This window comes from Gavia stellata, chromosome 24, assembly GCF_030936135.1.
Source record: "Gavia stellata isolate bGavSte3 chromosome 24, bGavSte3.hap2, whole genome shotgun sequence".
Classification (NCBI taxonomy): Eukaryota; Metazoa; Chordata; class Aves; order Gaviiformes; family Gaviidae; genus Gavia; species Gavia stellata.
In genome coordinates this window covers 2,880,893-2,941,840 of record NC_082617.1, presented here as the reverse complement: position 1 = coordinate 2,941,840, position 60,948 = coordinate 2,880,893, and the positions used below count along the sequence as shown (strand labels likewise).

General features: G+C 55.6%; 2 protein-coding genes across 2 annotated transcripts; both read right to left on the bottom strand.

The window, feature by feature from the left end:
• Positions 1–337: 337 nt before the first annotated feature.
• ARRDC1 (arrestin domain containing 1) lies at positions 338–37,133 on the bottom strand. The gene is made up of 8 exons (XM_059828817.1): positions 37,016–37,133; positions 18,753–18,863; positions 5,049–5,099; positions 4,335–4,489; positions 3,653–3,835; positions 3,108–3,284; positions 2,513–2,924; positions 338–1,536 (listed from the first exon to the last, which is right to left on the bottom strand). Exons 1-8 carry the CDS (start codon positions 37,131–37,133, stop codon positions 1,472–1,474), a joined length of 1,272 nt encoding a protein of 423 aa, XP_059684800.1. The 3' UTR covers positions 338–1,471.
• Positions 37,134–52,672: 15,539 nt separating this feature from the next.
• LOC104262736 (glutamine synthetase) lies at positions 52,673–58,663 on the bottom strand. The gene is made up of 6 exons (XM_059828853.1): positions 58,492–58,663; positions 57,748–57,909; positions 55,845–55,991; positions 54,816–54,943; positions 53,436–53,635; positions 52,673–53,154 (listed from the first exon to the last, which is right to left on the bottom strand). Exons 1-6 carry the CDS (start codon positions 58,655–58,657, stop codon positions 52,833–52,835), a joined length of 1,125 nt encoding a protein of 374 aa, XP_059684836.1. The 5' UTR covers positions 58,658–58,663; the 3' UTR covers positions 52,673–52,832.
• Positions 58,664–60,948: the final 2,285 nt, after the last annotated feature.

The following is a 60,948-nucleotide window of genomic DNA, read 5'->3' as shown; positions in this document are numbered from 1 at the left end:
TGCCAAAGGTCTGCAGTCCACAATTTCAGCCGTGGCTGGATGCCCGCGGCTCTTAAATATCTGGTTTGTGGTTTCCTCAGCTTGGGCAGTCAATACTAAAAAAGCTAAACAAGGCGGGGGAAAAAGCGCAAAAGAAAAATGTTGGTTTACATCCACCAGCTTCTTCCCCCAACCTGCCAGGTCCAGCGGAGGCTGCAAATGAGGCATCGCAGTTTGTGTTCCCACTCACTCATTTTCGCATCCTGCTGTGGCTCAAGAGGCGGCTCAGGAGACAAGCGGTAAACCAGGACCGGCTTGTGGAGAGAACCGTCCCCAGGCCAAGCACCGTTGCGCACTGGCTTGGCAGTGTCGACCGCTCCTGCGAGAGACGCCAGGCTGAGCCTCGAGGGAGGGTTGTCCCAGAGGGAAGGGCTTCCACAGACAGGGCCCTTGGGCAGACTCAGAGGTAGCATTGGACAGACTTTTGTAACTTGATTGTCATGTAATTCTGGCCTGCCAAAGGCAGCGCCGGCTGGGATGGAGAGGGCACCCTGCAGGGGTGGGAGATGGGACACAGGGATCTGGTCCCCTCACTTGCAGACTGACTAGCGCTGTTCATCCTGGGCGCTGCGATCCAGCAGTGAGCAAGGACGGACTGTCTCCTACAGGGATTTTCAGAGAAAAGTCGCCCTTGCTGCAAAAGGCCAGAAGCTGGCTGGGGGGTACCCCACGGTAACACCGGGCTCTCCCTCCACAGCTCACCAGAGCCTCTTGCGTTATGAACAAGTGCCCCAGTGAGCTCCCCGCTGCCAGAGCCTGCTCTCCTCTCACTGCATGCAGGCAGTGGTGCAGTCCACTGCGAGAGGACCAAAGGCTGCCAGTCACTCACCCCAAAACACAGGTACAGTGAGGGCTTGTGCTTTTGGCTTTTTAAGGGTCCCTGACCTTCCGAACCTGCTTAATCCAAGCAACCTCCTGTTTCAGCTACCCTTAGGACCTACGAGGACAAGGAGAAAGGGCTGTCAAAACATTTCTGGAGAGCACATGGCCCCTAAAAGAGAAGAGAAAGTCCACACAGCCCAGCCTTCACCTACAGTGGAGGCATGCCAAGTCAGGAGCATTTCAGATAAGGCATCGCAGGTGCTTCGATAGTAAAGCAGTTAGTGTTGACTACAGTACTTTAAACACAGGCTGCTGCAGAGGGCATCCCTGGGGTAAAACCAGTTCTCCAGCACTTGGTGCAGCAGAAGGAGATGGTTCAGTTTCCCAGACCTCTCCTACACACACGCAGGCTGCTCTGGCTGCCCTTTTTGGGTTTTTCCCCCCCTCCCTAGAAAGAGATTTAAAAAGCCCAGGCCAGGATGTGCCATTTACCCCACCAAGCAGCCAGAGAGATAAAAAGACGCCTTGTGCTGTACCAGACTTTGCAGTAGGCAGGTGAACTGTGGCGCCTGGGGGTGGGCAGCGCCAGCGGGACTCGAAGCAGGGGAGGCTAGTTGCCATTGCTGATGCTGGAGTTGGCACTGCTGCAGCTCTGCTCATAGGATGGAGGCGCCTCTGCGGGGGAAAGAAAAAATAAGAGCAGTTACGGTGGGTGTTTGGGAGGTTCCCTTCACCCCAGTCTATGTAACTTGGTGCAGAGTAAAGCAAACTGCTAACACATACATGTGTCATGCATGCAGGCACTCCCTTGCCAGGACCCTACAACCTGCCCCGCTGAAATATATGAGGATTGTGTGTGCACACACAGAATATGAGCCAGCCAGTCCCATCCCTGTCCTGATGCCTACAGGGGTTAAAATCAGCACCTCAAAGTCCCGTTCTGTTCCTCCCCTTCTTCCACAAGCATCCTCATGTATTCCAACACCTCCAGGTCACAGGTGACCCGTGATCCGTGTGCCCCAAGCCAGGCCTGAAGTGACACATCGAGTGTCTCGTTATCCCAATGCTAACAGACGGGTTTATTTGGGTAGGACTGTGCTAACAGTCTATCTGTGCTAACAGACACTGCTGGTCCCTGCCACCCCAGCCGCCTGGGACAAGCACGGCTCCAGGAATCCAGCACGTGGGGATTTCCCCAAGCCTTTCCACCCCGGACAGTCTCTCAGCTCCCACCCCCACAGCTTGTGTCTTCAGACCAGCTGCAGGCCCACTCCAAGTCAGACAGAAGATTTCAGTTACATCATTTTCCTGGCTCTCCTCCCACCAGCCTCACCACAAGCCAAGAAGTTTTTCTGTCAGTGGGAGGCTGAAAGCTCATTTAAGAACAGGGAGATCCTCTCACGACGAGCCCAGGGCAGGCACGGGTGTAGACGTGGGAACGGACAGCCGGCTTTTACAGCTGTAAGAGGGGACTCCTCCGGAGGCTAAAGCAAGCAGAGAGGTCTCATGATCCCCTCTGACATCAGCCCCCGGCAGGCTGACATCCCTATATTCCCATCCAGCTCACAGCTAGCAAAGAGACTCTTCTGTGGTAGGAGACGTTTGCTACCACCCTGCCAGCCCATTTAGATCTCAGGAGCGGGCTGCTCACCATATGGGTAGCCCCACGTGCTGTACTCCGGAGGCAAAATGAGAGAGCTGGCCGTGGGGACGGGCACCACGTTCCCCTCAGCGTAGTAAGGGACAGTGGCTCCCGTCGACAGGCAGAGCGTGGGATGGTTTGGGGAGCCCGTCTGCTCCGAGTCCACCCTTATCTCCTGGAAGCTCAGTCCTGGGGCGTAGCTAAATGGCTGCTGCTGGGAATGGCTTTTGGTGGGGATTGAGACATTGTCCATCGGGTGATAACCGCTGGCAGCCTCCTCTTCCTCCGGGGGGGCACTGGGTACCACTGCAGACGGTATGTGCTGGATGGACCGGGAGGGGCTCAGAGGCACCCTGTTCACAGCAATGTTACCAATATAAATGGGGAGAGTGACTGAAACCTCTGGAGATTTGAGGGAAACCTGGAAGAGAAGGAAAAACAGTGGCATACTCTTCATTATACATTGCACTGGGAAGGTTCACCTGATGCGAGGACCACCCGCACCACACAGCTATGGAGTTCAACGATTGAGCTCAACCCAGAAGGGAGCACAGAAGTTGCAGCACAGCCCACTGGAGCTCCCCAGGAGCCCTGATGTACTCACTTGGATGTAGTAGTCGATATGTATGAGGCTACAGCCCTGCAGAATGGACTGAGGCAGTGCCGGAACGAGGATCTGCTCCTTCCATTCTGCGTGTTTCCAGGCTTTCACTCCTGAGCCTTCCACCTCCGCAATGGTCCTCAGGTCGTAAATCCAGCGCTTGGATTTATAAGCCACTTTCTGTACAGACAGGAGAAAATACAGCTAGCAGAAAGATTGCAGATGATCTTCTGTCTCCCACAAACATGTCAGAACACAAAACCACCCAACTGCTTTGTCAAATAAGCACGAGCACAAACCTAACGTGCATATTACAGAGCGGAAATACCCACCGTTATATGATAGACTGAGTTGGTATAAACAAGACAAGTTCTACCACCTCTTTCCCCAGGAAGGCAGAGAGAAAGAGTTAGCCAGAGGTCTGGACTCCTCACTGCCACCTCCCAGCCACATGCAACAGAGATGCACACTGGTGAGAACTGCCCCAGTTTCACAGAGGCCTCAGGGGTACCAGCACACGCTAAGGAATCACCCTTTCGGATGCTTACCTGGAGCAGACTGGCTACCACAGCCCCGGTGTCCCGGCCCGATTTGTTCTCTATGTCCGTGCGGAGCTGGATTGCTTGCCCCACGATGTACCCTTTCAGATCCGAGGTGGCGGTCAAGATAATGTTGCCACTTTTCACAAGCTTGTAGTTGAACTTCTTTGTGATTGACATAGTGTTGGGCTGCTGCAGGACAGCAGAGAGACAGAGATGTTGGCTCAAGAGAGTCAGAGAGCCTCCAGGAAAACACACAGAGATTCAAAACAAGCAAGCAAAATATCTGGTCTAAGAGGATGCAAAGGACCAACAGCACAGCACTGCCACAGACAACAGGTCTTCTCCATCCCCCCCAGTTTTGCTGTCCTATTAGTCACTCTTCCCTCCAAAGCAAGTTCCCCAAACCCAGGTCTCTACAGACACCTAGTGCTATTGGCCAACAACTCTCTCTGTGTGCTGAAAATTAACCTAAACCTTTCAAAGCAACATGTGGAAGAGTTAAAAATCACTTGGAGCAGGGATTGATGGCAAGGCTGAACAGATCAGGAGTCCTTGTCCTGCTCTTGCACAGTCAGGGCATGCAGTCAAAGAGTTGTCCTACCAAACAATTATTCCCCAGACAGCACGCAGGTCAAGGACAAGTGCTGAAGCCTTGGCACTTCCCAGCCACGCTCCTCCTTGTTCTTACCTCGATGTCAGGGATGTCATTCAAGTTGAGAGGGCAGAGAACGTAGAAGATCTTGTTGCACTTGTAGTCCTTGGAGAAGCGAGGTGTGTCTATCACAGCTTTCACCTGATGGAGGACCTTGCCAAAAGGGCCTTCAAATGATGTAGGAGCAGAGGCTGGAGTTGAGAGAGAAAGAAAAGGATCGTAAGGCTGAGTCAGGTCAAGCATTTCTGAACTGGAAGTACTGTCCCTCTAAACAGCTTCCCTCTTCACCTGAGGAGTTCTGCAAGTACCTGAGAGACAGAGCACATGAGGATTCCCCCAAAAAACAACCTGGGGCTGAACACTTAGGTCACTCAGAGACCCTGCTGCAACCTCCTTACAGAAGGGATCTTCTACAACCACAGGTGCAAGAGCAGAGGTCCTCTCTCCGAGTGCACTGCGTGCAGGACGGCTGGCTAGCCACAGGCCAGGACCCCTGCGCACACCCAGAGAGCTCGCAGGGTCACGCTTGGAGAGGCATCAGTGACAGCTCAGACCCGACTTTGCACCAACGCAGAAGGTACTCGCTTGTCTAAGCTCCTCGGCTATCTGTGGCTGACCTTACGCTGCCTCTAGCATCTCCATGCCAAGCTGCCAGCCTGCCTCTGCCCAAGTCCTGCTCAGCACAGCTTGAGAGGCTGCAAAAGCCAAGGCTTACATGAAAGTGCCTTCAGCCATTTATCTGCATCATACCTGGCAGCAGGAACTGGAAGGGAAAGTTGTGCTCTCCAGCTGTCAGGACCCCTGCAGGAAACAAGAGTAAAAGGTAAGTGGGACAGGCTGTTGCCTTGGAATGGTGTGATCTTCTGGAGAGCATGATCTTCTGGAGGGAGAGGCCACCACCTGGGGAACAACGCACAACTTGTTCAGCTACCTACAGCCCACTGGACAACTCCAGATCCAAAGAGTAATGCTTGAGTCAACAGGAGCATCTGCTGCCACCCACCTCTCCTTGGGACAGGAGATGTCTCCATTCCCAATGACTGGTTCTACATTAAGATACCCTGGAAATGAGGTAGTTTGGGGCAGGGTTTAAGGGATCTCAATGCCATAGCAAGTGGTTAGCTGCAGACTACTGACACAGGGCATGGAGAAGGGATGCTGTGTGTTTCTTTCTTGAAGCAGGCTACAGCCAGTCGGGGGGAAGGTGAGAAAGCACAGGCACTATCTGGGGGTGGTAAAGGGGTCTGGTGGGCATCAAGCCGCTATAGCCTTAACCACACACCAAGCCCCACGCAGGCTGCACAGTGTTTAGGGGCTGGAACTAGAGGTCTAAATCCACTCCCGGTCCTAAGAAGGGACCTGCAATACCTCAGCCCGGCTGCTTAGACAACAGGAGCAGAGGAAAAGTTTTCCTCAACACTGGTTTTCTTCAACCATATCCCGCTCTGCAACGTCGGCCTTGACGGCACAGATCAGAGCCAAGACTCAGCGCAAGGCTAAAACAACAGCTACAGACTCAGAGTCCCCGACCCCATCCACCCTCTGACACTCCCATCCAGATTCCGGATTCCCTCCCAGGGCAGCGTGACAGCTGAACTGGACCCACAGTATGATCCAGTAACATCAGGCAGCTCCCAAATTTGCCTTCAGTAAGAAAAGCACTAAGGTTTATCTACATTTGTTAAATACGTGTAAACATGAGAGGTTTTGTTTTAGAAGTGGCAGTGCTAAGAGGAGACCTGGATACCTATTAAATCAAGCTGTGTTTATTCTGCTTTGTAGGATCATTGCTGGAGGTACCAAGACACTAGATTTGGCTAGCTCTTTTGTTGATGCAAGACGGAGGAGACAGCTTGCCCGTTAGCAATATTGGCTCCGCAGAGCTGACAGTAATAGAGTCCTATCGTCAGGGGATTAAGTGGATTACGTGATGGGGAGGTGGGGAAGAGAGAAGGGTAAATCCCCCCCACTGACACTGCGATCCAGGTAGGAGGCAGGGGAAGCGGCATTTGACTCGGTGCATCCTTCATGTTATGAAAAGCTGCATCTCTGCCCCTCCGCTCGCTCAGCCACCCCACGGGGACCTAAGGACACCCCAGATAGCATGCATCCTGCCTGCAGCACAAAGGCAGGCAGAATAAATAACATGACAAGCATCCCGTCACGTATCGCTACAAAGGCAAGTCAGGAGAAAACTAAGAGATGTCTATTTATGCACTTTGTCCTTAGAGAGAGGAGTGAGATTTGCTCGTTCCCATCACGCCACCCAGAACACCTCCCTGGTGATTTCCCTCCCCGTCCCCCAAATAAAACCGAATTATGTAGGCTAAAATGCAACACCGGGTCTTGTCACCAGGTGGAGGCACAAAGCCAGTCACTGCCTTCACTGCCAGGCCTGATGCCTTGCAGAGCTGGGACAGGCACAGAGGTGTGGGGCAGCTTCTCCTATTCCCTTCCTGGGAAGCCTGGCTCGGTTAAAGGGAGTAGCTTGAGATGTAGCAGGTGCCTGTGCTTGTTGGTTATGGGGTAAAGCCTGGCTAATATGACTGACTCAGTGCTTGTTTGCTGCTCCAAGGGTTTCTGCCTTTCATGGGGCACCATTCAACATTGATTTTATACCCGTTATCCTTACTTTTGGAAAGTGAATCGATAAACTGGAATACATCAACTCTCCTGTGCAGGTTCTGCATTGCAGTAAGGGGACTTGCTCCATCTGAAAGGGAGAGGGAGCAAGTCCCGTTACTGCAATGCAGAAGGAAGAGAGATGGGAGTTCCAGGGGGTTGTGGCCACAGACTTCCCACCAAGACTGGAGACTTTCCAGCTGCCTGACCTGCCGAGCCCCAGATGAACACACAGGCAGTGATTTCAAGTCTCCTGCTAGGAGCATGAAACTTCACAGCATTTCCAGGACCCTTAGGAATAGCTCACAGACTCCACAAAGGGAAAGTCCCTCTTCTACATTACAGGTGGCATGATCCAACAAGTCATTTCGGTCAAGCTCCTGCCCAGCTCACGTGCATCAACAAAAAGTCGGGCTGGAAGCGAACCTGTGAGCACTTCATGTTCACAGTTTCTAACCCCCTGCAGAAAACCAGGGGTCCCGAAGGTTGCTCCCAACAGCAGCACTGAGCAATACTCTCTCCCAGCAACGTGCATGGCCAGCATCACTCACGGGGGATGCGGTTTGGCTGTCAGAGCCACCGTGTAACTTGGTGGCACTGATGCAGTTTCCACATGGGTAGCCCAGCCTCCAAGTAAGTCACCGGATGAGAACTGCCCACAGGTCAGCGTAGACCACCCCAATAGCTCAGACCAAGCCCGAGCGCCCAGAAACCTGTTGGCTCACAACCTACTCAGACTTGCTGTGACCCCACCTGGAGCAGGCAGCAGCCTGCAAATCCCTCCTGCAGCTCCTGCCTGCAACAAGCTGTCCATGAGGGCTGGAAAAGGCCATTCCTGCTCTTCATTGCCAGTGATGAGTTCCAAGACCAGCTACCCCAGACTGAAGTCGTGCCCCACCGCAGCTCATGAGGACCGAGGGCATCGCAGCAGCGCTTGGCTCACGGCCATGAAAGCCCAGACCTCAGCCCTGTGTCGAGCAGGGAGCCAGGGAAACGCAGCAAGCTCTATTCTCCACTCCATTAAGCAGAAAGATGTTGCAGGCAATTAGCAGCAGCTCTTCTTTTCAGACCTGCTCCTTCCAGCCCACATTCTCCTTCCCCCAAAGAGAGAGAAGCATCTTTATGCCAGCCCTGAGATCCTCCACGTACAGGGAATTTTCCAGTAGGCTGGACCAAGCACCCAGGTCCTATCCACAGGAGCAGACACCACCGCATGCGGCTTCATCTGCTAGCACAGCCGACAAACAGCTGACTGCTCACAGAGCCCCAACTTCCAGCTGAACGCCTGCATTTCTTACCCTTATTGCAAGCACAGAAGTTGTTTGGGCAGGTTGCTGGTAGAGGGGCTATGACAGGCAGCAGCACCCTCAGCCCTGCACCTGGCTGGGGATCCCCAACCCTGGCTGTAGGCACCCTTGGCAGCCCGGAGTGGGCATTTTGAGAAGCCCACTGGTGCAGAAAGCGAAGAGAGTGTTGGAGTTCAGTGCCAGAGCTATTTCAGAGACAAGAGTTAATAAAAATAGATGAAGAAAAACAGATGATCCTGACCGAGACGGGAGACTCCCATGAAAGCATGGGCACGATCCAGAGCGCCTGGCAGAGCAACAAGGCAGCAGAGACTGCAGGCAAGCTTGGGTCCTGCCTGACTACTGCTGCGAGCAGCAGGAAAGGCAGACATTTAGCAGTAACCCCACACCGAGTTGCTGCCCGGGTTCCTGCTTGTCTATTCTGGCAGAAGCTCCTCTGGCATGTACACAGCGGAGGCTCCGTGTCCGACTTGCCTGGGATCACAAAGCCATTTCGGTCTTTTGCCACATATCTGACGCTTTTGGCAGGTGGGAAGTTGGTGAGTCCCGAGCCGAGTCCCCCCTTACAGTGGGAAGGGAGGTGACAACTACTTTTAAACTCTCCAGCTGGCAACTCTACTCCTAAAGGCTGAGCTTTCATTTCCAAATGCTGACTAGTCTTGACATAATGGGGAAAATCTACAATTTCCCTTGTCTCAGCCATCCCGTGAGCTTGGGCAGGGCACAGGCTGACCTTGCCCCAACACCCAGGTACCTCTCACATGGAAAACAGCAGCAAAAGCCACCTCAGCACCCTGCAAGGGAGACTCACAGTGCTCACCCATCCTGTGTAGCCACCACAATGGCAGGACAGGGCAACGTGTGCCCTGCTAGCCATGCACGTGCCTTAGAGAGATCCCCAGACCACGGCAGGGGAGATGTGGCATCATGCACAGCGTGCAGAGCCATTCTGCCTGCCCAGCCACATCCGCTGTACGACACCAGCACCCAAGCAGCAAGGGGGACACAAAACACATGGGAAGATACTCATTGCCACTGTCCCTCCAGCCCTGAGAGATTCAAGTAAAGACCCAGGACATTGAATGGGCTAATTCCACGTGCAACTTGACTTTGCAACAGAGACGGTTGTTGGCAGCAGGCAGAGGGGAAATGGTTTCCTCTGACAGCTACCGCGACATGCAGATACCCGAGAGGAGCAGCCCTTTCTGAAAGCTCCTTTCTAAGCTGCTCCTGAACCAGAAGCTTTGCCGAAGCAAGCCACAGACTATGCACGGGCAAGAGCAGGTCAGCAGGAGTTCAGCATCGCTCGAGGGGTCTCCGACAGCGCCACACAGCAAGCTGCAATGCTCCTGAACGGCTTGCAAATGCACTGCGGGGGGAAAGGGCTGTGCAAGCCACTGCAGCCGCGTTGCGCTGTTACCTCCCCGTTCCCAGAAGCCTGAACAAAGGCCACAGTGTGCTCAGCTGCAAAAAAGCTTTTCCTGAAGTTTACATGCAGCTAAAAATACCTTGAGAAAGTCATTAGGCAGCAGAGGCAGCTGGATTAGCAGGGTTCTGCTGTGGAGCCATACCTGCAGCAGCCTTTTCTCCCGATAGGAACCGAGCCAGCAGAGATTGGCCACCCCCGCACGCACATCCTCCCTAAAAATTCCTGGAGGGAAAGGAGCTGCTGCCCCAGACAGCCTGGAAAAAAACAAACCCAGACAGTAGGAGCAGCAACAACACGCTAACAGCATGCAAGAGCTGTCTTACAATGCAAAGCAGAGCGCGACATTGGAGATTTCCCTGAATCCAGCAGAGATTTGTCTGGAAGCAAATGGACTCTCCCGTTCACAGCTCAGCTGCTCCCCTCTGCTCCACACTGGGACAGGGGGGTGTTCACTTGTACCAGCGGACGTGGAGGCTTGGGAGGACCCACCATGTGCAGAAAGGAAAAGCCTTGATCCAGAGAGCTGACGCCAAGTCCTCTGCCGGGTCCCCGGGAAGTAACCTGGTGATGCTGCCGGGCCCAGGCCCCCTGCGTGATCAGGGCCTGCAAAGCATCGCCAGCGACGGGAAGCACAACCCCGAGCCCAGCCCTGCGTGACACAACAGACCTCGGTGCTGCAGCACCGTCCCACAGCACTCGGGGCATCTGCAGTAACACTGATGTGCAGTGGAGAGACAGAGATTAATGGGGTTTCCCCAGGGTCATACGGGGTTCCCATGCAAAGCTTGAGCTGACCTGAGCCCACCCAGCCGCTGGATGCACAGTTCTCTCCCCGCAGACAGCTCTGCTGTGATTCACGAAGTTTCCCCGTGCTCACAGCAAACCAGCACACCGCTGCACAACCACATGGGAAAACATCACACCGTCGTAACCGTGTGTGGGTGAAGTGACCACACGTCTGTATTTACGCTGCTGAACAAATGATCCAAGGCGAGCTTACCCCACCACAGCTCAGCTACTGAGGGGTTTGGGCTCTTCCCTGGCCGACGCTGCCATGCCCCTGCCCCGGCAGAGCTGGCAGCCAGAGGAAGACACCATCATCCCTCCAAAAGCAAGGGGAAGCTGCCTGCCCACACCCTGCCCTGCGAGCACGGGGTGAACCGGCAGCCAGCCGAGGGCTGGGAAAGGTCCTCTGGCAGCCTCTGCCCTGGCAGGGGAGCAGGGCAGGGCTGGGGTTCAGGAGGAGACAACCAAACGCGCAGGACCAAGGACGCCGAGCCCTACCCGCTGCGTCCCACCTGGGCCTCCCAGGGCTGTTCTGCAACTGTCTCAGCGGCCCATGCAAACAGGCCAGTCTTACAGTACCAGTGGGGCCAGATCTGCCTGGGCCACCCGTTCAAACCAGTGCCACCGCAGGGACATCTGCCAAACATCTCCTCCCAGATTGGCTCCCCCAGTCCCAGCATCTCCATCCCTGGGAAGCCAGAAGCTGCAGGCAGTCACAGCCATCTCTCCGCAAGGCTGATCGCCATCACGACAAAGCCAGGACCTCCAGGTCAGGGCCAGAGGAAAAGCCAGAAGAGGGCTGGGAGATGCCTTGGCCACTGATGCACAAACACGACAGAGTCAGCCAAGCCTTATTACTCACCCCTGTGAAATCTCACGCTCTGGTGCGCTGGGAGAGACAGCTCAGCCGTCTGAGCACACAGCAGTCTGCAGGGCCAGGCAACAGCAGTGCGCGGTACACACACCTCTGCCTTGCCAGGCTTTGTCCATGGCTAGGCTAGGGCACAACAGATGAATATTCTGTGTCTCTCTCCTCCATCCCCCAAAGAAGAGGGTGCTATTTGCTCCGTAGCCACAACTAGGAGCCTGGAAGGTGTCCCTCTACCCCAGACACAGAAGCCTGGGAGCGGGCTGAACTGGGGCTCCTGCCCCGACCTCCCGCTCTCCAGACCAGTACCCGCCAAGCAGACAGCAGTGGGTCTGCTCCCTCCTTCTGCACACACAGACGCTGCTGCTCTAGAGCGAGAACAAGCTGCGCCTTTGGAGTATGCGTGTTTTTTTGGTTCTTCTAGCAGAGGAACAGCAGGCCTGGCCATATGGCAATTTCTCTCTGGCTACTTAGCGAGTGATGCATTAACTATGCTGGCCAAATCATGTAGTACGGAAAGCTACCTGGTGCCTGCTGGTCCCCCTACCATTGCTTGTAGCAATATAGTCTTCCTGCTGCCTAAAATGAGCCCTCATGCACTGCCGGGGAAGGCGAGCTCCTCTGAAGGTGCCGAGTTAAACTGATACCAGTGCTGCTGACGCACAGCTCGGGTACTCCCCTCTCGAGGCTCTCCAGGCAGAGAGCAGGAAAGCAGCAGGTTTTGCACTTTCAGGTGGAGAAACAGGCACGCCTGCCCTGTGCTACAGGATACCCATTCCCCAGCTACTGAAAGAACTTGTCACTCTCGCTGCAGTCCTGACAGCCAGCACCCTGCTTGCCCCTGTCCTCTTCGTCCACCTTTGCAGCCCAGAAAATTGAATATTAGCCATAAGCAAGAAGGTCAGAGCTGCTTTTGCTCGCAGGAGGCTGTATCAGAGACGGTAGATGGGAAGCATTAATTTTGTCAGTGCCAGGGCACTTCAGGTGATGCTGGGCCATTGCGGCTTTAGCGTGAGGACTCCAACTCTGTCTCTGGTGGATTAAGCTAATACACAGGATTACAGACTGCAACAAATGAGGGTAAACACACACGTTTGCTCGTGCCATCCCTGCAGCACACACAGGCGCCTCAGAGGGAGCAGCTGACAGCCAGAAGAGCGACCTGCCAACAAGCACAGCCAGACCTGCCAGGGAAAGACTCGGTGTTTAGCTCAGCTTAGTTTTGTCCAAACGAGAGCTCTCCTGCTACCGACAGCACTTCAGCTGAGCAGAGCTGCCGTACTGGCAGGATGGGAGCACAGTCCCCAGCAGGCTCCAAGCTCATGTTCAAAGCAGCAACTCACTCACGTTGGATTTGCATGCATGCAAACACACAGCAGGAACAACCTCCAGCACCCCGATATGGTTAATGCTGCCGAGATAAACATTTCTGTAACATGGGAGGTACAGAGAGAGGAAGAAAACACACCAGAAAGCCCAGCACTGAGGCTAGCCCTCCACTGCTTGCAAATCTATGTCTGCAGTTTTCAGTGACATTTTTCAATGAATTAGCAGGATCTGGCAGTATGGCAATGCTGCAAAAAAACTCCGAGGATTAACAGTAATCTATTAAGGCAAGAAATTGGGAAGTGCTGAGGAAGCTGCCATGACCCAAGGCAATTGCAGCTCCTTCCACATGGTTTTGCTGGGTGGAACCTGCCGTTACTGCTCCTGAACCTGGCAGAACGGCGTGGCCGGGAGCTGGCACCAGCACATCCGTAACAGCTCACCACTGCCCACGGGCACCCTCTTGCTCTCACCTGGCCAGGGGCTGTCCGGGAGCATCGCCCGCTGCTTCGCTACCTCCTGCTCGCAGAGTGATTCCTGAGCACAGAATAAGAGACCTAAGTCTCTCAATGCCTGCTTAGTCAGGTCACTAAAGTTTTTAAATCCAGCTGGAAGACAGGATCGTCACCCTGTGCCGACTGTTGGCTGTGAAGGTGTTGGGCCAGGCCGGCAGAGAACCACCCCAGGCAAGAGGTGATGCACATCTGCCCCTTTTTAGCTCTTTGTGCAAGAAATCTGCCAGCAAAGGAAGCGCATGGAGCAGCCAGGAATTCCCTGCAGCGCCTTCTAGCTAACTAAAAGCTGCCAAATGTAAGGTCAGCTGGAAATTACAGCCAGCTCCCTGCATGGGTTCAACTCAGGTATAAGCAGGATTTAAAGGGAATAATAATAAAAAAGTCTACCTTTGCATGCACAACCCATCCACAGGGCAAGAGCTGTGTGTGCAGTCGGAGATACAGGGTATCCAAAGAAAATAGCCTCATGTGGGTACAGGCACACGATGGATCGGCTCCTCTCCGGCTGAACATGGCCAGAGCTGCAGCCGGGGAGGGGGAGAGGAGCGGGAGGCCTCCGCAGAGCTGAATTACTCCATTATATTGGATCAAGAAAAGCATCTCTCTGTCTGACAGCGGAGGGTACAATCGGTGCTATTTTGTACTCACTGCAACTGGTGTACTCGATCTCCTGCACTGCTGACACCTACAGAAACCCAACACCCCCCACACTTGCAAGGTTCCCCCCAGCCCTATTGCATTTCTTTCCAAAAAGAGGACCCAAAAAAAAACAGCACCAGGGAGCAGTCAAAGTCCAAGTCAAACTCAGGCCAAGTGGGAAAAGCAAATCCCCCCTTGGCCTCCCCTCCAGGAGGCAAATAGTGAGCCTGTCCCGAGAGCCACCCGTGGGCTGAGCGACCTGCCCGGCACAGCACTGTGTCCTCCAGCAAACAGAGCAGCGAAGGGCTCCAGACCGGCTGGTACTCTCAGCACTTTCCAGCGGCTTTTACGTAAAGAGCCCGAGTTCATTAAACCACTGCCCTGCGTGTTATTGCCAAGGATACAGCACAGGCCCTGTGCAATCCCCCAGCTCCCGCGGTAGCTGATGGGTGCCCACTGCCTCCAGCTCCTGCCCGGCCCTGGCCAGCCCCAGCAAGAGGCTTTCCCGGAGAACGGATGCCGCACTGCTGAGCGGGGACAAGCACCATGCCGGCACAGATGCGTAGAGGGTCCTCTGCAGCAAAAACACTGGTCACCAACCTGCGGATGCTCCAGCGACAAGGCTGAGCCCTCCGCACACCTGGATACTGCTCCGAGAGGGGGGGGGCGAGAAGCAAAATTAAGGATGAGGCCAGTGCCTTAAATAAGTGCCTTATGTTGCAAAGCAGGCATCTGGGTTATTTCAGGGCCTGCCTCCTTTCTCATACAATGTACACCGTTAAAAAAAACCCCAACCAAACAGTGTGTAATACAAGCAACAGCTGATGCTACAGAGGATGAGCTGCCCCCTCACTTATTTCAATGCAAAGGTGTGTGGGTGGAGAAGTGCACAGTTGCTCTTAGATGCTTAAAGAGCAATCCACGCCTCGACAGTTTTGCAAACCTCCTCTCCCCTTCCCCCCACGTGTCCTCAAAGAGCACAGATCGCTGTTTTTTAAAGTTACTGCTCAGGATGTGGGAAGGGAGAGAGTGAGGCGGGTTGCTTTTGCTTTTTAGGCTGAGCCTGCCTCCCTGCACCATCCCCCCAGGTGCCAACACTGCTGCGGCCCCGCTGGAGCACGAGCCACTCGCCAGGGACGGGCAAGACAGAGACACATTGGCTGCACGGTCTGGAGGACACCTGGGATCCTCCCTCAACCTAAGCCGACACTATGGGGCTGGATGAGCCCTCTGCAAGAGGGCTGGGGATGGTGCCAGCGGGGAGCCTGGCATCACCCTCTGTCCCAGGGCACAGCCTGGCTGCCAGCTCCCCTCCCCAGCAGGGACATGCTGCTCCCCCTTGCTTTTTTTTTTTTTTAATGCACAGGTTCAAAACCAAGAGGTAACAGCATTGCTGTAAGGGGGGGGACGCAGGAACAGAAGAGTCCTCCGACACAGAAGCAAATTCCCCCCCTTCCTCCACTCATTTTCCATTTGTGCTGCTGGGAGGTGACATCCCCCTTCATGGGTAAGATGCTCTTGCAGCACCGCAGAAAGACTGCCCCTCCACCCGACACACGGGGCCTCCCGCGGTTCCTGCCCTCCCTCCTGCTGTTTGCTTTTCAGGGTGTGAGAAGGAAGGGTGGGCACAGCCAGCCCTCACCTGAAGGAACAGGCACATATTCACCCCCGGGGGTTTCTGCACGTTTTTACACACGTGGCAGGACCATCTCATACGCCACCGCAGCTACAGTAACCTTTGCTTGTGGTGCTCACTGCTTTTCGCTGGCGACTGTCAGATGCTGGCCAGAGAAGGAGTTGCACGCTGGCGGTGTGGGCTGGCAGCCAGGCTGGCCCCGTGCTCCTTTGGGGGTCCTTGCTCGGGAACACTTCCAACTCCCTTAACTCACCTGCATCCTGGGCTCCTGCCATCACCCATCAACGAGCGTGCCCCAGCTCAACACCCCATGCCCCAAGAGCACAAGACTGCCCCAGTTTCTCCTCCGAGCCGGGCATCAGACCTGCATGGAGGCACCCTGTGGAGCACCCGTGAGCATTGGGTGTGCCTCCCCAGAGGCAGCTGCACCCCAAACCGCTTTTCTGCCAGACACCGAAGCATCCTGTCCCTGTCAAATGCTCTTTGGCCAGAGTCATGGGGAAAGGGACATCTCTGCTTTGAGCAGAGCAGGCACCAAGGGACGGGCCATCTGTCTGAAGCTCCTTCACACTCTGTTCAGGAAAGGCCGGGGCAGCTGAGAGCTATTCCTGGGGAGCCTAAAAACACTGTGGCTGAGTCACGCCGAGGCCCTGCCCTCCTGCTCGTGTCCACCAGGCCATTGCACGACTCCCTTGGCAAATCCTTGCCGCTGCCTTGCTGCAGGGCTGTGCCGTGCCAGGATGCCACGCTGCCAGCAGCCCTCTCGGAGGAGGCGGACAGACAGACAGGCAGAGACAGGCACGCGTGGAGGCAGAGACATGGAGAAGCAGCCCAGCTTCCCTGCTGCTCCGCCAGCCCGGACATGCATCAATGTCACAGCGAGGGCTGCGACAGCAGACAGTTATCTCGCTTCCCCGCGCCGCAGGCTGGAGCGGTGCCAGCCCCCAGGGCTTTTGTTTCCATATCCGCACAGGCCAGTGCAGCAATTGCAAGGGACAGTTTCAAAGCTGCCTCTGCTGGAGGACTCGGGTCCAAAGGCAGCACCGACACTGCCCTCTCCCACCTATGTCCCATCGCTTGCTCCCATGAGTCCTCAGGGCATGGGACAAACATGGCAAGCCCAGGACAAATAACTCCTGAGCTCGTACCAGTCACAGAAAGAGCAAATGCCCCACAAGCGCTGCCTGTGGCTGTGATCCCACTGCCCATCCTCTCTGTATCTGCTTCCCTGCAGCTGGGAGCTCCCAGCAGTTGTGTCCACTTTGACACAAAAAGCAGAAGAGCACAGGTCAGTGACTGTACGTCCCTGGGACGCTGCTCCAGACTGATTGCTGGTAGCTGGGACCAGACTTTTTGCCATAATTGCACTGTAGCTTTGCAAGATAGGACAGTAACGACACTATGTACTGCAGCTTTTGAGCGCAGGACTCTACAGTCCTACAGGACAGATTTTTCCCTTCAATTCATTATGTCTCTAAGTCACGCACTGCCATTTCTTGCCTGACTTGCTTGGAGCTGCAGTAGCTCTGGAAGATTTCAGCTGGCCCGTTTTGGCCGGATCACACCCGGCCCCAGGCACGCAGCTGGGCAGCTGCCAGCTCCGTCACCGGCTCCAGGGCAGAGCGAGCAGCCCAGCCCTGCCGCCCCAGCCCCGGGCAACTGCTCAAGTCTCAGGCTGGCAGAGTCTGCAACACTGCTGGTTGACAGATAGCAGCACTGCACTGGGCGATACACAAGAGTCTGGGTCGCAGAAAATTAAGAGCTTTCCATGAACAGTTTAAGAGCTCGGAATACCAAATTTCAACTGTCTTTGGAATTCAGGCCTTCAAAGAGGAAACTTCAGAGCCATGAAAGCGTGTAACCATCAATGCATTTTCCTTCCATCCTTCCCAGTCCACGCTGGTCCTAGCTGTCAAGGGGATGGCTCCCATGTGCGATCTCACGAGAACCGATTGCTGAAGCGGCTATCAAAATCTCCCAGGGGCTGCAAAACCAACGAACAGCACACCCACCTCCTCCCACTCTTACCTCCTGGTTGGCTTTTGCCGCTGCTCAGCTTTACCAGGACAGAAACGACCACAATATCACAGCTCTCCCTTGAATCATTAAATATTAGAAACAAAAGTTGGAAGGTGCATTTTTCAGTGCAGTTGCAGGTTTAAACCTCTCCAGAAGTCCACAAACGTTCGCAGCCTCCAGCTCCCAACTCATCTAAGCCCAATGGCTTGCAGCCCCTTATAAAGCCTCCGGGATTTTGCTACCCCAACATTCACAGCTGGGCTCTCTGGCTGTGCTCAGCGCCGCATCCAAAAATCAGGCAGGAACATTTCTCATTGCCCTCCCAGGCAGTTCACCTCCAACAGCAGCCCCGGGGCTATGAGCCAAGCCAAGGGGCGAGCCAGTCAGCTGTCTCCCTTCTCTGGGACCGGAGAGCAAGCAGCGCTCTCTCCAGTTGCTGTGAGGATGAGGTCAGTCTCCCCTCAACACTAAAAGCTCTGCTTGAAAAATTGCTGAGCTAGCAGAAACTGCCACTTCAATTTTACCCATTTCCTGCTATTAGATAAAACAGCACGAGAGCTGAGCCCCTGCTAGCCTGGGTTTTTGTCATATTACAGTTACCGCTACAGCCACCGCCTTCAGCAGGTGAATACTGGCATGTCTTGATTTCAACAGGAGCCAGGGCACAGCATGAATTATTTGTGGTAAGGCTGACCTATTTAACAGCAGAAAGACAGCATTCATTCGAGCCCAGATTCCCCAGAGGCTGCTGGTGTCACTTTACCCCACAGGATAACACAACCCCGTGTCACTATCTCTGGCCATCTCAGCTTGCGGGGGGTGTGGTGGTAACTGTCCTAGGCTGTTCTAGCCATGCTCTCAACATTTCTCTTGGAGGACAAGTGACACCTCTGCATCCCTTTCAACGCAAACTACACCTGGTCTGCAAGTGGCTTCTGTTGATCAGCTTTGATCGGTGTTTTCTGACTGCTATAGACAACACCCACAGGAAGCGGAGCACGGTGAACCCACAGGGCCTTGAAACAGCAAAGAAGTCACTGCTGGCAGCCCCGTTTCAGGCAGACCAGGGCCGGAGGATGCAAGCGTTTGCAGGGTGGCTGCCAAGTTCTGCAGCTATTCAGGATGCCTCTCCGCACAGTTCCTTCTAAGCTCTTGTAGTCTCTAATATTGGCTCCCATCCTCTGTGCACAAGCCAAGGCAGCCTGTGAAGGGGTATTTCACTGCGAGAAGATGCTGAAGTCTTGGTGACACATTTCTGTAGACCATCTCAGAATCACAGATGTCCACCACATTTTTGTGGACCTTACCTTTGTCTGCCAGAGACAGTGTGCTGTTGAAGTACTGCTCCTCCACAGTCCATGCTGTGTCATTGATCTTGCTAGACACCCCACAGGATCCAACGCAGCTCACCTTGATGGCTGTTGAGAGAAAGCACACACGTAAGCACTGAGAGAAAGCAAAACCTCAGGTTCAGACTTCCTTCAGGTACTGTATGTGGACTTGTGCAGGAGCAGTGCCTCACGAAAACAGACAGAGTAGAAAAAATGGAGCAAAGGAATCAGGTCACGCTTTTATTTCAGAAGTGGGTTTCTCCCTTACTCTCAGCACTATTGCACACTCCCGGCCACCCCAGTGCTATTCCCAGCTGTTATCACCACTGAAGTCCTCGTGCTGGCCCCCTTGGATGTGAAAGCCTGTAACACAAGTGATTTCAGCTCCCCGAGAGGTAAACCGCTCTCTAGTTTTCTCCCAAATGAACCAACATCCCCTCCCAATATGTGCATTAGCCCCTGCACTCAGGCTGACAGCAGAGACTTTTGTGGCAGCGATGCGCTCCGATACATTTGGGTGTCCCTGTCCGGACAGGGATGAGTGGCAGAGAGCTCTGCTGCCTCCCACCCCACAAGGAGCCGGCCATCCACCAGCCCTGGGAGGAGCGACGTGTTCGGCATGAGCCCATTAGCCAGATAAACAAGGTGTATAGCCCTGTCTGCAGCAGGGAGCTGGACCCTCCAGTGCAGCATGAACAAGCCCAGCTGCTGCTCGAGTTCACAGCCCGCCCACCCTCACGGACATCCCCAGTCCCTGGGAGCCTGCCCCCGTGTCCCGGGGTCGGTCTCTACTTCAACAGAGTACAGCAGAAATACTTTGCCCATTAACGCTTGTCCTGCATCAGGACTTCGGATCATATTCGATAAGCACGTTCCTTCTCAGCAGCCAGAAACCATTTTGAGTGGTTTCGTCTTCCTGTTAGAGACACAGGGCTCACAGCAAAGCCACACAGCAAGGTCTGGAAGCATTTGAGATGCTGCCTGACCTTCCCAAAGCAAGGAGAGGAATTTGAGCCATGTTTGTGCCTTGCCTTGGGAAAGTCACCCCAGAGCTCGCCCTGCACTGTGGCTTTCAGAAGGGCCACGTGGCTTTCAGGAGAGTTACGCATAAGACACTTTCAGTTAGTCTTCGCCAATTCACAGCAGGTTGAAATCAAGCTCTGATGTCGACACTGAACCACAGAGACAGACAAACGTGACAGACTGGCCTTGCTGCACAGCAGGAGATGATCTGTGGTGCTACCCTCACACAGGGAGGATGCAGGCAGACCTATCTCGGCACAAACTGGGCCGTCAGGGTTGTCCCAGCCTGAACATCTCCTGTCCTGATTCTCACCAGGTTTTGCAACAGCTTTAATGGATTCCACGGAACTCCCTCAACAAATTTGTCAGGTGAATAGTTCTGCTAGCATGAAGGTGGCAGGACCTACCAGACAGACTCTCTTCCCATTTCACCCATCTGCTCCCCTGTATTCAAGCCGTGTCTCATAAGAAGCATCTCCCTGGGACGCAGGTGGCCAATTTGCTTAAGAGCTCTCCCCCTCCCTGCTCCACAAGCCTTCTCAGCCATGAAGATCTCACCACCTCCACCCATCTACCCAAACACTGAGGGCTGCAAGTGATGCTGCTTGCAACCACCTCAAACAGCTCTCCAGAGCACCTGCCTGGCCAGCGTGACCATGTCCTCCACGCTGACTCAAGACAGGGTGGAAAGAAACCCCAAACCCAGCCCTCTCTACAGGGGGAACGCATAGTTCTTACCCCAGTCCCCTTACCTGTGCTTTGCTACAAGCATTCAGATGGAACGGGCTCCTCAGGGCTCAAAGTCTCTAATCCCACAACAAAGAACAGCCTCTCCCCACCAGTTCTGCTGCAATACCTTCACAGCCTGATCACGACTTTGAACACTGGGGCTCATCCAAGTGCTGTTTTATACTCAAGGGCAAGGGATAAGCAGCTCCAGATGCCAACTCTCATTAACCAAACATCAATGCAGCAGCAAGGATGACACATGGGCTCGCTTGTTTGTGTCTGCAATTTGCAGCGGCACTTCCGAGGCAGTGGGTGAACAGGAGAGCGTGGCATGCAATGGGAGCTGCCTGCACCATGGCACACAGCACACCTGGTCTGAGCTGACACAGGTCCCCCCTCCTGATGCAAACCATGAGACTGAACCCCCCCTGCACACCCCCGGGTGACATCCAATCCTCTCTTTTGCCAGATGGCAGAGCCAAAACCACATAAGGGTTTCAGCAGCAGAAGGAGCAGGGAACGGTTTTAGCAGGGTGGCATCCTGTGTATCCATGTGTTGGTACAAGTCCTCATGCTCCCACCTTGGACATACCGCCACGTCTCTGGGCTCACAACGAGCCTGCCCTGCTCCGAGTTAGCCCAGATAGCTCGGATGGCTCAAGTCAAATCAAATGCTCCACTCCCAGATTTTCACACAGGAGATGCAAGCGAGACAAGCCCAACCAAGAACTGAAGAACATTCATATCGTTCAGGAGCAACAGCCCCTGAACAGGCTGCCCCTCAGCCTCCCTTCACCACCTAAGTTTATAGATCACCACCATCTGTTGCAACACCCAGATAAGGAGATGATGGTCTCTAATTCAAGCCCGCTTGCTGCACTGCGGTGCTGAGGCACTCCTGTTCCTGGGAGGCGGGTGGGTGGGCATGTTCAAGCACATACACGCTATGGCCCATCTCCCTTCCCACAGGAGACAAACACCCAGCAACCCAAGGCAGTGGGTTTGCAGCCTGACACTCAGAGCAACCCTTGGCTGGTGGTCCCTGCTGTGATGGTGGACCCCTCTATAACCCACTGTTAGGGCTAAAGTCAGACAGTGTCTAAAAGTCTCACTGCAGCTAGCTAACAAGTTCTCCATGGCAGGCCCAGGAGCTGTCAACTCCAAGACTTCTCAATTAACCACTGACATCCCAAACTGGTGTGGCCGCAGACAGCCTGTGCCTACAGAGGAGGGACGGTTCCTGGAGAGAGAGCTCTGGGGCTCTCAGGCATCCCAGTCTTGCGTCCCCACTGAGAGCAGCCCGCTCCAGCCACGTTCCTGACCATCACGCACCCTGTGGCTGCCATACCAGGGGCACGAGGGCAACCGAAGGGGCAGAAAGCAACATTTCAAGCCAAAAAGCTTGAACGCAATTTCATAGCAGCGGAGAAACTCTCTCTCTTATCCTCTACGCTGTCCAAAGTTGCCAGCGTACCATTACCAGGCACACCAAGTCACCAGATGTAAGACAAGGACAAGACTCAGAACAGTTCAAGTGGCAGAGGATTTGTTATGGAGCATCTTCTCCGAACCTACTCCAGAAACATGAGCTCCCCCCACCTCACTGGGGGAGAACCGGGACGGACAACAGCTCTGAGCAGACACATTGCCCCGTGGCTGGGAGTGGGGCTGTGACTGGATACAGGGATCGTGTATCCCAGGTCATCCCCCAGGCTCCTGGAGGAGCCACCAGATCCCCATGCCCCCACAGGGTGGGTGACACGGGGGGCAGCAGGTCCAGGGCAGCCAGACAGCCCCCTCCATTTCATCCCCACAGCCACAGCAGGAAAGCCTGGCAGCTGCAGGGCTCTCGTTCCTCTCAGGTTATCCAGGAGGTTTCAGAGGCGCTCGGTTCAACAGGTCAAACCGTTTATCTTATTCCTAACCAGGTTTTGGAGCAGCTAACCATGAAATCAGCCTCTCCATGAGCATCCCATGGCCAAAAGAAGATACTGGGGACTTGCCCCGCTGTCGTGTAGGGGCTCCTGCCCACAAGCAGGAGGAGGGACACGGGGCAGCTGACAGGCACAACTCGGGCACGTGGCGCTGGGGGCAGCTGCAAGCTAAAAACGGTGTTGGCGGGACAGGTCTGGCAAACCAGCACCATCAGAGCTGCTGCAACTGGAGCCACCTCCAGCTTGTCAGCCCGACTGTCAGGAAGCAAAATGCACAGTCTGAGCCTTTCCAAGGCCTCCCTTCCAGGCAATCTCAGTGCCAAGCTGTAGACAGAGCAAATAAGAGAAGTTTCTACATCAGAACAGGCCATTTCCAGTTACTAGAAATCCATTAAAAACGCCTGTGGAATCCAGTGCTACCAGTGGCCCCAGTTACCACGCTCCTGCTCCCTGTTTACCCAGGCTGCTTTGAATAAAGACAGAAAAAAAGGTCAAAAAACTGTAAGGGAAGGGGAAGGGGGAGGTGAAGAGCAGCAGCAGACAAGAAGTGAATTACAAAGCCACGCAGAAGACAAGAGCCCTTCACCCCTGCAGTCCCCCGGGGATTCAGGGAAGCAGGCAGCTCTGCATCCAGCCAGACACATCTTTAGCAATGCGCTACAGCACACGCCAAACGCTGGAAATAAAAGGAGACAGCTCAGCCATATCCATCTCTGCACAAAGTAAAAATAGAGATGCCAGGAGCTGGGCACGTCTGCCTTCTTCCAAGGTGATTTAAGGAGAGCAGCCATAGACTTCAAATTACTTTTTCTGGTGACGCAGTGAGCTGCCCTCCTCGGGGCAGCTGGCATTGCACCTCGGGCAAGAGGAAAGCAGAGGACACGCATCCCCGTCCCCTGCCAGCAGCAGGTTGTACGTGCACATCCCTACTTCCAAAATCCAGTCACGTCCTGAGCAAGCAGAGCATCACCAGCTACCCTGCACTTAGCAGCAGGGCCAGCCCCAAGTGACACCCTCCGGCTTCAAGTCCTGTCTATGTCACGCACCCGCTGCAACAGGTACGGGCAACAGACAGCAGTGGAGGGAAGGAGATGCTGACAGCTTGGTTGGTTTACGTTTTCGAGGGTGGGGAGGGGAAGCAGCAAAAAGCTACAACAGTCTGGCGTGGTCACTGTTGCATTTGGCAGCGGCTCACATGGGACAAATGGATTGTCCCATCATTCCCCCTCCTCCACAAGGATGGCCGAAGAGTTGGTGACTGAGGTCTGAACTGGCACTTAGGAACAGCCCTGGGTTTTTGACAGCTGAAGCCTACTTGAGTGAGCACATGGGCTCAGCTGTTGGACCCGGAGGCTCCAGCCGTCCCTGCTGCAGGGAAGGGGGTGCCTGGCCCTGCGAGCGTGGGATGAGATGGATGGCAAAGCCACCCTGTGTGTCTGCACCGACCCGCATTCATAACGGGCTCAGAGGGTAACCGGGGACTGAGATACCCTTCAGAAAACTTGTCCAGATAACAGGGGAGCAGAGGGGGAGAAAGTTACTGTGGGAGATAAGCGAGTCTGCATCAGATAAGTCTTCATTTCATGGAAACCAGCCATAGTAAGCCAGAGCCCCCTTTCCTCATCCTTCTCCATCACAGCCGCGGCAGGCAGCTATCACCACATTTCAATTAGATTCCCTCAAGTTGCCGTCTGTATGCACAGAGCTGCAAGGACTGAAAGCCGCCTCCCATGAGCCGGGAATGAGCCACCTCTCCCCCCCAGCCCTGCAAGCCACAGGGGCCAGAACCAGCCCCAGGAGAAGGGGGCGATGGATCGCCCCGAGCCCCAACCACTCCCCAGCTGATGGCAGCGGGGAGCTGCCCTTGGCGGATCGATGGGCTGTTGCAGCGGCAGCAGGAGGCCACCTCAACACACAGCACCACAGCTCCACCCTGGAGCGAAACCTCTGGGTTCAAGAGGCAAAGATCACAAGTTTTGGTATGTCCTGAGATCTTGTGGCCCTGTAAAGCCCCTACCTTGGTTCCGGATGAAGAAGATGGGTTTGGGGTTACCCACACTCCCAGCAAAGCAAGACCAGATGGCTCTGGGAAGACGGAAAGCCTAGGAGTCAGCAAGACCTGCAGACAACAAGTTACTCTCAACCAGTTTGTACAGACTGGGTAATTCCTAGAAAAGCTCCACGAAAAATGGACACTGAGAAAGGCGAGACCCCAAAGAGGGGCAGGATGAGGCCTTTACACAGAAACACACCAGTATGACCTCAGACACAAAGGGCTCATGTCCTCTAAGTAGGAAGGCTGGAAGCTCACAAGATACGCTACTCCCTCAGCGCCCAGCCCTCATGCACAAATATACTGAGACACTGCTAATTAAACCAACAGCTCCTAATTAATTCTCAGCTGTCCCCATCCTTCTGGGTCCTTCCTGTCAGTTACTGAGACACAAATTGTCTTGGGCATTTCACAAGCCAGTGAGACAAGAGCAGAGCTTACACCGAATGCTGGAGGCAGCAGCAGGTTTGGCACGAGGTTAAGGATTGTCTGGGGAGGTTTTTATCTTCTTCCTTCCCAAGAGCCCAGCACAGGGGCAGGAAGGGGCCTCTAATGTGGAAGGAGAGGAGTTGTCTAAAAGAGTAGTTCACACTTTCCATCTCAACTCAAACCCAAGCCCGTAAGCGGGCCCCAGGAGGTGACTTGTCTGGAGCTGACACACGTCAAGCAGCATCTCCCACACCACCAGCAGCCTCCAGCACACGGAGGATGCCGCTGCTGCTCCCCGTGACCCAGGGGGACATCCCACCTCCTGCAGCCTGCCAGCCCATCGCACAAGTCACACCCAATACAGCTCTCTTCTCTGAGACTTCGGACAGGCTCCCAGCAAAATACTGAGTCTTTGCTACAGTTTGACCCATCTTTGTCCCTGTGGGCAATGCTCCTGCCACGCACAAGCCCAGCTGGGGCTCAGGACCGCCCTGCAGCCCTGTCTGCAGTGGCACAAGCTTTAGCACCGTTTAGTCTCCAGAAGCGAGATCTGCTGCTCAGCCATTCCTCCCCCAGGTTGGCACTTGCCGTCTGTGCCCTGCAAGAGACTGAACCAGCCAAATCCCTCACAGCAGTGGAAGGGACAGTCCCTCCCTTCCTGGCCCTGACCTTTTGGTGAGCTGATTTCCAGGGCAGCAGAGCCAGCCCTGCAAGTCCAAGCTCAGCAAAACCCATCCTAAGGCCCAGAAGTGCCTGATCTCCCCAGCTGTAGCAACAGGACTCTATTTACCTCCTGTCAAGCTAAGGCAGGAAGACCCAGCTGGGTCTCCCACACAACCTGCGGGAAGCCCAGACCCACCCAACACAGCCCCACACTGCAGGAAAGCTGGTCCAGCTCCCAAATGCAGCCTGTAAAAACTCCACCTGTATCAACAACAGGGGAGCGACAGCTCTGCTACACAGGCAAAGTGACCCACAGCCATTATTTTGGCTACACACGAGTTATTTTAGTCAGAGTCAAGCCCAGAGCGAGGAGGGGCACGTCCGTGCAGGTAGTATCGACACACAGAGGATGTCCTCATTCTAGCAAATGCAGAAGTCTCCAAAAGGAGACTGGGCAGATGTGTGCCTGTAGAAAAGCGGAGCAGCAAATCTTCTCCGAGTCCTCTCCCAGGCAGGTCAATCCTCTCCCCTCTGCAAGCACTTTCTTCCATCAGTTTGAGAGCAACAGGGAAACCTACATTTTCCAGCTCCTCCCCAAAATCAGGGGTCAACATACATCCCAAGAGAAGAAAGCAAATTCTTGGGCTCCTGTTTAGAACAAACTCCTGTTCAAACCGAAGGCTTTTCTCCCTTACAGAGCTGACAGGTTTATTTATAGCATCACAGCGTTTTATCAGCACGCCAGTTGCCCTCGGAGGAAGGGGGTCATCTCGAACATCTGGAACAGAATCCCCCGGTTGAGCACATTTAACAAGCTCATCTTTGCACATGTTGGGCTGCAGGTGGAAAACTCACCAGCGAACAAGGCCACACGGGCTGCAGGAGGGGGACGGCCGCATGCCACAAAGTCTGTGCATTGGATCTGCCAGTCCCGCAGCTCCTTAGCAACAGGCGTGAAACGCCGCAGCATCCGCACACAGGGCCCAACTGATGGGCTGCACCCCGGCCAGCCTTTCATCCTGATCCCTGGCACAACCACCTCGCTGCTCACCAAGCATGCTCCAGAAAAGACTCCCCCAGCATCCCCTTTCTCCAAAACTGCCTCCTGAAAAAAAAAGACAAGTTGTTTTGTTTTGAAGCTTCAGATTGACGTAGGTCCCAGTGCTGTGTCACCCAAACAGCCTGGGAAGAGAGGTGGGGAGGAATGGGGTTGCTCTGCCTTGAGAGCCCACAGGGGCAGGAGTGGTTGCACCGTAACAGCCAGGCAGCGCAGAGTCCATGCGTGCGGTCTGGCAGCTGCACGACTATTGCTCCCCTCACTGTGCCACCTACCCCAGCCTCCCCGCTGGAGGCACCGGAGCCAGGCTGCCAACCAACACACCCATGGGCTTCCTGCAGGAACAGCCCAGGCTGCGCCTGGGACAGGCAATACCCCTTGATGGTGGCTATGGAGGAAGCAGGGAAGGAGAAAATTGTACCTCAGATCAGTTTTGGGAGCCCAAACTCTCGCCCCATCCACAGGCGGCACAGCCCAGCAGAACTGCTCCATGCAACGCCTGCTGCCACACGCAGGGCAGGGGTCGGCGATGCCAGCCCTCGCGTCCTCGTGCAAGGTGAGCGACCGAGCACCACCATAGCATGGTGAGGGAGCGGCCTCGTCCTCCTGAGCCAGGATGGCAGATGCAGACACCCCTGAGCGCTGGGAACAGCCAGATCAGACAGCAGTACGGGAGGCACTGAGGGAAACTAAGTATTTGGCAGGGAGAGGCAGATCTCACAGCTCACTACGAAAATCTCCATGCCAGCCACCCACCTCAGCCGCACTGCCAGCATTCACAGCCTCCTCTCCTAATATCCATCTCTCTGAGTATCAGAGGGGAAACGCGAAGAGGTTGCAGAGGAGCAGAAGGCTGGAGGAGATAGCGGCAGTGTTTTCACGTGGATCTTCAACCGCCCTGGCGCGTGAAGCCAACTTTCAGTCTCAAGAAACTTCTTTCCTTTCTGCTTCTTTGGACAGAAATTCAGAGAGGGACAGGCTGATCTGTTTGGAGACTTGTGTGCCTGCCCTCCTTCTAGAGCTATGCTCGAGACTCGCTTCTGTTCACCCTGTCCACGAGAGAGCAGGCTGCACTTTTACTAGGATGGGACCAAGCCCCAGGCAAGGCTTGCAGCAAGTCTCATGCTGGCTAATAGCAGCTCAGCTTGTTACCCAGCAGATCCCAGCAAATAATACCACCTCTGTCACCACCTGTGCTCTTCTCTTCCTCATCTTCCTTTCAGCACAGAGCTTGGTAGAGCTTGGTATAGCCCAGCTCCTCATCTCACCCTTGCCCCGCTGCCCGGAGCGGTTATACCCAGCTCTGCAGGGCTGCAGGCTGCCTGCCAGCACTGGCACCTCTGAGCGGCAGATGCTGCCAGCGTGGTGCAGAAACACCTCATATTTAGGATCTTGGTGAGGTCCAGGCAAGGTTTACTCATGAGCCCCTGAACAAGGCAGGTCCTAATTTAATGTCATCCTTCTCAGGGGATCCAGGCAACTTAAACTTGTTTTTGTGATCCTTGGGCAACCTCAATTTAAGCAAGCTATGCTCTTCAAAGCAAAACAAGGCTGTACGTACATAAGCAGTCAGAGAACCTTAGTCTTCAGCGTTTGGCCCCTAGAACAGCCCTGTGGGAGGGGAATGCAAGTCCCCCATGCCCAACGTGCAGCCAGACAAGTGGAGCAGAGCCAGCAGCTCGCCCCGGTTCACAGGAATGCTGATGGATGCCAGGACCTGTCAGTCCTCAACACTTGAGCCAGCCAGGGACCACAGCCACCCTTCCTTGGGCTGAGCAGCGCTGAAACAGAAGAGAGGAACCTTTTTTTTAATAGCTTACCCAAACTGAAATAGGTTTCCACCTAGCACTTAGCACTACTTTAGGCCAAAGCAGTTAAGATATTCCAGTATACTTCCCTTGGCTGTCTAAAAAAGGAAGAACTGGGCAAGAAACCCCACCACAGTCTACCGCACAAGCACTGCAGGTCCCAGGAGGCATTTGCTGGGTGCTTTAAGATCAGTCAGGCCCACGCTGTAATAAACTGCCCCTTTAAACTCATTAACAAACTCGATTGTTCTTTCCCAGCAAGTGCTAAGCCAGGCACGTTGTCCCACCTCGCTGGCAGAACAAGCCGGCGATTCACCTGATACAAGGAATAACCAGGGAGGCTGAGCTCTCTGATGTCCTGGGAACACACCTCTGTTTGTGACCACTGCCAGCTCCACACTGTTATTCCCACACCCCGGAGCAGGTTTAACAAGCTCTCCCCCCCAGACAGCCCCTCTGCCCCCACCGCAGCAGCATCACCCCTCCGCACTGGGTGCAAAAGCCACTGCAGGCAGATAAACAGCCAACTGATCAGGTTTCTCTACTTACCACAAAGAGGTTGATTCACTAGAGCCTACTCCCTTTTCAGGCTCTTTCTAAATAAAGGCTTCAAAGAGTTCTGGAAATTCATGCTTAACAGGCTTACTGTAATGCCAGAGCACAAGGGCTCCTGTGGGCCAGACTCTGCAGCGGGACTGAGTCACGCTCATTTTCTTCTGAGACTCTCAGATGCACTTGTCTAGGAGTAAAGGCTAGACAAGTCCTGTTGGCTGATGCTCATTTTGGCAAACCCTCACTGCCACCCAAAACACGGCCTGACACAGGTCACCCGGTCTTCTCAGCAACAGCCTGCCCTGCAGATGCAATGCAGATGCTCAGGAGAGGAGGTGACACTCCTCCATCCCCTCCTGGGGCTCCAGCGATGCTCCCGGGCACGAGCTCCCCAGCACTTGCTCCCTGTCCTCGGAGAGGAGCACTCGCAAAGTCAGCTCAGCACCTAGTTGGCCAGAAAAAGGCCTGTTTCAAGCTGGACACCCCCCACCACACACACCTGGGGACAAAAGGATTCAGCACGGACAGTACTGCTGTAACCAGGCATCCTGAGTGAGCCTCTGCTTCCGAGGCACTGAGAAGGGCTAAAGCAGCAAGTTCAGGACTGCTAAGCCATCCTGGAAACAACAGTTTCAGTGTAAGGGGTTGGAGCCCGCATACAAGGAGAGGAGACAAGAGCATGGGGGACAAGCAACCGCGCGTAACTGCTCTAAGGCTCATCGACCCTGCCGCTCTGCTCCAGGTGCAGAACTTGCAAGTCAGCAGCTAGAATTTGCTGAGACACCTCCAAGTGACTTAGCACTGCTGCAGCTCCCAGGCACAAGCCCGGAGCCAGCTCACCTCCTCCTAGCACCGGAGGTTTCAAGTGCCTTTTCCTGAAAAGCCTTATTTATAAGCAGTAAAGCAACCGTGCATTCAGTGACTCCTCATTCTGCCCGGGTACCAGTGCAGGCAGGTTCTCTGGTGGGGAGGCAGGAAGGCGCAGCGTGGGATGGCGCAACGGGAGATCCCAGCTGCCTCACCTGCTCCCCGCTGAAGATTTCACACGCCACAGCAAGCTCTCGAGCATTGCTTTCGCACGTCTCGGTTGTCAAGAAATCCCCCTCCCCCAGCCCCAGCGTCTTCGGAGAAAGCAGCCAGAATCCACTTCATTGTGCATAAGAGCTGCTCCCATGATTTTCTTTGATGCCATTCAACGCAAGCAGCTGGATTCTCTATTTATAGCAAGATCATCAGTTTGGAAAAACGACTTATGTTCTTGTTATTATCAGAGCACAAGATACATAACAAACCCCCGCTGTGCTAGGAGTGCTAGAAGTTGGTAAGACAGTCCTCACGGTCAGGCTGGACACCTGCAGAGGTCCCAGCAGATAGAAAACGGAGCATTCAGGACCAAAAGCTAAACCCCTGGACCTGACATTCAGTCCCATGCTGACACTGCCCATCAAGAAGGCACCAACTCATACCCAGGCATTGAGCTTTCCTCCCAGGAGATGCTGCCTTCCCAGCCAGTTTTATTCAAGTCTTAGGGCAGGGAGCATCTGGGATTCAGGTGGGTGCGTTCAGGAGGGATGGACAGCAAGCTGCTGCCAGCATTGTTACCTCTGGCCTGAGCTGCTGCAGCCAGAACAACGGAGAGCACAGTTCCGTCAGCAAGAACAAAGGATGGGAAGTTATAAGCATTAGTGCTCCAGAAATGATTCATGCTTCTTGGAAACAGCCTTTTTGCTACGGGTATCTGATAAGGTCTGTTTTTTAATCAAGATCAAGGTGCTCGGAGGTTGAGGTGTTTTTAAACTAGGTCTCCAAATAATTCTAGGCTGGCACTAACATGCCACCCTGATCTTGTCGAGGGGGTCAAAAGCAGCATCCATCCTTACCTCAGGACACCCCCGTATCCTTTCTACTGCCATCATCCAGCATCTCAAGGTCCCAATACAGCTTTAGGAGTTTGCTCAAGCCATTCCATTCGACCACGTGGCACTGACCACCCCTCTGAACACAGTACCTGATGCTGGACAAAGAGGTACCCAGCCACAGCTACCCACTTTCTGATGAAAAGCCTCTACCCACAAGCTTATTCACAGCACAACACCCAGCTCAAACTTGACGCTGGCTCCCCATCAGCTCATTTTAACTGGCCATCAACGAGAGTTGGGGGATGTGGAGTTGCTGTTTAAAAGTCATCACAAGGAGACAGAAGCCTGCACATCTTTGTGGTCTGAAGCCATTTCATCTCCCGTTTCAGATCCTGGACACGACCCAGGGACTCGGAGCACAGGCAAGCACAACTGTGCACAAGGCAAAAATCCGCTGACTGGCACCAGTCTGGTCCTTTGCTCATTTTCTCCTCTCCTAAGCAGTTTGCACTTCTACATGAGAGATTTGAAGAGCAACAGATTTGAAGAGCAGCACAAAGAGGTAATTAACTTCCACAGCAATCCCTGTTGCCAGACTTCAGAGGTCACAACAGTAGCCTAAAGGCTATACGTTGGATATCTTGGCAATCAGCCCTCAAGAAAAGAGGCACCAAACCAAAACCCAGCCCCTGGCACACTTGCCAGGCTGTTTCAGGAGCGTCTGCCCTGAGCAGGAGGAAGAAAGTCTTGCCCCAGTGCCTGGCAGAGCACCTTTCTCTATGCTTTTGCACAGGTCAGGTCTGCAGCAGCCTCGCAGCACAACCCAACCACCCCATTGCCATTCTTCCCTTGGAAGAGCCTGAGCATCCCCTTCTCCAGACAGCAGAGGATGGTCTGCATGTCCGTCCCCCTCTTCCTGGCTGTGAGAGCCTCTAGCAAGACTTCACCAAGTCAAGTGACAGCTATGTGTCTTCTACAGACATACTTCTTCCTCTTCCCCAAGGATGACTTTCAGCAAAAGGTATTCCACAACATGCTATGAGCAGAACATGCCCTTCCATACACCCGCACCTCCCTTGGCAGGGGGGCTGGCCCGAGCCATCACCCTCCCCGGCTGCTCCTCCTCGCCCGACCCTGCCTGCGGGGCCGCGCTAGGGATGGGGAGCTGCCTCCGGAGGAGAGGGATGGAAACCCGCAGATTTCTTCCTCCCAGCCAGGGAGCCTCCCTGTTGCCTACCTGACTCCAGCCCTGAAAGACAAGCTACATCTCTGCCAGCTCTGTGCTGCTCCAGGGAAGGAATAAGTGCTCACACCCCGTTTGTCACACTTGGAAGCAAATCAGACGACAGAACTCCACTCCACTTGTTCTCCCATTTTGTTAAACAAGAGATGGGAGGCCGCAGCATGTCTCCTCGCCAAGGAAAGCAGCAAACAAGAGTTTTTCAGATGAGCACAAGTGGTGCGCGGGCGGGGGGAGCAGCAGAGAGAGGCACACACTGCAGTGACAAGAGAAACAAAACAATCTCGTGATTAGTTATTGACTCCAGAGGAGTTGGAGCAGCAAGCCAGCCAGGAGAGCAAAAATCCCTCTTTTGTTCCACAGCCTCAGACAGACTTGGCCACACAGCTCCCTGCTGTCTCGCTCCAGACAATGAGAAAAGAAAGTTAATCCACTTCCCCTATAGCAGGAGCCATCCAGCCTGCCGGAGCGATGCTGCAGAACGATATGTGAGCATTCCTGCGCATCAGTGCCAGCCTCGCCTCGTCCTGGCACCCACCGCCGCTAGCGGATGCCAGACGGCTCAAGGACCTCACCGGGCACTACCGGTATTGCTGGGGATAGCGACAGCTTTCGATCCACTCCTGCCTTCCAAACCCACCGTGCCCTTGCTCAGCTCCGCACTGCAGGCACTGTCCTCCCTTGCCACACTGCACCCCGAAGCAGAGACCAGCCGTGGGGTCCCTCCCGCCCCGGTGATGTATAGGTGACCTATGCTGCCAAGCACAGAAATTGCAAATCCACCTTTACAGCAGACAAACTTCTGACTCAGGACAGAGCAAGGTTCAGCTACTAACCAGGCACTGAATCCATCCTTTCACCATCACTTTCCCAAGCAGCCCAAGTCACAGCCCTTCAGCTGAAACAATCTTTTCCTCTGTATCAGAGGTCAAGTGGTAGAGAGGATCACGGCCAACAGAGCCCTTCAGTGTCACCTCTTCCCCTCAGGAAAGGCACAGATTACACGCACGTCAGAATTACCTTACATGTTAGCCAAACCCAAATTTCTTCCTACTGCCCTTCTAGGGAAACAGAAATCATCTTTTAGTTTGGGCACATGAGTTAGGATTCAAGTGACCTGCTTTTCAACCCCCTTCTTCACCACCAGCTTTCTCTGTTCTCCATATGAGAAGTGAGAATATTTACTACATTTAAGATTAGAGAAGGAAATTACGATTCACAGGCTCTCTGCTCTGCAGAAATGGGAATTACACACCTGGGTACTTTTAGAGCATGAACAGACATAGGTACCTGTGTCTGGAGCTTTACAGTTCAAGGGAGTGATTTTAAAGTCAAGTCATCACTGCATAAACCTGGACAGCTAAATAATAGAGTTTGAGAATAGCAAAGTGCTGAAATCTGCTCCAGAAAGCACTTGCAGTTTCTTTACTCTTCGTGACCTGGGAGAGAGGGCTGTTATTTTAACATTACCCTTCTGCCCGCAAGAAACCTCGCTGAATGGCAGGCAGCAGGACCGAAATAATCTGCATGGCCCCTGGAAGCCGCCGAGTTGAGAGGAAAGTGCTCCAGCATCCCCGAGCAGCAGAAGCCTTTGTTCCAGCACGCTCCTGCCAGCAACCGGGGCTGCCTGCCCTGAACGAACTTATTTCCCTCCTCCCTCCCCCCAAATTAACTCCATCTCCAGCTGTCCCAGCGCCAGCTTCCTGTTAAGATTAATTATTCTTTGTACACCCGTGTTTGATGATTTACCCAGCAAGCCAGGCACAATGATTAGGAATTCTGCATTCCCATTAGCGCTCTCCCCCGAGGCTCGGAAGTTTTCAGGGAAGGACCTTCACCCACGGGGAGAAGCGTGCCTCCCCAGAAGGTCTGCGTGGGTCACCAAAGGCCAGTCATCATTTGCGACGCTGCCGCAGGGTCAGCTGAAGAAGATGTGCTGCTGAACAGCCATTACTGCTAGTCAGCAGGGCTGCTGGCACGGAAGACAGAGTAGGTGGGAGCATTTATGATCACAAAAGGTGTGTCTCCAGTTACGCTTTCCTCTGACCCAAGATTTCTGGCGTGTTTAGCGAGGCAGAAGGAGCTTTGTTTGTTTGTATTGTCCACCCTTCAGAAGGTGCAATTTCCAAGAGCCATAAAACGAGTTACCGTGTGAAGTAGTCATATACAGGCTTGTTTGCATTTGTGATCTCCAAAACCACAACACTGAGAAAAGCCACTGCACCGAACTGGTCCAGCTCAGCAAATGGAAAGCACCAAGCCTCAGTGCTGTGGGCCAGACTGGAATGGGCAAGGACTTCGTGTCTTCTCCTGGGAGCTGTTTATTAGTCTGAAAAGTCATTGCTGGTCACAGAAGGTGTAGGTGTATATACTATATAACGCAAATTGATGCCACCCACCTCTCTGCACACCCCAGCAGAAAGCCACAGCATGTCAGAGGTAGTCTGGTCCCTCTGCTGCTGAAGCTCTGCAGCTCAACAGGGCTGACTGGCCCCTTTAAGAGCTCTTTCTAGCAAGTAGTTGCCTGCTGTCACACCAAAAAGGATGTTTCAGCAGCTACACAAGCCTCCTCCTCTGAGGGTGAGACACTTCCTTCAGCGAGAAGGAAGGAGAGGGTGCCCATTGAGAGCTCCGGGGCCCCAACATGGAGGGTTTAAACACCAGAGACCACAAGATACAGAACAGCAGTGAGGACACACAGCAAAGAGTCACCTTGCGCTCTGCAGACATTGGTGTCACATCCCAATGTGACTTATTTGGGCAGGTTCAGACACCAGTTATAGAAAGTTTCCACCCCAGCTAGCGAAGCCAATTTGCAGGGACCTCAGCCCAAAACAGCCGCTCAGGTGACCTCTGCATAGAAGCAGAAGGAACAGCCACACAGGGCCCACCTCAGATTTTGGGTCGATGCTTCTACCAGCTCTCCTAAAGCGCTGCTCATCTGCCCCAACTTCTTACCAAAACCCCTGCATTAGCAGCAAACACCAGATCCAAGAGCAAAACTCCGCCTGGCTTCAGGACCAATACTTGGGTATTGTAGTACCCAAGTTTCAGAGTCAAAGCAATAAGGAAGCAGAAAGAAGGTCCAGAACAAAGAAACACCTTCCTCCTTCCCCACAAGAACCAGCTGCAGCACACCGGGAAGCAAAGGAGATCTGGCATAGAGGAGAACCTAGCAGTTCTTCTCCAAGATGGGAGTCGTACAGGCAACAGCAAGGTGTAACCGTGACCAGCCCCAGCCAGCTGGCAGTGCAAGGGGCCAGCACAACCGAGCCCTCCGAGGCCAAACGCTCTCATCTCACCCAAGAGGCGCCTTCAGGAACAGGCGTGGAAGTCAACAGGATGGGCCGAGAATGGAAGTCAGCCACACTTCGTTAAGAACGTCTTTGCTGGAAGAAGCACGGCTGGGAGAACCCTCCAAGGAGATAAACGCTGGATGCGCAACTGTTTTGCTCCGACAGGAGTTAAACAGGCTACAAGTCTGTGCTTGTCCTAGATATTTTTTTCCTGAGGAAGCTTCCAAAAAGCTACTGCAAACAACTGGGAGAGGTGCTTGCAAAAGCAAGATGTAAGCAAGCATAGGCACCATCATCCAGGCTGATGTCTCTGTTCAAGAGACTTTGCATTTTTACATTCTTTGGTCTTTCCCCCCCCCCCCCCAATAGTTTGTTATAAAGGAGGAAGCCTGCACATAGGAGAAGCAAGCAAGACAACCTCAGAGAAAACAGCAAATCAGTTTGCATTTCCATGGCACTGAGCACAAAACCAACTTGTAAACGCAAATGACTTCTCTAGGGTGGGGAAGCAAGTTCCCAGTTTGGAAGATCTGAACCCAGCCGCTCGCCCCCCCCCAGCCCATCCCCGTCCCCCCGCCCTGACGGACCGCACCAGCCCCCAACAGGGCCTGGGTCTCACCTGGAGCAACAGCCACCCGCGTACCCCCGGCACCTCCCGCACCACCAACACCGCGGAGACCACCGCTGCTGCAGCTGCCCGCCCTGCAGGCAGGCACTCTCCCCCGGCACACAACAGGACCACGTACTCAGCCTGGACGTCTCCCAGACCGGTACTTCCACAACCCAAAGCGTTCCAGTTCATTCGAGGTGTTACAAAACGGCTGCTCGCCTCGGCCCGTGCTGGCAAACGGCTGGGCACCCCTCCTGCTGGGGCAGGGGCAGCCGCCAGCCCGGACATCACATCGCCTGTCTCCTCCCGGCCTCCCCCCAGCGCCCTGCCGTAAGAAATACGCATTTCGGCGCTCCGTCAGACCCAGGAGCACAAGGGCCCGGCGGTCCGGGGCCGCCGCCACGGCGATGCCGGCAGCCCCGGGAGGCCGCAGGACTCCGGGAAGGGCTGGACGCGGGGGCCCGGCTCCTCCGGCCGCCTCCCGGGGCCACCGCCGGCTGCGGAGGCTCCTGTGAAAGAAGCCGTGCTGGGCTGCGTTTTTTTTGTTTGGTTGGTTGGTTTGGGGGGGACTTGGTCGGTTTGCTTTTTTAGGGGATGGGAGGAAAAAGTAAGAGGAAGCAGAGGAAGAAATAATTCAGCAGGTTGCTCACATCAGCCCCGCCGCTCCCCTCCCGGCGCGCCTCCCCGCAGGAGCGGGAGAAGCGAGCTGCAAGCCCCGAAGCAGCCGGTCCCCAGCGCCGGGGGGGGCCCCGGCTCCTCCCCGCACCCCCCCGCCCCGGCACCGGCCCCACAGCGCCCCACGGGCGAGGGGAGCCCGCGCCCTCCACGGCCCCCGGGGCAGCCGCACCGCCCGTGGGCCCCGCGGGCTGCGGGCACGCTACCGCCGCGGCAGGGACCCGGCCGGGCCCACCGCGGCCCCGCCGCCCGGGGGAGGCGGGCAGGGGGCACCCCCAGCCCGGGAGGCGGCGGGCAGGCCGCGGGCTCACCTCGGTACTGCAGCGAGCCCGAGAGGCGCACGGTGACGGTGCCGGCCAGCGGCTCGCCGGGGCTGTAGACGACGCGGCTCTCGCCCAGTCGGATCTCGAACAGCTGCACCTTCCCCATGGCCGCGCCGTCCCGACCGGCCCGGCCCAGCGCGGCCCGCTCCGCCGGCAGCGCTACCTGCCGCGCCGCGCCGGCCCGCGACGTCCCTGCCCCGGCGGGCCGGCTCCGCCCCGCCCCGCCTCCTCCCGCCCCGGCCCGGCCGCGCCGTGGGGTCGGGGCGGGCCCGGAGGCAGCGGCCGGGCGCTGGGGAAGGGCCGCGCCGTGGGGCCGGGGCGGGCCCTGAGGGAAGGGGCAGCTGGTGGGGCCGGGCTGTGAGGGAAGGAGCCGGTGTGGGGCCGGGCTGTGAGGGAAGTGGCAGCTTGTGGGTCTAGGCTGCGCTATGAGGGAAGGAGCCGGTGTGGGGCCGGGCGATGAGGTGAAGGAGCGGGTTGTGGGGCCGGGCTGTGAGGGAAGTGGCAGCTTGTGGGTCCAGACTGCGCTATGAGGGAAGGAGCCGGTGTGGGGCCGGGCTGTGAAGGAAGGAGCGGGTTGTAGGGCCAGGCTGTGAGGGAAGGAGCTGGTTGTAGGGCCGGGCTGTGAGGGAAGGAGCTGGTTGTAGGGCCGGGCTGTGAGGGAAGGAGCTGGTTGTAGGGCCGGGCTGTGAGGGAAGGAGCTGGTTGTAGGGCCGGGCTGTGAGGGAAGGAGCTGGTTGTAGGGCCGGGCTGTGAGGGAAGGAGCCATCGTGGGGCCGGGCTGTGAGGGAAGGAGCTGGCTGCCCCAGCATGGGGCCATCTTGCCTCCTGGTGCTCCCTCTAATCTGATCTCCTCTCTGTAATTCTCCCGGCCCAGCTGTCACCTCTCCCCCCTCCTATTTCTGTAACCCTAATGGCTTTAAGTGTCCAGCGAGAGGCAAACACAGGGGTCCGACGGCTGCCTGGGACCGGGGCTGAGGGGTAAACGACAGCCCCGCGCTCTCCGCAGATCAGCGGGGCGAAGGCATCCGACGCAGCCGGGGCGTCCCAGGGAGCTGGGGGGTGAGCAGCGGGCTTCCCTCCGGCACGCTTGCCGTGTTCTCCCTCAGCCCTGCGTGACTGAATAAAACCCATCTGTAAAACCCACACCGAACGCAGCACGGGGGAAAGGCACCTCCTGGCCGCTGGCAAGTAGGCTGTGTACACAGGCAGAATGAATAAGTATAAAACGAGCTGTTTATCTGCAGAGCACACCCAGCCCGGACCTGGCCGGACAGACAGACGTCCTCCCGCAGACCTGCAGTGACTCCAGCCTGGGCACATGGGGCTGTGGGACCCCTTACAGTGGGTGTCGCAATGTAAAACCCCTCATAAAGCACCAAAGGAGTTTGTGTATTCACAGGGCTCCTGCTGGGAAGCTCTTCCAGGCCCTCCCTCATCTGGTGTTTAAAAGCTACCTCTTAATTCAAGACTGCGTGTAGTCACAGGCAACGTACACCCCTACGGTCCTGTGCCAAGGCTTTCAGCAGCTCATCTCCTCCCGCGGGGAGTACCCTGGGATGCATCCATACACCACTCTCCTTGTGCTGCCCTTAGCTTTTGTTTTGCCAGGCTACGCACGCCGATTTTCTCCAGTCTCTTTTTGCAAGACGAGCCTGCAGCTCTTTCATCAAACTCCGCAGACCCTGTTTAGCTCCGCCAGCAAAACCAAACAAACTGAGGGGGGGGAATCGAAAGCACCCCGCGCTACGGCAGATTTTACTGAACCCCCTTCCCCCATGGAAAGTGGCCGAAGACTCAGGGCTTTGTGCACCGTTGTGGCAACCCCATCGCTGGGGCAGCACCGGCACCCTCAGCCCAGAGGGACACGGCACGCATGACAACTCGAGGTGAAAAACACCCTTCACCAAAACCAAGCCCCTCATGTTGCACCGCAGCTCTCCTGACGCAAAGAGATTTACACGCCTTGCTTGCAGAGAAGTTAATTTTAAGCATGGTGAAGTTGCTGGCCCAAGGTCACGACGTGAATAAAAAGGATTCCTGCGCCAGGAGCTGAACAAAGGCGCCCGGGCTCCGGCCGTGGCTGTGCACGCTGTGGCACAGCTACAGTACTGCAAGACAGGCGCCCTGTGCTTAGACACAAATACGGGAGCCCTTCTCGTGACATGGCCAGCAGCAATGCCACAGCATTAATCCATCCCCCGGACCACGGCTACACTGTCCATAGCGGTTTTTAAGATGTAACTAGATGGGTAGAATTCAATATATTCAACACCTGCAGTGCCAGGGCACCCACTGTTCCCCGCACAGGGCCCAGTGGTGCTGGGTTCGGGAGGGCTTTACTCACTCCAGTCAACCGTGTATTTACATTCCTGCCTCCCTGCTCATCTGCATGTGCCCCAGAGTCACCCCTGTTATCTAATTGCATGTGGAATCACCGGCACTGAAATTCAGAGCAGATTGAAAAAAAAAAAGCTGAGGACATTTGGTAAACTGCAAAAGATTGACTTTCCTCCTATTTTGGACCATTGTTTTGCTTAAAAAAAAATTGTTTTGAAGGGTTTGTTGTGGTGGTGGGAAATCTCACTTCCTCTGAGTGCTGTCTGCTCTCCCTTCCTCCTTTTTCCCCTTATTAAAAGGGAAATTTAAAAAGAGAAAAGAAAAACAAACATCAACCCTGGTTTTAGAATAAAATTTGCTTTTCAGATCTCATCACATTCCCCTAACTTCCAGGAACATGAAATTTCTTGACAAAGAACATAGTAGTTATTAGAAAACCCCATTTATCAATAAAACACCCCCACTGGCACCCGAGCCATGCTGTGCCCGCAGCACAGACGAGCTTCGACCACAGGCCCTGGGAGAGCGGCTGTGAGTGCTCTCACACGTAGGCAAGATGTGCCCATGAAGGGATCCGCCACAGGCGCAAGCTTTGTACTGCCTATGTATGTACTGTTACATATATGCAAAAGGCTTCATGGTTAAGTCTAGGCATTGTCTTGTGACTTAAATTTGTTTCTCTTTTGGCCTTCCAGGTGGTGTCCTGCAGCCGTAGCTGGTGACATGGAGGAGGCACAGCCCCACCTGACCGTGCCTCAGTTTCCCCTGACGCTGGACATGATCATCTCACCCAGTGGGGCTGAGCTGAGCCAGGGACCTGGGAGTTCTCAGGGAGAGGCACCGCGGAAATGCTTGAGAATACCTGAGCTGTGACTGATACAGGGTTTAATGATGTGAACACTTCTGGGTGAGGCAGCAGCACGTTACCCAGGGGCAATTTGTAGCTTGCAAGGTCACTTCCACCCCCTCTGTCACTTCGGGGTACGCGGCTGCTAGGGAGACGGGCCAGCCTTGCAGGGTGCTGCCCAGCACCCTGGGGATGCTCCTGGCCTCTCCTGCTCTCTAGCCCCTCTCTTACAAGGGGATGAGGAGTCTTTCTCTCAGCCCTCAAGTTTTCTTGCTTTTGCTCTTCCAACCTCTCCCCCATCATACCGAGGGGAGCAAGCAAGTGACTTGGTGGGGACTTCGCTGCTGGCTGGGTCAGCCCACCGCACCCTGTGAGGTCAAGCACAGGAGCGGCTGTGATGGAGGAAGAGATAAAGCAGCAGAGCAGCACGGCCAAGGAAGTTGGCCATTAGGTTTCTTAAGCTTTCCTTGGACTAAAATACACACATGTGAACAGCAAGCCCATGGAGGGCTCACTGCTGTTACGGCTATACTATATACACCACTGATAGCTATTCTATATACCTGCATATGTATAGAAAATCCATAATACTGATAGATTTATATTACACTTACATTTATTACCTTTCCAAATCATTTCCCTGCTTCACTCAGTGCCTCACCGCTTCTCAGCTGATTCCCTGGCCAGTCAACCACGTCATCCGATACTAACGGCAACAACAATTACTCATTTGTTTCAGGCTGACACCTTTCACCAGTTCACACTGACTTAGTATTGTTCAGCCACACCTTCCTGCACACCCGCTGCAGCCAAGGTCCCCCCGTCTCCCTTCCGTGGGTTCACGGGCTCGGCTCTGGGCTGGCGAGGCAGTTCACCCGCAGCTTCCCCAAGGGCACATGGTGGCATTGGAGCTAAATGTCCCACCTGTGTTGTATGAAGCTCTGGGATCTCGATGTCCCACGGCTCTGCAGCAGCTCCTCATGGCTCCTGGAACTGCATCTTCCTGATAACACCCCATGCTTGCACCAAGCCTCCCAGATGCGAGGGCCACCAGCCCCACCGCAGCCCGAATCCTGGGGCTGATGAGAGAGTGATCAGAAACAACGCACACAGCAGAGCCAGAGGCACCACTGCTCAGGGGCTCTGCGAGGGGGACCAGGCGGCAGCTTTGGGCTCCATCCCATGGCTGCTTCATGACTTGTACCCTGAGACAGCGTCCCAGGCCTCATTCAAGGAGTGAGAAAAAGAAAAATCTAAGGGGCTGTAATAGTGTAATAAATATCATCCACTTACCCTCATACTGGGCGCCTGATTACAAAATATATTGGCTGAGGCATCTCCACCAGAGAGACAAGACTGCCCTTCACCGAGGGACAAAAGACCCCGCCATGTCCCTTGGCAGTTTGCTTCTGCTGCTCATCCCTTTTACTGCTAATATGCACGCCTGCTTTTTAGTCCGACTTTGGCAGGCTTCAGCCCCTGGTTTTTGTTCTGTCTTTCTCTGACATTAAAGAGTCCTTCAGTGCCAAGCAATTTCTCCTTGTGATGGTACTTACACACCAAAATCAAGACACATCTCAATTTCCTTGATAAACTGAGCAATTTGAGCTCTTCAAGTCTCTCCCTGTAAAGCATTTTCTCCAGCCTTCATGTTATTGTGCTGGCTTGTGTCTACGCAAGCCCACGTACTGGCATTTGTGTGTCGATGGAAATCGGCGTGCAGGAGCAGCCTCCCACATACAGACACGGGCACACAGAGGAGTTGATGCATTTGAGTTTATTTATCCCCAAATGCACACAGAGGTATATGCAAGTCCTTTAGCTCACATCTCTAGGGACCAGATGAGCAGCCATGGGTAACACACAGAGTGGTCCTGACCTGTTCTTCTGCCCCATACATTAACCCTCATCGCTGAGGGACCAGGGGTTGATTCAGGGCCATCCCTCCTAAGCCAGCTCCTCCCTTTTGATCTTCCTCCCAAGCCATGGAGAAAGATGAGGCCAGGGAGAGCAAGCCCCCAGCTGAGGCACTGTGGTCCTGTGACCCAGCTGGCACCCATCCCCTTCACGTGGGTGCTATTGCTTTAGTTAGTTAATGTCCAGCCAGCACCTGGCAAGCCTCACCAGAAAATCCTTAGAGAGAGGCAAGGCATTAATTACTATTATTATAATTCTAATCATGCTGCCTGGATTTCTGATCTCCTCCTTCGCTGGAAGAGCCTCTGTTGCTCAGCATGGGACTGGGGAGGAGGATCAGATGGTGGGACGCCTGTCCTCCCTTCCCCACAGGGTTCAGCATCCGTGCACAGGCGGAGCGGGGACAGCAGTTTGTTTGTGCTCGCCTACAGGCTCTGGGAACAGGAGGCTTCGCTCAGTCGCTCACTTTCAGTGATCCCAGCAGGACCTTGCCCGAGAAAAGGGCCAAATTAAAACTGAGGGCTGGACTCTCATACCCCCAGCACCACGCAGTATTCTGCATTTCTCCCTCACTGTAAAACTACATGTATTTGGGCTCAGGTTCCCACGACACCAGGGAAAAGGCAGCAGTCACTGTTTAACACATTGAGTAGGCTGAGGTCAAGGCTCATCGGGAACCCCAAGCAGCTCCTTCAGGGAAAACCTGTGCTGTGGGAGCAGAGCAGCCCAATACCTGGGTGTCTGCCATCCCGAGAGATGTCCTGAGCAGCCAGAGGGTCCACCAGCAGCGAGATCACTAACCCTGCCTCATCACCACCTGATGTGCAAGCCATTTGGATCATGTATTTGATCCAGCTCTCATGTCTCCTTTCCCTTCACTGCCCAATTCTTCTACTTCCCTTTTTCCTGTAACAGCTTCATCTAACAACATCACAGTGGGTTGCTCTCCTCACCAGTTACGCTACGACCCCAGCCAACAGCTCTTCCCACACTCCTGATGTTTGGTACCATCCCCTCCGGTAGAGATCACTGCCTCACCACAGACTCACCATCAGGGATGTGACATCTCATCAGCCACTCCCATGCAAAGTCCACCATCTCACCTCCTGCAGCACTTTCACCTAAATCCATTGAATTCACCCCAAGAAACAGCTGAGGAGCACTCCCACATTGGTGGCTGCAGTGGAGATAACCTTCAGCAGAGAGGTAATGACGAATAACCAGGACAGAAGGCAGCAATGCTGATACCTGAGACCACCACAGCTGCCAACCAGAGGAGCAGATCTCTGCATGGCTCAGCAGCCTCCTGCTAAGATTAATTTGCTCAACCAGCCCAGATGTCCCACTTCTAGCTGATAAAAAGCTGTGGGATGGACCCTGCCCTAGATGCCAGGAAGAAAAGTCACCAAGAGTCCCCCAACCCTCCCTACAGCTCAGGAGGAGATGTCTGGAGAGAGGAAATCATGCATCAAGGGTCACGTCAGAGACCCAGCTTGAGAGCCCTGGGGTGGGGGCACCCCGCAGCACCCATGCTCCTCTCCCACACCTGGCTGCCTTTGCCAACTGGTGGAGAATCCCACTACCTCTCAGCACATGTCTCCTCCCCACCGCTGCCAAGAGAAACACTTCGTTTTCCTGCTCGTCATCAGTCACTCCATGTGTCCAGAGCAAAAAAAGTATCAATCCCCAGCATGGAGAAACATGTCCCAGCAGCTGCTCCTGCAGGAACGTGGAGAGCAACCCTCTTGGCACATGCCAGAGCAGGATGTCGGAGCCAAACCATGGTTTGGTGCAGACACATCCAGAGGACCAAGGCTCAGGGTGACACTGACACCACCACCCCACTGCTGCAAACAGCTCCAGTGGAGTGAGCAGCCCAGCACCCAGTGACACATCTCAGGGTCCCCTCGTGAACAAACACACACTGCCATAGCATAAGGCTAGCCTATGTACAGAGCTCCCTCCCCATCGCCCAGGGCCTGGGTAAGGGGCAGGATGGCACACCAGCAGTGCTGACCCCACAGACACCCCACGGGGCGCACCAGAAAGCCACCCAGACCCAGGCGTGCAGGGGAAGGGGTTAATCTCTCAGCTCAAGCTGCTGCTAGAGCAGTGTTCTGCCTGAGGGCACCATCAGCCGCTGAACATTTTTCTTTGTGAAGTAATGCTTTCCAAAAGAGTTTGCTGGCTGGCTGCATCATGGGTGGATGCTGGGTGGAAAAGCAGGGGGCCATGGTGTCCTCCACCACCGCACCTTGCTGTCCCTACCCCTGCTCATCCCAGCTCTCACCCCCCCGCCCACAGCAGGGCTGTCCGGGATTGTCCCTCATCAGATATTCCCCTTTCCCCAGTCATTCTTGATTTGGGTTTCCATGAGCTAATACGCAAGACTCAAAGGTCACTGGTCTGAGCTGAGGCCAGCCAGACTTGTCACGCAGCAGGTGAGTCACATCTGACAAACCTGCCTTGGCCAGAGCAGGAGGCATTGTTAAGAAGTCCTCCACTGCCACAACATGAGCACTGTCTGTCCCAGCCACAGGTCGCGTCAGCATGCTGCTGCTCACACAAGGACCTGATGGAGGCTCTGTCCCTGCTAGAACCACGTGCTGGACATCTCCTACCAGCCCATGACACCGCCAGCTGAGCTGGTGGCGAGTAAAGTGGTTGAAGGTAACTCTACAACCCATTTTCACTAAGTGACCAGACAATGATGATGCTTGTGCGGGCAGTTGCTTTGCGGCCCTTGTATTGGGCCAGTCAGCAAAACCAAACCCACTGTCCCCAGAGGACAGAGCAACTCATGACAGGTTCGAGGAGCAGCTCCTGGGACACTGCTCCTGCCAGCAGCCCCCCAGCTCTCTGCACAGAGGAGAACTGCTCAGCCCACCTACACAGGTCCATTGAGGGTGCAGGGTGGTGACAGAAAAGATACACACGATTTTGGTGTGGCCCAGGGCTGAGCCTGGGTGCAAAACTGCCCTGGGAAGCAGCCAGCACCTGCCACCGTGGAGTAACTAAAGGCAAAAATGTGTTGGTACCTGCTCGCTGCTCTGCCTGCCTCCACACCTCTCACCCTGGTGGGATCTGAGCATGATGATCTTCTGCACATCTATGTCCGGTCCCCCCACACTGCCTCTGTGGGGGAACCTGCCAAGCTACAGTCACCCAGTTCACCCAGCATGACAGTGTGAGCTGAAGGCACTGTGCCACCCCAGGGACCTGTCCTGGCACAGGGTCCCAAAGGGGCTGAGGCAAGCAGCACATCAGAGGCACTGGCAAGAGCCTCCAGCAGCCAGGGGAGGTACAGGGGTGCAGCCTGGCAGGAAAGAGGCAGAGAAACATCCAGCGGTTGCAGCCGGGAGGGCAGAACACACGCCTTGGAGAGCCACACACAGGGATCCAAGAGTTTCATGCATTAAACTGGAAGCCAAGAGCAGATCAGCGTGTTACAACAGCACAACTAGTCAGCACAGAAAGGCAGCTCAGGGCAAACCAACAAGCTACGTACAAGACCTGATGGCCTGTCCCTTGCCCAAATGTTGGAGAGGTGGGAGAAGGACATGCTAGGCACCGAACAGCTGGTGTAACAAGCCATGGGACCGTTGTCTGAGGACAAGGAGGGAAAGGACATGATATGCCCAATTTAATACAGCCAGGACGACTGTTAACAGCATGCTTCAGTTCCTTGTGAACATGTGGGTGAGGTGGAACATCCCAGGCACAGTGCAGGTCAACGTCTTGGATTAAGTCCCACAGAGAAGACAGAGTCACCCTAGCTAAAGTCTCCCTAGATTCATCTTATTTCACCATTCTTCTTGGGGCTGGAATTTGCCTTACAGATCAGCTGCTGCCAAATCTGTCACAACTTCTTTTACTTTCCCTGAACTACAACTTCACTGTTTTATTTCCCCCATCTTCCCTGTGAGCTTGAGATGGTTTAGGGCAAACCCAGTTCTTTCACTAGCAGCTCTGTTTCCCAACAGCACCCATCACCTTTGCACTCTCTTCCCATGGGCAAATATTCCAAGCCCAGCCCTACCTACAGCTATTTTTACACAGTCCTCCTAAAACCTGCCGTACATTGACATTTCAGCCACCAGTATAGCTAAGCCAGCGCAAACACCTACTGCAATGTGGATCAAGGCCAATGAATGCATTTGATCTGTGTTATCACCATTATCAGGCTAGAGCGGCACCAGAATAAATCACTTCATTTGGGTTTGAATCACCTCACCACTAGACACCTGCCTGACTACAACTCAACCTGTCCCTCCTTCTCCTAGCAAGATCTGCTGTTATAATTCCACCAATTGCCTTTCCTGCTGCAACCCAAGCACCTGCATGAGCTGCAAAGAGCTTAAACGAAACAGGCTTGTAAGAGAGAAAGAAATTACAGCAATCGCATCTCATCGTCCTCTGGGATGCCGTGTTCCTGCTCATGGCATCCCATCATCAGCATCGCTTCTCAGCAGCTGCAGGAAGTAAGGATTGAAGAAGAAATTGAATTCCCCAGACTCAGTTTGCCACTGGCTGTCCCCATGCACAGTCAGGGGTCTTCTGTGGGGTCAACACCTTGTGGGGTCCAGTGTTCGGTTTCCCAGCTCCTGACACGGGTGTCTGTGCACAAGATATCACCACAGGGAGCTGACCCTGCGCTGGGAAACATAGCCATCTCAGCATTGCAACACAGCCCTGCAGAGACTGTCACTGTGGCAGTGCAGAGCACACGTCCCACCCCAAGGGCAGCCGGAGGAAATTTAAGGCTATTGTCCCTCGCTCTAAGCCTGGCAAATGCCAAGGCTGCATCTTAGCAGCCTTTAACCAAACAGATGCGCAGCGACATTTCAAAAGGCAGCACAACAGAGATCGATACCAGTGAGGAATCCGGTCCTGCACCCACCAGTGCAAAGTCTGCATCCCCCCACCAGCAGTGCCTGAGAAATCAGCTGCAGCTTCACGGCTCAACCACTCCTGCACAGCTTCACATGTCACCTCCCTCCTCTACGCCAGGCACCCCTGTTGTAGGTACCGCCAGCCTCCAAGGACCTTGCACTGAAGAAGCATTAGCAAGAACTGCAAGGGGCACCCTAGAGGAGATTGTCCTGCCCCATCCCAGCAGACGCTGCCCTGTAACACCTATACCCCACAGCCCCCCTCTCCCAACACTGTGTTTTCTTCTGTAGCCCGTTGTACATGCCCCCCACCCAACCCATCAGGGCACAGCATGGGCCAGGGGCTCCCAAAGGTCCAGGAAGCCACAAGGGATGCCAGAGCTACAGGGCAGAGTCTCACCAGCAAGGGCCCCGTCCCTCTGCTCCCAAGCATGATCCAGAGATGGTAGAAGCATTCAACCAGGAGTCCAGATCATCAGGAAAGTTCCCCACAATAAGGCAGGTCTAAAATCAAGCCAGAAAATCAACCTGCAGTTCAGGATCAGTGAGGGTAATCAGGGTGAGGCATAGCCTGGTGATCTTCTGGCAGGTCTACAGCAGTAACACAGGTCAAGCTGAGACATCAGACCACGGATTAAGGTCTGGCTGACCAACACTGGAGACCAGCACCCCTCAATACAACTCAGGCAGGGATTGATGGCCCTGACAGAGCTTAAATGGACCCCCAGGGGCCATGGGCTGGGGCCCCAGGTGAGGCTGGTCAGGGCCATTAAAGCCTGTTAGTGCCCTGACACCCTGTGCAGCTCCTGTCCCCCACCCAGCTCCCATGCAGCCCCCAGCCTGCAGCTGGTAGGGTGCTTTTGATAGCTTATCTGGCCCTGCTCACCCATCACTAGGACTGGGTGCTCAGGAGGGGTGCTGGGGTGAGCAGAGGTGGCTGCTGCAGGTCATTAAGGACTAATTTGTGGAAGCTCTAGGGACACCTGGGGGAGCCGGATTCTTTGCAGACCTTTCTCAAGCCAACCATCAAACCGCTGCTGTGGGCTTCATGGCACTGCTCTATGAAAAAGTCTTGTCCATGAAAAGCAGCAGCCCCCACTGCAGCAGGGACCACCAAGGCAGACCCTGCCACGTCCTCCTCGCCAGGGCACCGGGGACTCTCTGCTCGTCCCAGCGTGGCTGAGACGAGCCCTGTGGGGACTGATGGGGACATGGGGCTGATCTGCTCTGCACCGTTACAGCCTCTGCTGCCTTCTCTCCCAGGAGCAGGAGGGCAGACCCGTTGGCTCCTCTTACACCCAGGTGCAAGCCCCAACATACCCCCCAACCACTCACCATGAAGTCATCCGTCCCCAGTGCCCCCACAAACAACCCCCGGAGCTCTGGGTGCTGTCACAGGGCATCGCATTGCTCGTGATCGCGCTGCGTTGCATCATCCAGATGTAAAGCAGGTGGCAGGTGTAATTTCAGCTGCTGGGCCCATCTACCCCCCCTAGACTAAATCCCCCGTGTTTTGTGGATGAGGTCAATGACTGCCTGCTCCCAGTGCCCTGCCATGGTAGTGACCTTTCCTGGGAAGTCTAATTGCTGTATCTTCCCAGCAGGGAGTGAGTGGCAGGTCTCCGGCAGCCTACGTGACCCCTTCCTCGTGCATCCCTGCAACCGAGCCCCATGCTCGGATGTCGAGAGGGTTTTCAGCAGCGGCAATGCCAAGCAGGTTGGTCACATAGATGAGAAAACCCATCGCGCATTGCCAGGTTCTGGGCTGCATCACCCTCTCAGCAAGACACTGCTGTCACCCGGGGTGTCCCCAGAGACTCCCCAAACAGCCCACCTGGAGTGAAGATTGGGCTGCTGGGGCTCTTTACCCTCCTCCCATACTTCTAGGGACCAAACTGAGCCGAAAGCAGCTGAATGCAAACCCAGAACCAGCCTGGTGGAGGTTGACCACCCGCCTGCCAGCCGGGCTCCCTGGGAGCGAGGCTCGGTCCGGGAGAGCCGTGCAGGGCTAGTGGGGGGCCAGGACCAAACACCCCCCGGCCAAACCTCTCCCTCTCTCTTCTCCTGGCATGTTGGGTGCCGCTGTGTGTTGCCTGTCCCCCTCCAGTTGCGGCTGCATTTCAACAGTAGCGAATGACTGATAATGAGCCGTGTCTCTCTACGAGCTGAGAGCCTTTGAGATCAAAGATGCTGTTACACAAATCCAAAATATTACCACTGGCCTTTAAAGACCAGACTGAGCTTCCGAGGGAAAAAAATTCAATTTTCTATAGATCTAATTTGAAACCATTTTAATGTTCATTAAGATAGAGAGACCCAAGCAGATTGTGCAGGCTGGAAGACAGGGCGGGGAAAAAAGAAGTTATTATTGACATTTTAGTTTAGGTCTTTATTCTACCCAGAGCTCCCCATTTCTGGCCAGCGGCTTTGAGTAATGCTATTGTTAGGACCACAATTGTAATTCTAATGTCCTTTTTATAACTGGCTTGGAAAAAAAAATCCTGAAGGCCTTGACTGAATTCAAAGTAATGGAATTTACAGTGATGAAAAGAGGTATGAAGATGGAGAAACCTGCAAGTCCCTGCGCTGTCGCTCCCTATCACAGGGTGGGCCCGATGCTTGCCAACCCTGGGTGTCCCTCTCTGCAGCATCTTCCCGGGGTGCTCGGTGGTGGGAGGCAAAGGAAGGGACCACGGCGGCCGCCTGGTCCTTGTGTGTCCCAGCTTGGCAGCCCACCCGAGCCGTCTGCCGGAGCCACTCGTCCGTCTGCTGGGTCACAGCCCCGGGAACAACCGTCCCGAGGGGTCGTGCGCCCCGAGGGGTAACACAGCCCTCGGCAGCACCCAGCTCCGTGCCTCCAGCCGAGGGTGGGATGGGTGCGGGGCCCAAAGGGGGATTTATTTGCCACCATCTGTGAGTGCCTGTGTGGAGATGCAAGATATGGTAAAGGCGGGTGCGTCTGTCCAGCGGGCGAGGCTGTAGGGTGGTCCTGGGGGTGGGTGGGCAGGGGCAGAGCCCCAAAAAAAGGAGCTTGCATTGAAGAGCTTCCCGGCACCGCCGGCCCGCCGCTCTCCCAGAAACAAGGCTGGGGTCAAGCAGCTCCTCCGCGCTCTCCCGAGACAGGCCCGGGGGAGGCCGCGCCAAGCCCGGGACCACCGGCCCGGCCCGGCCCCGCCGCCGCGCTGCGGGCGGGCGCTGCTCTCTGCCGGTGGCGTCCGCGCCGGCGGAGGGCGGCAGAGCCCCGGGAAGCGCCGCCGGCCGCTCCCCCCCACCGCTCCCCCGCCCCGGGAGGCGGCGGCCCCGCGGGCAGCGCAGGATGCGGCCCGGCCCCGGCGAGGGGGCGCGGTGGGTCATCCCCCCCCGGCCCAGTCTCCTCGGGGTGCCCCGTCGGGAAAGCCCGGGATAACTGATTGCACGCGGGGGCCCAGCACCGCTTCCACCCATCCATCGCGGAGCACCGGGCAAGGCTGGGCGCATCTCCTCCTGGCACTGACCAGCCCTTGGGTGGGGACGGGGACACCGTCCCCCCGCCATGGCCTCAAGCCCGGGCCCGAGGGCTGGCTCCGTCCCCAGCGCCTGCTCCGCCGGCTGAACCCAACAGCCCACCTTTGACAGCAGCAGGCACACCAAAATTCAGGCACACCAAAATTCAGGCACGCCAAAACTGTAAGAAAAGCTCTCGTGGGAATTTGCCGGTGTCCTTTTTTCGGCTGTGCTGCAGGCCCCGGGGGTGGGAATCACTCCTGCTTCAGGAAAACAAAAAGACCTGACATAGGGCTTTTGGCCCATTTTGACCTCAAAAAGTACAAGCAATACGACCTGTGTTTCGGCAAAGGATAGCATGAAAGTGTCCAAGCACACAGCAGCTCCAGCCGCATGGGGACCGGCAGGCAGCGTCCCCAGCGAACGGTGGCCAGAACTGATCCCAGCTCCGAGAACAGCCCCGGCTGTGGCTTTGGGCAAGTCCCTGGAGCCTCACTGTCCTCCCCTGACCAGGAGGGTCCTCTGTCAGAGGGGAATCGCAGGGTGAGACCCAGGAACAGCTACAAAGTGTTTGGATGTACCACGGTGCTGTGTCCGGCCACAGATGTTTGTGTGTTGGCAATGCGGATTCACACGATTCCCCAAATTTAGCAAGGGCTGTACAGCACAGTATGATGAAAGCTGAAGGACTTTAAGCCACTGGTACAGTCAGGGAAACAAACATCAGTCTTCCTGCTCCAGATTTAGCTCTTTATTGATTTTCCAACTGCATCCAGCAGTCACTGTCCCAGTGCTCAAATTACCCGTTAAAGACATCGTAGAAATGAGAGGAAAATGAGACAGCGTTGTGGTTTTCATAAAAAACGTTAAAACATCCCAAACAGCAATTTCTGGAAGGAAAATTTGTCCTTCTTAGGGTGGGGACCGGGTTACATTTATTCTTGAACAGCTCAGAGACACCCAGGGCTCCCGGCTGCTTGCGGTCTGGGACATGGCCACCTCCCTGGCTGCCACTGCCCTCGCTCCCCGCTCCCCTGGCAGCACCATGACCTGCAGGATGGACTTGGGGTCCTCCATTTCAGCTTGTCACCTGCGTTGGATTCAACGATAAAGGTAAAAATAGTTTCAAAATCCCTGTGGCTGCACTGGCGTGGGCATGATGTCCCCTGTGTTCATGCTACTGGTACCACTCACCTCCAGGTAACCCTCCCCTTGGTGAGTGCAGCTGGGTCGCATCCTGCAGGTCTGTCCCAGGACCTGACCTGCCTTTTCACGGTGTCCCTGGGACCGGAGAGCTGTCCCCTGTGCTTGCCTCCAACTGCTCCCCACATGCAGCATGGAGGGACCCCAAGGGTCTGGCCATTAGAGACGCCGTTGACACCCCATCTACATGGATATGTCCCCACCTGGGGGTTTTGCTCCGTGAATATAATCTATGAACCCCACCTTGTAAAGAGACTCCAAGCCAGGGAGCTGCACTGTGTCCCTGCGGTTCAGCAGGGCATCGCCCTGGGGTGCAGCAGGGGGATGTCCCCAGGCTCCCCTCCCTCACCCAAAGGCATCCCCGGAGGGGAGGGCTGCCACTCGCTGTGCCCAGTGGCGGCCCAACTTTGCTGACTCAGCGGCGCATGCCCTGTGTAAACGCCCGCCAGCTGCTGCCCCAGCCGCTGTTTGCTCAGGCTGTGTCGCTCTGTTTGCCTTTCAGGGGATCACGATAGAGGGAAATGGCCTTTCGGCCACTGGCAAATGGGGCAAGGCAGCTCCCGGCACCTGCCCCAAGGATCCTCCAGCATCTTCACTCCTCCAGCCCCCGCCCAGGGCTGGTGCAGGCTGCTCAGTGGCTGAAATCCATCAGCAAGACCCAAATTAAATCCTCCATGGAGCTCTAGGAGCTACAGAAAAATGCACCTGCTGCAGCATAACCCAGCTGCCACGCAGCCAGGAAAATTATTTATTATAATTTCCTTGCAACAGAGATATGCAAAAAAAGCACCCGCCCTCCCCAGGTGCAAACAGCAGCAGCTGCAGCTTCCACGTAGAGATCTATATACATCACAGTGTAAAGTCCATCGGAAAAAAATTCGATCCAAGTTTTAAAAAAAACTCCCCACATACAACCTAAAACCAGGAACCAGAAACCAAGTGGTTGAGAAAATAGGTTGGGCCCCTCCCTCTTACCATAAAATATATATATTTCTAAGGCGACATTTCACAAAACCAGAAGCGAGGTTCCTAAAGAGTCTGAACTGGCAGCCGAGGACACCGCATGGGCACAAATCCCAGGTGAGAAGCTAGTGTAGAAACGAAAACCTCCACCCACCCCGCAGCCTCAGTGGTCAGCATAGTCCTTGGTCTCCACCCCGGTCTCGTTGAGCACCGTTGTCCTCATGATGGCCTCCGTGACCGCGTAGGGGTCGCAGTTGGCTGCCGGCCGCCGATCCTCGAAGTAGCCATAGCCGTCTTGGCCGACCTGGCGCGGGATGCGGATGCTGGCGCCTCGGTTGGCCACGCCGGCGGAGAACTCAAAGATGTTGGAGGTCTCGTGGTGGCCGGTGAGCCGCCGGGAGTTGTCCCTGCCACCCCGCGGGTCGTAGACGCAGATGTGGTAGTCGTGCCTCTTGCTCAGCTTCTCGATGGCGGCTTCGATGTGTCTGTGGGAGAGGAGACCAGGGTTGGGTTTGTCAGTAGGTCCAGCTGGGGGGTGTTCCCATGGCCAGGAAGGCTGTCACCCCCTCCTGTGCAGGGACGAGGACAGCCCAGGGGACACTCTCATATGACCAGCTGCTTTTAAAATAAAATGAGCTGGGACAACCCCAGCCCTGCCTGGTGCAGCCACTCAGGTACCCAGATACACATGCTACCGGCAGCTGCCACACAGCCAAAGACACCCCAAACCGCCTGGGTACATCCCAGGGACCCCCCGAGAACTCACTTAAGACCCCCTTCTCTCCGCATCTCCTCGGTGCTGTAGTTGGTGTGACACCCGGCGCCGTTCCAGTTGCCGGTCATCGGTTTGGGGTCCAGAGTGGCCACAACCCCAAAGTCCTCGCAGACGCGGTGGAGGATGAACCGAGCCATCCAGAGATGATCCCCCATCTCGATGCCTTCGCATGGGCCCACCTGGAATTCCCACTGGAAGGGGCGAGTGGATGCACCGGTGAGGATGGGTAGGTTTGTGCCTCCCCAGTCATCACATCCCTGCCACCCCCCAGCGAGGGCTGCCAGCCTGGCGTAGGGCTGAGCTCTACCCCTTGGGAATCAGCAATGAGGATGAGGAGCATTGAGTTAAGCAACAAGACAGCTCTGGCATGCAGAAAAATGGGAATAAACTGCTCATGACTAAATAGAGCAAATCAGAGGGTTTTTAATCAAAACAGAGGTAAGTAAGCACCATGCCTGCTTTCAAGGCTGGTGCTGGAGCTGCTGGTGTGCTGGATCACCCAACCCACACTGCAAACAGGGCACGGGACTAACGAGGAGCCTGTTAGTCCTTCCCGGGCTGCTCCCTCCCCGGCCGGAGCAGGGGTTGCGCCACCCATGGTGACTAAGCAGGGGGTGACGCATTTATGGCTGCTGGCATGGCCTGGCCGAGAGCGAGCTCAGGATGCAGAAAGCAGCCAAGAAGGACCCTGAAAAAGTCAGGGCAAACAGCAGGGTCGTTAAAAGTCCTGCCTCAGCTACACTGCAGATAAGCCCCCTGCTTATCTCCGCCACATCAGCAGCAAGAGAGTCAGCGATTCGCAGCTGCAGGGCCAAATCGCAGTCGGTCAGTCTGGCCACCCGCCTAATGCAATCAGGGACTCCCTCCGGCTAACTCCTAAATAAACCCAAATCCGCCCCAACTGCTTCCCAAGGCCATGTCCCACCTGTGCGTCCCGGCTCCCAGGGTAGGGGAGCAGGACACAGAGACCCAATGCTCCACATGCTGCTCCTGCAGCCCGTCCCGGCTCCCACTATCCCCTGCATCCCTGCTTCGTGGAGGAAGGAAAGCACACGGGAGCACCCGGCTCTGCACAGGCTGCCAGAACTCAGGCTGAGCTGTGCAAGGAGCTCACTTGCCATTTGGCTTAGCGGCGATTTCGCTTGCCTGCCCCAAAAAACAGGGATTTGCACACCAGAGTGAATTAGGAGAAAATGAAACGTGCGCATTTTCATCCTAGCAGTGCAACTGCTCCTATCTAGACAAAACCCATGCAGCGAGTCGCGGGATTTGGCATCCCGGAGGAGCTGGGAGTTGCTGGGTTAGTCCAGCCTCACACCAACTCATATCCATCACTGGAAACAGGGGCTGCGCAGGGCCGTCCGCACGTACCTGGGAGGGCATCACCTCTGCATTGGTGCCACAGATCTTCACCCCCGCGTAGAGACATGCCTTGTAGTGGGACTCCACAATATCACGCCCATACACTTTATCTGCTCCAACCCCGCAGTAATAGGGGCCTGGAAAGGAAAGAGGAGTCACCACCCAAGTAAAGCTTTTGGGAGCAACAACAGCACTGCAGTGTAATCCCACCACTCCCAGGTACCAGCCATCATCTGCAGAGGATTTATGGGAATTAAATGGTGCTGCCTTCCACAGTGCATCGAGCCACCGACCCCTGCTCCAGGACCAGCAGCCTGAGCAATTCATCTGTGCAACCTCAGCCTTATCTAGGCAGTTAAACAGGACTTGTCACACATCAACTGGGAGGTGGCCTGGAGATAAGGAAAGCTTAGCTTGGCTTGGCCTGCCCCGCAGCACCTCGCTAACCCTGGGAGCACGTCAAGTGTCCGAGATCGTTCTGACAACAGCCAACATTGTTCATGGCTAGAAAATTCAACTTGCCATGGCTCTTCCTCATTCAAGCAGGTCAGACGAATTATCTTCTTCCCGCCTGGGGGAAGGGAGATGTTGAAAGCAGGCGGTCCCCACAAGAGGCTGATTAAATCAGGTTGGGAAACCCCTGGCCCTCTCCCAGGAGGCAGCGGAGGCGCTGGGGCTCGCTCCCTGCTGCAGGAGGGCACGATGTGCTGGCCCTTTCCCGAACAGCCACAGGGAAGAGGTTTTTCCAGCTGAGTTCTCCAGCCCTTGCCAAACAAGTCAGTGCAGCTGAGCTGTTTGTGCAACTGGGGGCTGGCGGGAGCGGCGCTGCCGGCCAGCTCACGTGAGTCGCGGGGCACCCGGTGCTCTCGGCAAACAGCTCCTGACCTCATCCCAGCTCCTGCCCAGTGTCAGGCACGATGGGAAAGCTGTGCCCTGCCCAAGGTCAGCGATGGGATGCCTGCTAGCGGGCAGCACCCCCCGAGCGCGGGGTGAGAGCTGAGGGGAGCACTTGGGTTGGGGAAGGGTGGGAGCACTTACCCTGCGGGCCGGGGAAGCCGTTGTCGGGCCAGCCGTAGGGGTGGCCGTTGATGCCCAGCAGCGTGTACTCCTGCTCCATCCCAAACCAGGGGTGGCTGTCCTTAACCAAGTCCATGACTTTCTTGCACGTGTGTCTCAGGTTGGTCTCTGGGAGCAGAGAGGTCTGGGTTAGACCCACGCCATGGGCAGGCGCCCGCCACGCTCCGCTCCCTCCCACTCAGAGGTCGCGACTCCACCACTGCCAAGCGCTTCCCACAGAAGCCTTAAGGAAACCGGTGAGCGGATTCCCCCTTTCTGCCATGCTCTCTGCTCACCAGTTTCCTCCTTCCAGAGCTATTCCACCGCCACAGCATCAGGCCACAGGCCAAGGAGGTTTAATTAGCCTACTCCCCAAACCGCCACTGAAGGTCCATGAACATCCTCCTCTTACACACTGAGAGACCAGGAGCCACACACCAGCCCCGTCCTACAGGCGTCCAGCAGATCTGGGAACAGGGACTATACATCTCCCATCACTACTTCACCCCCATCCTCTTTCTACCAGCCTTAGCTTAATTATCCTTGTCTTTTTCCTGCTCCATGTTTTTGGTTAGCATCCAGGCTGGCTGGCCCTGTCTTGGCCCTTTGTGGTGGCAGGGGTGCTCAGGGCAGCCGGGGCTTTGCCAGGAAGATACCGACATCAAAGAACCATCCTGACGTGGGACAGCGTGCCAGGCAAGGGGAGTGAGAGTTTGGACCGAAACAGCAGGGCTGAAAAACTGTTGTCGCAGGGACAGGCAGCAAATTCTACCTTTAAATTGCAATAAAAGACCACAGAGCAGCTACGACACAAAGCCCAGGGCGTGGGGCTGGAGAGGAGCAGTGACATCTCCCTTGCACTGATGGCAGGAGCGGGGAAGGCAGTTCCTCCCTGGAGCCCACACAGCCCTTAACATCCACAGAGACCCACCCTGGGAAGAGCCGGAGGGTGCACCCCGCTCGCCTGCGGGGTGTCACAGGGCTCTGGGCTGAGCTCTCTGCCCCAGCTCCAGCCCCCGGAGCTCCAGGGCCAGGGGCTCTCGTTACAAATTGCTTTGGCGGAGGAGCTGCTGGGCAGGAATCTCAACCAAGACACTTCCCCTGCGGCTGAAAGGCACGACGCTGTAGGAAGAGGAACCAGCTCTGTCTTTCACCATCACTGCCCGCAGCCTCTCCTCTCCCAGGCAGATGTGCGCATCACCCCACAGATGCCACATCCCTCCCCCCCACACCCAGCGGGGACGTGGCCCCGCTTTACTGGCAAATAACCAGTTATTTGCCGGCAAAGAACCCCTCCGGGAGGCCCTCGGTGTGTCCCTGCAAACCGGCTCCCCCTCCTCTGTCTGGGGCTTTATCAGACGGACAGGACAGACACCGGGACTGCAGACTTCTGCCTGCAGCAGCAAGACCGAGCGCAGGCATGCTCCGGGGCTGCTTGCAAAAGGACACCCCGAGCCTGCGCTGCCCCAGCACCTTCTCCCTTCTTTTCCGCAGCTGCCCATCAACGAGGAGAGCGGCCACGAACCCGGAACATTAAAACCCCTGCCGCTTCCAGCTCCAGCTCCCCCGTGATTACCCCGCAGCCCCGGGGGCTGAGTGCACTCGGGCTCAAAAACTGGGTGACGCCTTTGGCACACTCAAGCTGGCGAGCACCGCGAGCTCCACGTCTCGCTGCTCTTCTCCTCACCCTGCGCCACTAAAACAGGTTCCTGCAAACAACCGCCGCCACCAGCACTTGAATTTCGGAGCCTCGGGCCAAGCGCTCGCTGCTGAGCTGCTCCCCGGTGCCAGTGGTCCAGAGCAAGCGGCCCCTCAGAGAGATAGCACCCTAAACAATAAGGGGGTGATCCTCGGGAGCTGGAGGGTGCACGCCGGAGGTGCTCACCTGCGGGTTTCCTGTTGTACTTCAGCACTTCGCAGAGCACCAGCTTGTTGGGGTCCAGGCAAAAAGGGTCCCTGAACATGCGGACAGGCACCAGGAACATGTCGCTGTTGGAGCCCTCCGCCTGCGCCGTGCTGGAGCCGTCGAAATTCCACTCAGGGACATCTGCGAGGCAGGAGGGGGGCAGAGGGGGGAGTGGGATTGGGAAAAGCTCTCTCTCATATGGATCATGCCGAGTGCTGGTGGCTTAGATCAGGGATGGGGTGCCCAGAGGGCACTGAGTGCCACGGGACGATGGCCACAAAGGTTTTCTTGCATGTCCCTGGAGCCCAGCCGTGCTCCCTGAGCATCAGTGAGTTCACCCCCCCAGCACATTGGGGCACAGGCAGGATCAGACCCAGCTGCTTCACCTCCCTCCGCCAAACCCCATCCGGATGCCAACATGTCTCCACGCCTGTTTGCCCAGTGGAAAGGGGCGAGGATCTCGTCCTCCCCTTCCCACCCAGTGCTAATGACAGAGATTACAGATTAAGCAAACCGCAGCGACGCAGGCCAGATATTTGCCCTGCCGCTTGGTATAACCCCACGAGACAACTGCAGCAGGTATCACAGGCACCATGCAACCTCTCCACGGGGAGAGCAACTGCCAACTCCCACCACCCAAAGCACCCCAGAACTTTTCCCCGGTGATGCTCGGGGCCCTCCACCACACCAACCGTCATCTCCAGGGAGAAGCAGCGGTCTTACCTTCGATGCTCTTGGGCTCCGTGTCGAGGGTCCTGCTCTTGCAGCGCACGCCCTCGCCGCTGCCGTCGATCCAGACATAGGTGACCTGCACCAACCCATCCTGGGGCAGCCTCACGTACTGCTCCCGCACCAGCTTGTTCAGCCTGGAGCTGTGCGACACCGACATGGCGACGGCCCTGCCAGAGCACGCAGGTGAGCGCGGCATCACCCCCGGCCCATTTCCCCCCGTGTTTTTTAAAAAGCAACCCCCATCCCCCCCGCCCCAAAATAAGCCACCCCCAACCTCCCGCCCGGCGCTGCACAGGCAGCCCCGGCCCGGCTGCCCCCTCCCCGCCGCGGAGCGAAGCGTCCGCCCGCGGGACTCGAACCCGCGGCCCCGCCGCTCACCGGCCCCAGCGCTGCCCGCGGCCGCGCCCGCCGCGCTTTATAGGCGCCCGCGGCCGCCCCGCGCGGGGAGGCGGTGCGGAGGCGGCTCCGCCCCGGGGCGGCTGCGACAGCGCGCCGGGCTCCGGCCCCCAGCCCCAGGGTTACCCATTAAAACCGCTTATTATATATTTTTTCTTATTAAAATATTGCTTATTAAAGCCAGTAAAGTATGGCATTGTTAAAATATCGCTTTATTAATAAATAGCGGGTTATTTGCGAAATAATTTGTTGTTTATTAAAAAATAACAAGTATTACTCACCGAAAATATTATTTACCTCCTCCTTCCTGGCACTTTGCTTTTGTAGGGTTGCCCTCTCACATGCGAGCGGGTGCTTTGCCCCCCAGCCCTGCTCCGGGGTGTGGGGTGCGGAGCCGGTGAGGCCGGCATGGCATGCTCCCCCCCCGGGCACCCCAAAAGCCTCGCTGGGACCATGGCCTGCGGAGGTGCGAGGCTTGGGAATGGATCAGGGAGCCTGGCTGGCCCTGGGGACACAAGGAACGAGATCCCTGGGGACACGGGCAGCCAGATCCCTGGGGACACGGGCAGCCAGATCCCTGGGGACATGGACAAAGGGATCCCTGGGGACATGGGCAAAGGGATCCCTGGGGACACGGGCAGCCAGTTCCCTGGGGACACGGGCAACGAGATCCCTGGGGACATGGGCAACGAGATCCCTGGGGACACAGGCAAAGAGATCCCTGGGGACATGGGCAGCCAGATCCCTGGGGACATGGGCAACGAGATCCCTGGGGACACGGGCAACCAGATCCCTGGGGACATGGGCAGCCAGATCCCTGGGGACACAGGCAAAGAGATCTCTGGGGACACGGGCAACCAGATCCCTGGGGACACAGGCAACCAGATGCCAGGCAGCCCTACCACCACCCCCGTCCCCCCCATCCTGCCCTGGACACCCCAGGGACGACTCCCACCCACCCGGCTTCAGCCCCTCGGAGCTGCAGGGCTGCGTTTGCCTCCCGGCCGGCCGTGCTTTGAAGGAAGGCTGAGGGCTGCAGGGAGAGCTACCGGGAAAACACTGAAACCGCCCACTTTGGCCCCTCACATCCATAGACCCTTGAGCTAAAGTACAATTTTTTACATTTTTAAGCACCAGAGCGTAGTTAAGTACCTTCAAACCCTAAAACTATCCACGTGCAGCGATGGCTCTGGTCTGATTTACAGTCAGCTAAAGACCCTACGCCAACAGGTGTGAATTTGAGTAGAATATTTCAACATAGCAGCAATTTCCAGCTATCAAGCCGAACCCAAATCTCAGTTAGATTAAGTAAACGGGCCGCTGCCTTTTCAGTTTTCCACAGATACAGCATGACGGGGTTCACGTTCGTTAGAGCAGACAGAACCAAAACGTGCCGGCACACAACCGGGCGCGAACGCAGACACAGCGCAAACAGCCCGCACCGGCGCCTGCCGGGTGTTATCTCAAATACTCGGGTATGGTTTTTTCTGGGAGGAGGGTAGGATTTCAAATAAACCCCCAGCAAACCCAGCCGGGTGAGCTCCCCGTGACTCTCCAGCCTCAGTTTTTCAGTGTTACAAGACAAGAAAAAGCTTTCAAGCGTGACCGGGCTCCAAAGCAGTTTAGGGTTTTGCTAATCCCCCCGGGTCCTTAAGGCAGACTCATGCTTGCGGCTGCCTGACTCACCCCCAGGAATGTTTTTCTGCAAAACAGTAAAACATCTGCACCGGGGCAGCTAAAAAAATCCCCTTCACGGTTGATGCCCCCCTCCCAGGACACCTCGTCGGCACAGACCCACAAACTGGCCCCCCATCACACCTCCTTGCCGGGCACCGACCCCAAACCCCAGCTCTGTTTTAATTCTGAAGGTGTTTTGGTCCGGCAGGCGGATAAACAACCGGCAAGAAAGCCGAAAGCATCTGCGATTGCACAAGAACCAGGAAATGAGATTGGCAGAGAGAGAAGCAAAACTTAATTAGCAATTTTGGTCCCCGGGTGGTGACATCAGTGGCAGCGGGCTGTGGGCAGGCCAGACGTCACCCGCCCCATCAC

What these genes read in the sequence shown, in the direction of transcription:
- ARRDC1 (XM_059828817.1), bottom strand. Translation starts at nt 37,133, where the DNA reads ATGGGGAAGGTGCAGCTGTTCGAGATCCGACTGGGCGAGAGCCGCGTC. An exon ending in TGGTAGCCAGTCTGCTCCAG is followed by an intron (nt 3,285 to 3,652) that starts GTAAGCATCCGA and finishes CTGTCTGTACAG; the next exon opens with AAAGTGGCTTATAAATCCAA. An exon ending in ATATCGACTACTACATCCAA is followed by an intron (nt 2,925 to 3,107) that starts GTGAGTACATCA and finishes CTTCTCTTCCAG; the next exon opens with GTTTCCCTCAAATCTCCAGA.
- LOC104262736 (XM_059828853.1), bottom strand. Translation starts at nt 58,657, where the DNA reads ATGTCGGTGTCGCACAGCTCCAGGCTGAACAAGCTGGTGCGGGAGCAG. An exon ending in CAGAGGTGATGCCCTCCCAG is followed by an intron (nt 53,636 to 54,815) that starts GTACGTGCGGAC and finishes CGCCCCTTCCAG; the next exon opens with TGGGAATTCCAGGTGGGCCC. An exon ending in CGGAGAGAAGGGGGTCTTAA is followed by an intron (nt 53,155 to 53,435) that starts GTGAGTTCTCGG and finishes CCTCTCCCACAG; the next exon opens with ACACATCGAAGCCGCCATCG.